We start from the raw sequence: 72,089 nt of genomic DNA, 5'->3' as shown, positions 1-72,089 counted from the left end.
TTCGTGTTTCCGGGCAAAGAGGGGCAGCTATGAGCACGTGATTTTTGCCCTATATGAATTAGTCCAACAAATTCAAACAAAATAATTTCTTTCAGTGTTTGCAATTTTGTTGGATTTCGTGGCATTTTCTGTTAATTATTTGCATTTGTCTGTGCACATTTATTTTATTTAATTCATGAAAAATACAAAACATATGTTGCATCTGCATTTAGGATTTAATTTTATATTTTTAGATTAATTATCAAATTAGTTTGTTTTATAAAAATGAAAATCACAAAAATAATTCATTTTGCATTTTTACTTTTAATTTTGAATTGTGTAATTTTTCTTTAAATTTAGGATTTAATTAATTATTGTAAATACCATGATGAGTGATTAATCTAATTGGGTAGGTTAATTTAGTTAAAAATTATTATTAATTAATTTGAGATTTATTTTAATATTGGAAAGAAAGGATTTTTGAAATTGAAAAGGAAAAAGAAAGAATGAAAGAAATCCAAATCTGGGCTCAAACCCAATTTAATTGTCCCAGCCCAAATAATAATCACCCGATACCCGGCCCAAACCCATGCTTTGACCCGGTCGGTCCCCCCCCCCCAGTACCATACGACGCCTTTTCATTAAGCTTAATCTGGGTCGTTGATATTTCCTAATCCAACGGATCAGAACTGGGGGTTAATATATATATGTCCAAACGCTACCCTACCCCCTCATTTCATCGTTCCAACACCCCGTCTTCAGAAACCTGCCCTCAAACCCTAGTAGCCGCCCAAAAATCCCACCACCGTCCAATGGCGGCGCCACCTCTAAATGCCACCAAAATCACACCACCGAACTATCCTAACCCCCTCGTTCCGAATCCCCATTTTGTTTCTCTCGAACATGCCCCGAGCTCGTCGAATCTTAAGTTGAAACTGAGATCTAAAATGTCAAACTTCAGAATCGGCAGATTTGGTGATGATTAAGAACAAAACGGACCTTGGTCATGTGTTTTCATCTGAGAACATGTGATTGAGGCCCTTTTCGGTCAAAATCGAGGGTTTGAGGAAGAGCTGCAAGGCTTGGCCAGCCCGTTAGGTATCTTTACATTTCTGTTGGCTCTTCTCTTGTATTTTTCTGCCTTTTTAAGTCATCCTGCTTCATCTCGTTTCTGTGTTTGTGTTTTTGCTTCTTTATAGCATGTATGTTGTTATGCATGCACGACCCATTTGTTAGTCAACATAATTATCTGGTTGTTTGTTTAGAATGGGGTGAATCATTTTATTTTTCTCTTTTGGGTTTTGGGCTTTGGTTTAAAAGTTCTCGTGTCTCTTTCTCTTGGTTAATTTTAGGTCAGATTCTTTTTAGAATGTTGAGTCTTTGACTGATTTCAATCGATGCCTAAAAATTGAACCCAAAAGGAACTGAATTGGGTTTATTTGGACCCATTAACTTGGGTCAATTGGACCCAGGCTATGATTGGTTAGAAGGGTAACAACAGGGTCATAGGGGGGTAATTTAGGTAGTCTACTTAGGGGAATATTTGTGTAACTGTTTGGGAAGCTTCTAGGAAGCTGGGGAGGGGACTGCTTTGCAAAAAGTGAATTAAAACTAGGGATGTCTACGCTAAAATGGAAATTCAAAAAGGGTCGAAGTACAAATCTGTTGATTAGTTAGGTTGCCCTACTTTCTTGCCTATAAAGGCAACATTTCTTGCATTGAAAGGCAGAGGGAAGAGAGCTAAGAAACTCAGAAAAGAGAACAGCTAAAAATTGAAGAAAAATCACTGTTCCATTGAATACATTTCTATTTTTTTTTTAATTCCAACTTGCTTAAGGAAATTTTTGGTTCAGTGGGTATATGAGATGGCTTGAACTTGTTCTTCTTTTAAATTCTGGGGTTGAGTTCTAGGTCAAAGTTACTATTTCATTGATTATTCTTGAGCTGATTTCACTGTTCTACTGCTGAATCTGGGACTCTGTTCTGTTGTTGTTGCGTACTGATCCTTACTCCTTCTTGCTTTCCCCGTATTCCCAGGTACATGATCTCTGAGTTCTATCTAATGTGAGGCCTGATTCAAAGATGAAATGAAAATATGGAGTTTTGAGCATAATGTCACCTTGTTTGCTCATAGATTTACTTTTATCTTGTTTTAATTGCATTATTTTGGAATCGTATAGTGCATTGTATCCTACTGGTTGTTGATAGTACCCTTCTGAGAGCTGAGTTTGGTTTGTAATTGGTTGGTGACTCCATTTTCTATCAAATATCTCATAGCTAAATGTTGGTTCTGGGCATGTTGAACTCTTATCCCTAAATCTGATCCTAGACTATCATAGAAGCTTGATGAATAACTTGTTTAGTCGAAATAGTAGTTATACTTTACCATCAATCATACAAATCGAGTAATGTGGACTGTATGAAAGCTTCTTTTGCTGTGTAATTTATTTGAACTGTCACGGCAGGCTTGATGTACTTAAATAGTATTTGGTTTTCATGAATTGGCTGATTGGATAGGTTTTAAGTTAGTATTCAGTTTTATAGTATTTTGGACAAGGAAAATGTTTTGGTTCGTCACTTCAGGGTCTGAGACGTATATAGAAGTACCTTGATTATTTGTAAACATGTTAAATATGAGTCTATTGTTCAAGTTCAGATTCACTTATTTAGCAGTCTCAGGAGGTGTAATTTGTTATTGAAATGGTTTAATCAGGTGTAGAATCTCGCGTAATTGCTTTTGTTGAATTAGCTGAAGGGCTGATTTGTTTGAATATGATGGTCTGATGTCCAGGATCTCGGGTCTTGTTTGACCTTGCTTCATTCTGTTTAAAAAAAAATTACTTTGCCTTGGGGTTTGGATTTCGAATCCATGGTGAGACAAAAGGGGATGGCTTGTATTCACAGTTCTTCTGGGCCCATGATTAGAGCCCATTTGTTCCTCTTTAATCCTGAACAGATGCGCCACTTAAGTAATTGGGCCTGTTTTATTTGGGCCTTCTTATTAATTGAATGATTGTTATTTTGGTGACAGATTTGTAGTTGAACAAGCTTGGATTAAGTCACTCGTTCGATAGTAGGGATTCAAATTCCATTAGTGCTTAATTAACTGGATTCCGTCAAATAGATTTGAGGCAAGCCATAGTTAGACATTTAGTAACAAAACAAATGGCTCTTGTGTTAATTTCATAATGTAGAGGTAAAATAATAAATGTTCATAGAGAAACCTTTTGGGGCCATTTAAAATATTAGCGTGATTGTGGATACGTTCACGTGACACGGTTATAATTTCTTTAAAAATAAATCGGAGTATACGTTCGCGTAACTTCGGTTAAATTTTCGTAAATAAATAAATAAGCGTTATTAATTATGGACACGTTCGTGTGACATGATTTTTGACCCGCCAAAGGAAAAGAGTATACGTACGCGGAACTCAATTCTTTAACTACGAATAATCAAGTGATTTAAAAGCGGTAAAGGGTAAGTGCACATAGGATCTAAAGTCAGTAATTAAACAATTTTAATAAGCTAAGTATGATCAAAGTGACCGTGCTGGAACCATGGAACTCGGGAATGCCTAACACCTTGTCCCGGGTTAACAGAATTCCCTACCCGGATTTTTGTGTTCGCGGACCATAAATAAGAGTCAACTTCCTCGATTCGGGATTTTAACCGGTTACTGGGACACCATAAATTATCCCAAGTGGCGACTCTGATTTTTAATGAATAAACAATTCCGTTTTGATTGGAAAAACTCCCTTGAATTTATACCCTTTACGGGGTGTGAGTGAAAAAGGAGGTGTGACAACTATGATGTGCAATTCGGGGTTTCAAACCCTCAGAACATTATTTACAATCACTACTCACCTCGAACCGGCTAAATTTCTAGCTCCCGACGCCTTTGCCCCTCGAATCGGCCTCCACGTGCGTCGAATCTATCCAAAATCAGAACGAGGACGTCAAAATATGCTAAGGGAACAAAGCCCACACGAAAATAATCTATAAAGGGCACAAATCCCGAAATTACAAAAACCTGACTCTCGGGAACATGTCTTGAAATTCAATAATTTTTATACCAAAAGATTTCTTATCTCTCCACGAGTTCATACATATCAAAAGTCACAAATCCGACCCCAAATGGTCCTTCAAATCCCCAATTAAAGGCCTCTTAAACTCAAGCCTTAATCCCCAATTTTCCTTCCTTAATCTCCACTAAAACCATGATTAAACAATGGAAAAATGATCTTAAAGCCAAGTAATTAAGCTTAGGGAACTTACCCAACTGATATCCTTTGATTCCTCTTGAAATCCTATGCCTTAGCCTCTTTCCCGTCTTCAAAAATGATGAACTTAGCAAAATTTTATGAAGGAGACAATATATACTTTCTACCCAGACCTTTTAGCATCTGCGGTCCCATACCCGTTTCAGCGGTACCGCATTTGCGGTTATTCCTCCGCTTCTGCGGAAATCACTTAAGTTCCAGCCATCCACATCTGCGGTTCCTCGCTCGCATCTGTGACATCGCAGATGCGGTTCTCCTAGCCGCTTCTGTGGTCCCAGTCAACATACCTCTGGCTGCTTCTGTGGTCCCTCTCTCGCACCTACGGCACCGCACCTGCGGTCCCCAATCCGCAAGTGCAAAAATACCAGAAGCAGCAATTCAGCAGCTGCAACAACAATCCAAACTTCCCGTTAACCATCCGAAATCACCCTGAGGACCCCGGGAACTCAACCAAAAACATATCCTAATACCTTATTCAAACTTGTTCCAATCATCAAAACACCTCAAACAACACCAAATTCCCCGAAACACATCGAGTTCAAGCCAAACTTCTTAAAATCTTCCAAATTCCGCTTTTGATAAAAAATCCAACCAAACCACGTCCGAATGACCTGAAATTTTGCACACACATCCCAAATGACCTAATGGAACTATTGCAACTCTCGAAATTCCATTCTGACTCTTATATTAAAATCTCTCCTACCAACCGGAAAATCGCCAAAATATCAACTTCGCCAATTCCAGCCTAAATCTACTCCGAACCTCGAAAACCCATTCCAATCACACTCCTATGTCCCAAATCACCTCCCGAAGCTAACCAAACCATCGGAATTCACATCCGAACTCTCCAACATACAAGTCAACATCCTATTGACTTTTCCAACTTAAACTTCCTTAAAAGAGACTAAGTGTCTCAAACCTTACTGAAATCATTCCGGATTTGATCTGACCAACCCGATACCACATAATAAGGATAACAAAGCATAAAGAAGTGGAAATGGGGAAAACAGAGCAGTAACTCATGAGACGACTGGCCAGGTCGTCACAGTTCTGGAGGTCTCCCTAAAGCTTCATTAGGTTGCTGGATTACTGAATTGGGAGTGTTGTTTGTAGATGTTTCATTTTGATTATTCTCAAACATGGAATGTTGCTCAAAGTTTGAAGTTGTATGAGAATTGGGTTCACTCAGCCTTGGTGATGAGGAATTTGGTGACATAGCTGGAAGATGTAGACTAGGTGAACTAGAAATAGATACTGACTCATGAGAGGGAAACAAATCTTGTGCCAAATCTGAATTTACTTGTGGAAATGAAGGAAAGAATCTATTAGAATCAGAATGCAAAGCAAAAGGGAATATACTTTCATGAAATACAACATCTCTTGATATATGAATTCTCTTTGTGACTAGATTGAGTACCTTATAACCCTTTATCCCAAAGGGGTATCCCACAAAAACATGAGGTAAGGATCTTGTTTCAAATTTATCTTTGTGAGTTTTGAGGGTTGTAGGAAAGCAAAGGCATCCAAAACTTTTAAGGTGAGAATAGTTGGGTTTTCTTTTGTAAAGTAACTCCAATGGGCATTTGTTTCTAAGGGTAGTAGAAGGGAGTCTGTTAATCAAATAGGTTGAAGTGAGAATGCATTCTCCCCAGTATTGCATGGGAAGTTTAAACTGATATAAAAGTGCCTTGTTGTTTCTAAAAGGTACTTATGTTTCCTTTCTACTATGCCATTATGTTAGGGTGTGTAATGGCATGTTTTCTGGTGTATAATGCCTTCAGACTGCAAGAAAGAGTTTGTCTCAGAGTTTATGAACTCAAGACCATTGTCAGTTCTTATGGTTTTGATGGAGCAATTGAATTGATTCTTTACAATAGCAATGAAAGCCTTGACTACCTGCAAAGCATTACTTTTGTAGCTAAACAGTTGTGTCCAAGTACACCTACTGTAGTCATCTACTAGGGTGATGAAGTACGTGTGCCTATCATGTGTTGTGACATGATAGGTTTCCCATAAATCAACATAGGATTTCAAATATTTTGGTTGTGACTGTAGTTCGTTTTTTAAAGGGCAATCTGTTTTGTCTAGCTATTGGGCATATAGGACAAATGAAAGGTTGTTTGGGTGAAAAATGAACAGGTATGGATTTTATTCCTTTCATTTTGGCAAAGAGTACATGTCCCAATCTATTGTGCCATAAGAGATCAACCATAATTTTTATCAGACATAGATGCATTGTATGTAGAAATAGCATTTCCTTTACATTGCATATGAGAGTTTGTGACAATCTTATTACATTTATGAGAAGAAGTGTGTGGACTAGGTACAACATGTGAAACAGAGTGTGAAACAACATTATTACTACTAGGTAGGCTAGATGGAATATTTGAAATAGACTGGGTGGCTATGTCATCTTTATTAGATAAACTAGATGAATTGACATGAATCAAGGAATTAGACTTGCAGGAATCTGAGATGTAAAGGTACATACCATCTTTGTTTTTACCAATTGCCAAAGTCCTCTTCAGTGAAGGGGCATGTAGAAGGATACAAGCAAATTTGGTAAATATGATAAAACAATCAAGTTGAATTGTTAAACAATGCACATAAATTAGGTTGAACTTGAAACTAGGGACAAACAAGACTCTTTTCAGAGTGAACTTAGGACTCATGACTACATCTCCTATTAATGTCACCTTCACCTTATAACCATTAGGCCATGTAACTAAGAAAGGATATACTAGAGTTTTTACATTGGTCAACATGGATTTGTTATAGGTCATATAGTTTGATGCCCCAGAATCAAGTATCCAAGAGTCAGCAATTGATCTAAAACACTCATACGAGTTAACACCTGAGTCAAAATAAGTTGAGCAAGCTGAAATACCTGCAAAGTTCACAACCCCTGCTTTCATTTCATTTCCTCCATTTCCAGCATGAAAATTTTCCAGGATGCTGAGCAGCTGATTGTATTGTTCCTTCGTAAGGTTCTGCATTGTTCGATCATGTTCCTACACTTGTCCATTGCCTCAATCTTCACCTTCAATCCCATTCTCTCTTCGACTTCCATGCACATTGGCAGCAATTCTTTTTCCCTTGTTGAACATTGAATCTTGTGGATAACCATGTAATTTGTAGCATATTTCCTTAGTGTGGCCTAGTTTCTTACAATAGTCACAAAAAGGACGGGGTCTGCTTCTAGAATATCCTCCCCTATAGTTATTTGTTTCCAATTATGTTTCCTTGTTGATTGTAGTTTGTATATCCAGTATTGTCTGAAGTGTTTGGTTGTTGATTATAGTTTGTTCTTAAAGAGTTTCCTCCTAATCAGGGCAGTACATTCAATTACAAACTAATTATTTGGCTTGACCTCTCTTTGTTTTTCTTCTTGGATGAGAATTAAGAAATCCTGTGCGAGTGAGGGCAACAGATTCTTCATCAGGATGCTTCCCCTTACCACAGTATACACTTCGTTTAGTCCCATTAAGAACTGATTAACCTTCTGTCTTGCTCAGCCTTTTGCATATTTGCTTTAGCACCACATGTGCAGTTGCACTTGCACTGAGCATGTGCATTCAATTTGTTCAGCTCTTCCCAGAGCTTCTTCATCTTAGTGTAATACCCGGTGATTTCTAGGGTTCCTTGACTCTTTCTACAATTGATATAACTTCGCTACGTTTGTCTGGTCATATCTATCCTTCAATTCCTGCCAAAGCTCTTGAGCATTATTAACGTATTGCAGACTATCTACTAAATCCTTCGATATGGAATTTAGAATCCATGAAGTGACCATGTCGTCACTGCGGTCCCATTGATCATAGCCAGGGTCTTCGGAATCTGGTTTCCTGCATTTTCCATTTTTGAATCTCACTTTTTGATACCTAATTTTTCCCTATATATTTTAAATATGCATAAATACCTTCAAAATAGCATATATATGTATATATAAACATGCACAAGATTTTTATAATTTTTTCCATAATTTTAACAGTTTAAATTGATTTATTTCCTCCCCTTTTATTCATAAAAACCCCAATAATTATTTTCAAAATTATTGTTATGATAATTTATTTATTTTATTTCTATACTTATGCCAAAATATAGCTAATGTAATTTTTGTGCATTACATTTAGTATTTGTTTTAAAGCTAAATTGCATATAATTGTAATGTTAGATCATTTTAAGGTGTAATTATATTTTATATGCGTAAAATTAGTTCCTATATTTTTAAAATGTTAAATATGTATTTTAAATCATTTTTTCACATTAAATTATTTTCCAGAATTACCTATTATTTATTGTAAATTAAAATAGGGAAAGTGGCTATTTAAATAATAACCGGATTTGGATTTCAATTGTAGCCCAAGTCGGACCCAATCCCCAGCCCAATTTCCTATTAAATAACCCAACCCAGACCATATAAACCCTTACCTAAACCCGAAACCCACCTACCCGGTTGAATCCTGACCGTTGATCTCCCAGATCAACAGTCCACACACACCCTTTCCTTTTTAATTCCTAAATGACCCCCTAACCCTACTCATTTCCAAACCCCCACCGCCTTCAGATGCTCTCATCTCCCTTCTCTCTCAACCTAACCCTAATCATTCTTCAACCACCGCCTCCTTCTCCGGTCATCTCCGGCGACTATCTTTCAACCTCAAGCCTCCAATGGTCACTCCACCGCCTTACTCATAATCTCTAAGGCCTTCAAGGGTCCTATGCCATGCCAATTTGGATCTAGGGTTTTTGTTTCTGTTATTCATGGCTTCTCCGGTGTGATTTTGGGCAAAATCACACCTTATATGTTACGATCGGTAAAGTTTACAACATGTTCTTTTGTTTCTATATGGGTTTCCTTTGAAACCCTAACTCTTGTCTGAATCTCTCAGATCTGTGCTATTTTTATGCTTTAAGTCTGTTTCTTCCTATGTTTTTCACTATTCTTGAACTTTTTCTGAAAGACTCTCAACTTTAAACCGTTTTACTTTCTTTAAAAATTAGGGTTTCTCGAAGTTTCTTCTACACATGTTTTAACCGATTTTTCTTTATGATTAAACTTCTTTCCTTGCTTATTTTGACTGATCTTATGTTCCTACTGCTTTTTAACTCGACTCTGTTAAAAAGCCCTAATTTTTCTAGATCTTCTTTGCTTTAGTTCTGTGTGTTAGCATGGCTGCCTAATTTTGTTAAGTTTCTGTCGGTTACCATGCTTCGAATGAGTTTTCTACTGAGTCTTTAGCCTACCTATGTCACTTCTGTATAATTGTGTTCATCTCTTGCTTCTTTCTGTCGATATGGCTGACCTTGCCTATTGTTACGCCTGTTCGTTCCCCTCTATTTATATGTTGAAGTACGGAATCATGACTCCCTCTTGATTGATTCTGATTTCATTAATTTATGGTTTGATTGCAAGATTTCCTTTCAAAACCCTAAAATTCTACTTGTCTGTTTAAATTGACTGATTCCATTTCCTTATTTGCTATGATACTTCATTCTTACTGAATCCTTTCCTTAATTGGTATGTTCTGTACTTAGACCCAATCATATGCTCTATACTTTTACTACCCCTTATATGGTAAAAATCAGTCTTTCTCAATTGATTTTCTTTCCTTGGTTATCCCTATTGGTATCCGTTTAAGCTGTGATTCCTTGATTAAAGGGGAGTACTTGTATTACTTGGATTCTAATTGTAAATTCTTCCACAATTGTGCAAAACCTTTACTTGTTACCTTATTTTTTGCCTATTTTCAAAACTATAAATACCCTAAGTTTTTCATTAACAGAGACACTTGGTTTTCAAAACTACCTCTCTTACTAAAAATCTCTGCTCTCCCCTCTCTCTTGTGACATTTTCTGCTATTAGCCGGCTGCAAGTCAAGGCTAATCATCTGTGCTCTCTTATTCTTTCATTCTGCTTACTTCTCTCTTCACTGGTATGTCCTAGTTTTAATTTAAAGCTTCAATAGCAACATGTTTCTCTTATTGTTTCAGTTTCTCTTATTTCTAGTCTGCTTCTACTTGCGGTTCTGTTGTGAAACTTGTAGTTAAGTTACATTATCAACATGTTGTTATGTCTCCCCTTCCCTTTAGATTAATGTATTCCCTTATGTGTGTTTCAAAGCATGCCTTGTTAATTGTCTTTTACTTACTGTGTACTTACCATCTTATGAATCCCCAAATCCCTATCCCCCTCTATGTGTTTGTATTCTTCCTGACTGGTTTGTGATTATGCCAGTGTCAACTATTTCTGAGCATGTCCAAACAAGTACTAAAACCCTTACTGGGTTATATGTTTGCAGTCAAATGTCTATGTGTCCCAAACCCCTTGACACTTGTGTGACTACTGAATTCATTTGGATTCTGTAGACTAGCTGTGTGTAATCCTATCTTAAAGTGTTTAAGCTTTGTTCACTACTCCAACTTCTTTTCAAACAATCTCTGTTGCTTTACTAATTGCTTTCAAAAACAGACTTTCCGATCCAGTCATTAATAAACCTTTTTTTTCAACTTGTGTCCTGCACTTCCACTTTACTCTTAGTCAATAAGTTCTGCCCCCTTTAGTATGTGTACTGCCTTGGGATCCTCTTGAGAGCCCTCTGAACTTTGGCATACTGAGGCTGGCCTTTCCAAACTGCACTGGTTCAATTCTTGGTTGCTAAGTCTAGGTGTAAGCATTGCCCGGGGACCTTGAAACCCTTAGGGAACTTTGATGCACCTAGACTCTGATTTGTCTATGGAATTGAGGCTTATAAGACCATTGGAGGCTTTGGGGAAACTTGGGCTTAATTGCAGGCTCCCTATAGAATAGTTTCTTGATTTTCTATTTTACTTATGTAATTCATTCATTGGCCTGTAATAATTTGTAAACAGATATTTGAGGGTATTTAGTAAAAGGGTGGGTAGATGTATACTTTATGGGGTAATATGGATAGAAATCCTGCTCTTAGGATCCTATTTTTTAAAATTTGCCTGCTTTACTCAATAGAAAACATGCTCATAGGGTTTTACTCTTTTAAAACTGATTGCCTTGCCTAATAGAAATCATGCCTATAGGATCTCATTTCTAATTTCGTTTGCATCAAGCAGAAATCATGTTCCTAAGGTTCTACATTTTGTCATGTTAGAAACCATGTTTATAGTTTCCAAACAATCATGTCTTAAATCAGTAGATGTCATGCCTATAGGACTCAATTCCAATTCAGTTTTAATGAGCATTCTTGTATGTTGCTGCAAATCGATTACAATTAGTAATCCACCTAGACATAATGCCTATAGGGATTCTACTCGCAATACTGTCTGATAATTTAATTCGGCCTAATAAATCAACTTCACTACACCTTGTTCATTTTTTTTTAAAACTAGTCTTATTAAGTGTTAAACATTTCCTGAAACAAGCTCTTTCACAATTGCCTCAATCTCATTAGATATCATGCCTATAGGTATTAAAGGAGTCTATTTCGAAAAACCTGTTTGTTTCTATATTAACATAGATACCAGTACTGCATATAGGCAAGCCTTAGGGCGTTTTCAAAAAAAAAAAATGCATTTCCCTGAAGCTGTTTCTGTCGTTTAACATTTCTGATCCTAATAAGCTTTTAAAAAAAGGAGTCCCTAGGTAACTACTAGGTTATAACTTCTGGGTATAAAAGTTTTTATTTGTTTCTGCATATTCACTTAGATATCCTGTTTTAGGACATTAATTAATAAAGACCTTAATTGTGTTTGAGTCGTGTTGCTTGTGTGTTTACTTGAGGAGGAAACTGTGAGCCTCTTATTTGCTCCCATTATGTGTGAAAGTCCTAAATATTTTGACTGTCGCTTTAGAGTTTTCGCCTTTCTAAACCTTAGGGGTATGTCTATAACTACCTATAGGTAGAGGTCCTAACCCCCTCCGAGACCATTAAGAAGGGATGAGTAGCAGCACGCAATAGAAATCAGTGACCAAACACTCGCTTTGCATGACCAATAAGGGGATGGGAAGGGTAGACATGGGATATGATGACTACGCGTTAATGTCACGTGTTGCCCCTCATTGAGGAGTGTTTACCAGCATTGCGTGGGGTGATCCTATATGATAAACAACCTAGGACCCCTCTTACCAAATCCTCTCTCTCTCTATTTAAGCTTGTTCAAACCTTTATCTTGCCACTTGAGTTATCTAACGTGCTTTACTTGTAACTTATTTTGATTTAACTGTTTATATGGACTAATTTATAAATATAAGTTCGGCCAGGATCCACAGTTGTGGACCAAGAGGGGTGCCTAACACCTTTCCCTCGAGGTTACTTCGAGCTCTTACCCTAATCTCTGGTAATGCAAACCAACTTAGAGTTAATCGCTCTAGGTGCTCTAACGCACCATAACCCATTAGGTGGCGACTCTTCAAATACCCAATTCCCAAAAGGAAATGAGTCATTATACCCCATGAATATCGAAACCCGGACCTCTTCCCCGTCAAAAAGATGAGGGAAAAAGGGGGCACGACACCACCTTGTTTTTCACTGAGAGAGCTCTAAAAACTCCTCTTCTCCATGACCTACATCCAGATTCGTCGAAAGGTACCCGTACAAGCATAGATCATGCACTTTTAGATGGATGCATGTAAAGAGGATTTGTCGAATGTAGAAGTGGATTTGTGGAATCCGTTGGGTTTTCATCGATAGCCATACTTATCGATCAGTTTTGAAAGGAAATTGGTCTTGTCTGAACTTTTCCTGAATGATCAAATTGAAATTGGGGAAACTTCGCTACTCGCACAGAAAACTATTTTAGAGATGTAATTAAGTGAAGAATCAACTGATTGAGCTTAGGATTGAGAGCCTAGATTTGATACCATGACAAAATAGCCACTACAACAAATCTGGCCTAAGTACACACTAACTTTTGACAACGCGTAAAAAGTATTTCCAAAACTATATGTGGGAACAGTTTTCAAGGGTGGCCTTTGCTGATAGCGTTTGGCATCACATTTTATGGCCACGGTTGCAAAGCGTTTCTTTTTAAATTGAAAGGCAATGCAACTTAAGTGTTTCCAAACATAAATTAATTGGCAACACTTATGCATTTATATTGCGACGCTTTTAGAGTGAGCTGTATTCATAATTCTAAAAGCAACACTTCACAAGTGTGCGCTAAAGAAATTTAATAAAATTCCCCCTTCCTTTAAATTTCCCGTGAAACATTTCCCCCCATTTTGAAAGTGCAAACAATTTCCCTCCTAATGACATCAGTTCATTAGGTTTTCTGTTTTGCCCACCTTCACCTTAATCTCCATAGACACTATCACCTCATGTGCCAAATTTCCCTCCACCCTAAAATTTGCAGTGATGCCTCATTTTCTTTCTGAAATGTGCTCTTATATATGTCAATATTTGCTTAAGTGAAATTCAACAAGGAAAAAAAATTTCAACAGAGTTCAAATACAGATTTCATTCAGGTTTGTTTTATAGTACTAGTCTTAAGTTTAAATGTACTTGTGTTTAGATCTTAAACATTTCTATACTAGCTTTGCCTATTTGCGGAATTTCTTTTGGGATTGACCATTGCATATTACCTGTTTGATGAAATGTTTGTTTGGCCTATCCTTACCATTGAAATCATTTTGGTTTTGAAGCCAATTAATGAAGTGAAATTTGTTGGATAAATAGTAAGAATTTGAAAGAATTAGTAGGAAGCATAAATTAAGTATCAAATATGGATGGACAGAAAGCAATAATAAGTGTTTGAAAAGGAACTAAAGCATTAAGAAGGTATTTTCATGAGATGAAAATTTCTGGACCTATTTGGTTTGCCTTTTCTTATATGCTTATATGTTTTAATAACTTGTTAGTTTGTACGTGCGGCACAATTTTCATGTCCGCCACATCTTGCTTCATTTCATAGTACAACTATTATTATGTTCTTTTGTTATCAAATTACTTTCTTCAGTGCTTTGTATGTTTTTGTTTTGCATTTGAAGCATTATAGTATTACTTCCCAATTGTGGAGTTCAAAATGTTCGCATAAGTTTTTTACTTAAGTTTGACATAAAGTTTTTGTAGCATAAACATATAAATGCTTATGACTTAATGGCATACATTGAGGCTTGGTAGTTGAAACTAAAATATTTTATTATTTATATGGTTTGATAATTAAAAGATGTGCAAGAAGATATGGTACTTTTTTCATGAAGCTTTATGAATTAGTGATAAAAATATGAGATAGTGATGAAGATATACTTCAATTACAATGAGATTTGGTTTTCTCTATTATAAATGATATTTAGTTATATGACGTTCTCTAGCCCATAAGGGGGAGGGATGACCTTCACTTGTATTTTCGTAGGAGAATAACTTTTTACGATTATACAATCTGGGCACAAATTCTTATTCTCACATTCTATTGTCTAGTAGTTAATTCTTGTTCTCTCTCTCTCATTATTAATTGTATAACTTCTGAAGCTAAGACTGAGGCTCTAGTTTGATATTGAATAAACATGGCAATATTTGAGTTAGGTAGATCAATTTGGCATATCAATTGACGCATACTATTTATTTTTTTATGCTAGCGCAATATTTAGTAATGTTATTAAGACTTTAACTTTGTGGTTGAAATATCAAATTTTAAAGATATTATCCTACTTGTGACTATATTGTATTTTGCATCATTTTAGTTCTTGCTTGCTTTAGTATAGGTTATACATGTGGACACTGCAGTGAACAGAGGATTCTTCATGTTCTCAAATAAGATCAACGTAGAGCAAAAGTGAGGAAGGCAAAGAAAAAGGATAGAGGTACTTCAGAGGTATGTTAAGGCATTATGCACTGGCATGTTTGGTAGGTAAAGCTGGGTAAACTGACTTTTTAGCTATTAACTTCCTGCTCTCCTTAAAATTGTTATATGAGGATTAGTTGATAGAAAATATACATCGACCAGGTAATCAAACTTTGGATGTGCCATCTTTGGAAATAAAAATGTTCTGCAGTATATCGATTTGTTGAGCATAATACAAAATTTGTCGTCTTTCTCCTACATTCTTTATCTCTTAACATATGAAACTTGCATATTTCTATTGCTGATTTGGTCTCTATTGTGTATTATCTCAGCTTAAGATCGTCCTTTGGGTTCAACTGAAGAGGTAAATTTGGATTTGTCTTCTTTGATTTACTATCTTATTTTCTGTTTGCTAGAATGGGAAGTACACAAATACAAATCTTGTTGTTTGAGAATTAATTTCAGATATCTTGAAATGAGTTTTTTTTCTAGTAACCTCAACAATTATGAATTTAAAGAGGATGCCAAGTTACTAAAGGTATTCACTACCCAACAAGTGTATATTTTTCACTCACTTTCAATCACACAAAACATTTTAAATACCCTCGCTTCCCTTTGTTTAGCTCAACTTTTAAGTGAATAGAGATCTATATGATTATCTTTGTTATGATAGGTATTTAAAATGTTGAGACCAATATTGCTTGAGGGTAAAATTGAGTTAGAAATTGTCTGATGAAAGTTTTTTAGTATCTCTCTATACAGATTGGAGGGTTAATGGAATAGAAATGTCACGACTCGGTTTTCCCACCCTTGAGAACTGTGATGATGCCTATTAGTGTGAGCTAGGCAAGTCAATTATTGAACCATCTACCTTTTTTACCAATTTTATTCTCTTTAGCAATTACGAAGAAATAATATTTAAAGAGCGGAATATAACATAAGCGGAAGAAAACAATAAGCCTTCTAAACATGAATATCCTTTTACAACTGTTTGAGTCTCGACTACCCAGAACTGGTGTCACAGTTTCACAGACGGTCTAAGAATACTACAAATAAAGGTTTGAAAGAATTGATTACAACACTGTTTTTGGAAATAGATGTAAGAAACAGGAAAGTAGATAGAAGGAGACGCCAAGGCCTGCGGACGCCTATAGGACTACCTCGGGTTTCCTGATGATCAAAAATCAGCAATCTCATTGCGGTCCGAAGTCCACAACACTGGTATCTGCACAAAAGAGTGCAGAATGTAGTATCATCACAACCGACCCAATGTACTGGTAAGTGCCTAGCCTAACCTCGGCGAAGTAGTGACGAGGCTAGGACCAGACTACCAAATAAACCTGTACAGTTCAATTATATACAGCGGGAAAGAAATACAAAAATAAACAAGTAAAGTTGGGAGGGAAAAACATGCTCGGGGAATAGCAGGTAAAACAGAATATCAAGAGAATTATTAAGGAATCAAAACCACCCACTAACACGAAAAAGGGAACAAAGGTAGATTTCACTTTCTTTTCATATCTCGTGGCAGGCGTGCCATCCGCTCCCATTTCACTTGTCTTGTGGTAGGCGTACCACCCGCTCCCATTTTATTATATCTTGTGGTAGGCGTACCACCCGCTCCCATTTCACTTGTCTTGTGGCAGGCATACCACCTGCTCCCATTTTATTATATCTTTGTTGCGGCGTGCAACCCGATCCACATATAATATTGTTGCGGAGTGCAACCCAATCCACATATAATATTGTTGCGGCGTGCAACCTGATCTATATATAATATTGTTGTGGCGTGCAACCCGATCCATATATAATGTTTACAATTATAATGAGAGTCCCGACAAGAGATCAATAAAGTCTACACTGTCCCGGCAAGGGATTCGACTTTATAAGCAATCACATCCCGGCAAGGGAGAAATAGCTATAACCAAACTTGATACCACACCTAACTACCTCAGCTATAACCAAACTCGTTACAACATCTAACCACCTCAACTATAACCAAACTCGTCACCACACCTAACTACCTCAGTTATAACCAACCTCATTCCGACACCTAACTACCTTAGCTATACCCATAATCCCTATCCAACACAAAGAATCCTCAACCTAAGCATCCGTAATATCAATTAAGAACACAATGCAAGGGAACCACAATTCAACAATAGCCCAGCAAGGGGGCAACATAATGATCTCTTCTTTTTCTCACTCTTACTTCACAATTCACTTCACAACTCGAGCCAATGCTCTAGAGTTTCAATTATCACTTATACTTTCACAATTTCACTATACAACTTGAGCCAACACTCCTCAATGTTCATAGGACACAATTCTTTCCACAAACTTTATACAACAATTAGAAATCTTCACCAAGGAATGAATAATACAACGAAATCATGAAAATCACAATATAAGACTCACGGTCATGCTTGACACCAACGTATAGATACTCGTTACCATGCCTATACGTCGTACTCAACAAGAAGCAAATAGCAAATAGGACACAACTCCTAATCCCTCAAGCTAAGGTTAGACCAAATACTTACCTCGATGCCTCGAACACAACTCAAGTTTCTATTATAGCTTTACCCCTTGATTTCACCGCCAATTCGCTCGTATCTAACCACAAGTTACTTAATTACATCAATAAACGCTAAATGAATCAATTTGAATGCATGAAAATGAGTTTTTCAAAGTTTTACCCAAAAAGTCAAAATCGCTCCCAGGCCGACGTGGTCAAAACTCGAGGTTTGAACCAAAACCCAATTATCCATTCCCCCACGAACTCAAATATATAATTTGTTTTGAAATCGGACCTCAAATCGAGGCCCAAATCCCCAATTTTTGAAAAACCTAGGTTCTACCCAAAACACCCAATTTTCCCCATGAAAATCATTGATTTGAAGTTGAAATCATGTTAAAAGATGTTAATGATTGAGGAAAACTAGTTAAAAATTACTTACAATTGATTTGGAGAAGAAAGGTTGTTTGAAAAGCGCCTCTTATGTTTTTGGGGTTTTGAAAAATGAAAAATAACTGAAAATCTCGTCTATTTATACCCCTCGCAGACCCCCTGTGCGGACTACACAAAATGGACTGCGGCCGCACAGGCCTTCCTGAGGATACTGCGGTCCAGTGCCCTGTGCGGACCGCACGAAATGGACTGCAGCCGTACAGGCCTCTACCGCGCACCGCACAAAGCCGACCGCGGACCGCACTGGCCCCCTTCTGCGGTCGCACACATTTTTGTGCGGACCGCACTAGTGGGTTCAGAGACCTGCAACTTCTCTGAACCTGCCACAACTGTGTTTAGGCCTAAGGCATCCCATAACCTACCCGAGCTCTCGGGGCTCCAAGCCAAATATACACAAAATCCTCAAAAATATCCTACGGACTTATTCGTGCAATCAAATCATCAAAATAACATCATGAACATCAAATTAAGTCTCGAGATCAATGAAATTTTCTCAAAACTTCTTTAAACATCAACTTTGCGATTTAAGTCCGAATCACGTCATATGACATCCGTTTTTTACCAAATTCCACATAAATGTCTTAAATCATATATAAGACTTGTACCGAGAGCCGGAACTAAAATACGAGCCTGATACCATCATGTTCTAAGCAAATTTCATTTCAAATTTTTTAAAACAATTTTAGAAAATAATTTTCTTTAAAAAATTCATTTCTCGGGATTGGGACCTCGGAATCCGATTCCGGGCATACATCCAAGTCCCATATTTTCCTACGGACCCTCCAGGACCGTCAAATTATGGGTCCGGGTCTATTTACCCAAAATATTGACCGAAGTCAAATTTATTCATTTTACAGTCAAAACTTATCATTTTTCACATTTAAACTTTCCGGCTACGCGCCCGAACTGCGCACGCAAATTGAGGTGGTGCTAAGGGAGGTTTTTAAGGCCTCGGAACGTAGAATTTCATTGCAACATATGTGATGACCCAACAAGAAATTATGCCTATGCTTTTAATTTATTGCAAGATTCTAAGATATCAATGATAGCTAAGTGATTATAGTCACCTGTAAGAGGTACTCACTGGTGTCTGGTAGATTACATTTCTATCTCAAAAATTATTAATCGGATAGAATACTGGACATACCAAATTCTAGCTAACAACATCCTTGATTTGGGTAAGGTGTTTGTATTTAGTTATTTCTAGCTTAATTGAAAGTGAGCTGATTGAGTATATGATATATGCTAAAGTTAATGTTCCTTTTGAAAAAGAAATCCACTAATCTAGTTTTTCTATCAGTATACAGAAATTAAACAAAAAGAAGCAACATAATCATACTATAGAGAGAATATAACTAGATGCTTGGATGCTAAGAAAACAAATGAGGAAGGCCAATAAAGCATGATTTTTGTCCATAGGTTCTGTTACTCGAATCATTCGATTACATTTTCATCTCAATGCTACAACATATATAGATTTTCCTCTACTTTTGTCATTTGTTTAAATCGTGTATATGTATCTCTTACTTATATATGATAGTATTGTCGTGAATCCCCAAGGGGACAACTCTACCACATTGCTCTGAGTTTGCACTTGCATACTATGGATTTCTATATAATTACTAATTCTATTTTGTAGGAAAGTTCTGGTGGACAATTAAAAATGGTGCCAAAAGACTATTTGATCTATTGGAATTTAACGATGAAGACTTTGGACAATTACGATTTTTGTAATTCCTGATACTATATTTGATTTTGTAAAGTTACAAGCATGAACCTTGAAATAATTTGCTTCATTGTATTACACAAGATTTAATCTTTTTTTGAAGTTCATTGCAAGTATATGCATTGGAATTATTCTTTTGTTATTTTTTTATATATAATTGAGTGTTTGAGATCTTCGTACGTGATTATGGGATACATACGAAAATATATTTTATTGAAAACAAATTACTTCATAGCTTAGATACAATTGCCACACTTCAAATGTGTGGCCATATGGATTGGAAAATTTGTGGCTTATATACTAGCAAAAACAACGCTTTCAAGTGTGATCTAAAGAGTAACAACGGCCACATTTTTCATGTGTTGTTGTAGTGCCGAAAAGTGTTACCATTGAGGGTATTACAAGCGTGGCTTTTATTAATTTTTAGCCACATTTTTTAAGCGTGGCTTCTAAAGCAACACTTAAAAAGCGTTCTCTTGAGGCAAATGTTACGCTCATTTAGGTCACCCCTCAAAAAGTGTTGCCTTAGGTCCGAAAGTGTGGCCTTTAGTCAAATGTCATACTTTCTGATAGTTTACGCCATGCTTTTCAGATGTAGTTAAAGGTCTAAAATGTTATAGTGAGCAGAAGAAACGAAGAAAGAAAGCTCACCTCAGTTGAGCTCTAATGGAGGATGAAGAAAGCAGTTGAGCTAAGAGACTTCTGGAACCTTCTCTTTCATTAGAGAGAATGAACGGAGCTAAAGAGAGTACAAAAAATATTAAAAATGTAAAGTCTTTTCTGTGCAAAAATATCTAGGCCTATTTATACTGTATACATACATGTGTACAGCTGTACCAACTACACTACAATATGATTTGTACAAAAATAAATACACATATTCTCAATAATTTATCTTTACTAAAAATTAATAAGTATAAAATTAGATCAAATATCTGTTCACGAGTCGTGGAATTTGTAAACTAGTTGAATATATTAAAATAAAGTATTAGGTCTTTGTCATGGTAAAGTCAAGTACTAGGTGTGGTAGTTTAAGGTATGGGGAAGCAATTTAGGGGAAAAGTTATATACCAATCTTTAAAAAAAAAAAAAAAGTGGGTAAAAGCAAAGATTTAGCAAAAAATAAACCTAAAGAAGAAGAAAAAAAAGAACTTTATAGAAGCAGGGGCGGATTTAGGGGGCGGAAGGGGTCACCCGAACCCCCTTCGCCGAAAAATTACACTGTATATATAAGGCAAAATCTGGTGTTTATATCTATATATTAAGTTTTGAACCTCCTTAACACAATCTGAAAGTGTAGTTTAGTGATCAAGGAGGTTCAAAACCTTCATAAGGTTATAGGTTCAATTCCCTCCTAGCTACAAAAAAATTTTTTAAACCCCCTTTGTGGAGATCCTGTCTCCGCCACTGTATAGAAGAGAGGAAAGGGAAAAAAACCTCTGTAAAGAGAGGAATAAACCAAAGCCATTAAGAAACACCAACAGCAACATATAAATGTTAAGTGGTTACTTTTTTTAGGAGATATTCTTTTCTTTGATTTCATTCTTAACCCCATCAATTTCCCTTTCAGAATCTTATCTTCTTTTCTTTCTGTACACCTCTCTATCTGCCCAAAAAATTAATTAAAAATGCATGGGCACATAAGATACACGACCTATGGCATTAATGCATATGCATATTGTACACATGTTTATCTTTTGTGGAGTCGTGGTCTTATGAATAGAACTTCGTTGTCTTTTCGCGTGCTAATTTAGTTTGTATCTCTTAGAATATTACGAGAAATATATGTAAATAGTAATGGATTTTGCATTTAATTTATCTCATAGTATTCAGCATCCTCGTATAGATGAATAACACAGAGTATATAGGAAAAAGGTGGTTACATTCTTGTTATCGGACAGCTTGAGTTTTATAAATTAACAAGTAAAATAAAAGTAATTAGATAAGAGGGAAGGAATATGTACAGAGGGTTACCAAGAAAATGAGAATAGGTATAGAGCGACGTAGCTATTCCAATTTCAATAAGTCTAGTGTATAATTATATTTTGTCGAAAAAGGAGAAATATTCTTAATCTTTTTAGAAATTGTAAGAGTCTATTTTTTATTACTTTATTAGTCATATCTACAAAGAGGTTCTTGTGCATGAGTCTAAGTTCTCTCCTCTATATGGTCAAAGTCTCAAAGGTATCTTTATCATACATTTTAAATTTTAGGGGATGCACAAGAAACTGATTTTTATTTTATTTTATTTATTTTTATGTTTACCTACTTGGTGGTAATCCCTTACTTTTTTTTTAAAGAGTCGAAGCTAACAATTGAAGTGGGAAAACGTGATAATTAGAGCCCGTTTGGGCATAATTTTTTTCCGAAAACGTGATAATCTGTGTTTGTTTCATAAAATTACCAATTCATTTTGAAAAACTTCAAAAAGCTGTATTTCAATTTTTTTACTCAAATCACTCATAAAACTTCACAAACAACCCAAACTGAAATTTATGTCCAAACACAACTCTAAATTTCAAATACCATTTTCACTTGAAATTTTTTTCACCATTTTTTGAAATTTTACAATTCTTATGTCCAAACGCCTACTTAATTCTTTACTTGTACTTTGGACAGTGGGGGTTCATTTTCAGTCACTTTTGACTTTGCACTCCTTTAAAAAAATAATGAAATATATATTTTATAATTTTACCTATAATGAAAGTATTTTCAAAAATTTTGAGGAATGAGTAGTTAATAATAAGGGTAAAACAAAAAAAGTAATTATTTTTTTCTTGATTTAGTATAGTTGACAAGTAAAAGTAAAAAATATATTTACTATGGACAAGTAAAAGTGCACGGAGGGAGTAAGTTATTAAAGCTGTAAGTTTTGTTATAGACTTGGATCCACATACAAAATAATATTACATTATCAATTTCAAAGTTCATGTTTACCTTTTCTTTTTGTTTATATTTATAAACTAGTATTTAGTTTTCGTAAAAGAAAAATAAGTGTAACAGAGAAAAGGAAAAATAAGCTCGATTCGTTTTAATTTAGATGACACATTTTCCTTATTAGCCTGTTAAAAAAGAATTACACATTTTTATAATTGAAAATAATTCAACTTTAAAATTTTTATTTTACCTTTAATGTGAAGTTTTTATAACCACACAAATGTCATGTCTCCACAAAGTTTACCCTTAAGCTTCTAATACCACAAGTTTCAAAAGTCTCTCTGTTCTCTTAAATTTCGTGCGGAGTCAAACTAGTTCATCTTAATTGAAACGGAGAGAGTGTTTATATTCATGAAAGAAAAATGGGCAAAACATTTGCGGCAAAATTATTTTTTCTATTTTCCAATTAGATAACGCCTCTACAAGATTTTTCATCAATATTATTAATAAGCTGATACTAAAATTCAACATTTAAAATACTGTTGAAATGTCGAAAAGTTTTCTATAGAGTATTTCAAAGTTTAAGTTACACAGTGATTTTCCTAAAAGTTTTTATTTTTATGTGAAATTTATGTTTTTGTGTTATTTTAACTTTCACATTCTCCCGAATGTACAGTATAATAATTAAGAATGTTTTCCACTTACAGCTTGTTTGGATGATTATTACTTGTTGTATTGTATCGTATTGTTATTTTAAATACAATGTTTGTTTTGAATGTTACTTAAATTTATTGTATTGCATCTGTATAGGTCCAAATTTGGCGACTCGACGATAACGGATAAGTAAGACAAAAGACGGGGTCGACCATGATATAATGATTGAAAGTTGCTCTCACAAAGGCTGGTGCTAAAAGTGGGAAGCCGAGGTGAAAATATCGGTAGCATAATTCAAGAGGTGGACATAAAGAATAATTCTTTGGATATTTTTTATGCTGTACTTTTTAGAGTTTTTGGGGAATATCTCTTATAAATAGGAAGAGATAGAAAACAAGAGGGGATCTTCTTCACCTTTTGATAAGAGCACGTTGTAAAAGTTGACAAAAGAGAATATCCAAAAGTTGTCTTGTTCGTTGATGATATTATTGAAGCACACGATGTTCAATCTTTATCCATAGATCCAAAGATTCCATACTCATCTTGACTTCTCACTTTTCCATGTCGCTGACAGAGAAAAGGAACATCCCAATCACATAATAATTAGGTGGTAGATATTTTCTTATTATATTCATTGTCATTATTTACATTTATTATATATTCATGCTATCGTATTTATTGTCAATCATAGAGTATTAAATCCATTATTTAATGCTCTTGAGCACTGCTCGTCTCCAAAGTGTTCCATTTTATTCGGTCTAGAATTTATTAAGTTCAACTAAGATTCACCCTTTAATTCATCATTAATTGGTCTAGTTAAAAGGTTTAACACTTCTTTTCTCAAACAGTATCGTTAAATTCGTTGTTACGTAATGATGTGTCACTTTATGGAACAACCGATTTGGTGTGGCCGCATTGTTACCTTATTTTTTCTCTCTCATCGATCTTACCCTTTCTTATTATTAAATAATCTTATTTTATACTTTACCCTATCTAATAATCCCACCTCGTACTTTACTTGTTCTTTATAATATTGTCAGTTTTTCCTTCATATTATTGGTGTATAAAACGACAACGAATAATATAATCTATTCAAATATTATACATATCAAAATAATATAATACTTTATAATATAATATATTATGAAACGATATATAACAACTATCCAAACAAGCCGTTAAGCAAAGCGAATTCGAATGAATCCACACCAATATATATGTATGTATGTAAATTACGCTCACACCCCCCCCCCCCCCACCTAGACCCTAACCAACAAAAAAACACAAGTCCTTATTGACGGTTTTTCTGTGATCTCTATTCTCTCTCCGTGTCTATAGAGTAGTTTGTTGTGATTCTTTTTTCTCTTTCTTTTCCTACTCCTCTCAATCTTGCCTCTTCCCATTCATTCATTCGGCTTCTGTGTCACATCCCATTTTCTATCCTCATTCTTGATCCATTTTCTGCTTTTGTTCTTATTGGATATCTTGTTTGGATTTGATCTGTCAATTTTGCCCCCAAACTTATAGTTCAATTTGGTGCTTTGTTTCCCTTTGATATTTATTGGACTATTATGCTTTCTTTGTGTGGTATCAATTTGGATTTTGTGCTATAAAAAATTTGTATGTGGGCGTAGTTTAGATAGATCTGCTCTCTTTATGTTTTATCCCTTTTTGGATGCCTCCATTTTTGCAATTACTTTTTCTAGTTTGAAGGGTTAAAAAAATTGGGAATTAAAGTTAGTGGTTATTATTTGGTGCTGTTGTTATTATTACTCCACCTATTATTATTCTATTCCTACAATTCTTGAATAATCTATTCAAGATTTTTTGTATAGATATTTTTAAAAGATTCAGCACTTTTTGAGGCTGAAAGATTTTTTGGGGGCACTAGATTCGGACTGTTTTTTTGGTTGAAACTGCACTTGTTGTAATGGTGCAGTTGTTGGATTGAGTGGAGAATTGGGTACTCGGATTTTAAACAGTTTTGTGTAGGATTGTTTGTTATTTATTAGAAGGGGAGGTGTGACGGATCCGAACACGGAAAATAGGGGGGTTGGTTGTGTAGCTGCTCTGGATTGTTTATTGAATATAGTCCGGGCTCTCCGGACGGGGTCCTGCTTAACTTATGAAAGCAGGACCCCTGTTCCGGGTTCTCCTACATCCGCAGTTGGAATTAGGAAAAAAAAGAGCTCAAAGAAGAGGCCAGTTTCTAGGAATTCTTCTTTTAACAGTCGTAAGGAAGAACAGTTGCGTAAGATTCCTGGCCGCTTATTCTTGAATGGCTCGAGTGATGTGGCTTCGCTCTTCACTCAGCAAGGCAAGAAAGGAACTAATCAAGATGCCATGATTGTTTGGGAGGTTTGTCCTTCATATTCATATTACTATCTTTGTAAATATTGTTGATTAGGATTTAACTTTATGTTCCCAGCATAGCAAAAAAGCATCTTTAGTTGCATTGGAAGAAGTTCAAAGGACAAAGTAGTCGTATTTTTTTTAGATTATGGTTTTTGGAGGTTAATGGTAGGTTCCCCCCCCCCCCCCCTTCCTTTTTTTTTCCCGCAGAAATAGCCTAATCATAGTTAATTTTTTGCTTCAATCTTTATATAGTACTTGTCTGATCATAGACTGTTCACCTGAGTATTCTGATGACCATCTGATATTGTGATATGCTATAGTTTCCTGTACATGCCTAGAAAGAAAGTATTTCATTTTTTTATCAAGCTGAAGAAAATATTCCTTAGATACTGCATTTCTTTCTTATCGTTTTGGATCTACGGATTGTTTTCAGATACATGTCGAGGATTCTACCTTTCTCGGCCTTTTGGCTAAGGTTAAGTGTAGTATATGTCGAGGATTTGTTCGTACCTAGTGATCCTTTCGTTCAGATTGTCTCATTATAGCTATATGGAGAGCATCTTCTAATTCATCCTTTATAATTATATTTCAGAACTTTGGTTCCAGAACAGATACAGTATTCTGTGGTGTTTTTGATGGCCACGGTCCTCATGGCCATATGGTTGCAAAGCGAGTCCGAGATTCCCTTCCCTTAAAGCTAAGTGCACACTGGGAAGTTAATGTGAAAAGTGAGGATGTTCTGAAGGAGATCAGTCTAAATGCTGGGGCTAGCCTAAATTCTGAGGATGCTTCCCTTATATCTGCTGATGAGGAGTCGAGGGTCTCAATTGACGTTGAAGAGGCTGAAAAGCAACCAGAGGTCTTTCAGACTTTGAAGGAGTCATTTCTGAAGGCTTATAAAGTTATGGATAGGGAACTGAGAAGCTACACCAATATTGACTGCTTCTGTAGTGGGACAACAGCTGTAACCTTTGTTAAACAGGTCCCTTGACAGATCTGGAAATTTGAAGCTAGGTAGATTTTATAATGTGTTATTTAGAAGATTGAACCCAACAATTTTCATTTTTTTTGTAGGGTCAGGATCTTGTTATTGGAAATGTAGGCGACTCCCGAGCAGTTCTGGGTACAAGAGATAAAAGTGGTTCTCTTACTGCTGTACAATTGACAGTGGATCTGAAGCCTAATCTACCAGGTTAGATTCTATATCTTGTGTTGTGCAGATTGAGCTGATTTTGACTCCCGAGCACTTTTCTGGATTTTGCTTTGGTGTAGATCATCTTACAAGATTACCACTTAGCTTGTTTTATTTTGATGAACTTATTACTTTCTAGTCCTGATTCTTATGTCAGCATTTTGACTACTGTACAATTTCTCCATCTCTCGTATTTATGCAGCCATCAACTTGGATATGAATTAGCCATTCAGTTTAGCAAAAAATCGTCATGATAACTAACTGTCGTTCATATGTTGCTACACTTTCTTTCATTTTCCCTCGACTTCTGGAATAGTTTAAATTTAATCTTGACCTTCTAGTCAAGGATAAGAAGAGTCTTTTCTCATTTTATTTTTCATCTTCTTATTGCAATTATAGAAGTTAGAGAGGGAAAAAGAAGTTAAAAGATGGAGGACTTGGAAGGAAAAAGAGTTCAAAACTTCTCTATGCTTCTCATTCAACTATCGTAACGGACACCATATCCTATTTTGTTCTTTCTTCTTTTTCTTATTGTTTTTTATTTTGATAAAGTGAATCCCACGACCAAACCAACTCTCGAATACTCGAGAGTGGCCCTCTCCCTACCTTGCTCCTGTAATCACCTGAACTCCAACCTTTTAATGGGAAGTGGAGTGCTCTTGCCACTAGAGCAACCTCACTTATCATTTTGTGTTTTCTTCTTTTCTTTTTCTAATTAATTATTAATTATTAATTTCATCACTTCTTGTTTCTAGGCATTCTTTTATTTTGCTCCATATGTTTTTTTTTTGTTGAGAAATATTTTGAAAAGAAGAAGAGAATCATTACTTAATAGGTCAATTGTCAGGTTGACAGACAAGAAGAGAAAAGGAAGGCATTTGGCCTCCTTGCAGCATTGGAGGAATTGTTTTGGTTTAATAATATAATTTTGAGGGTTAAAAAAAAATATTCCTAGCAGTTTCTCTGTACCTTTGTCCAAAAAAAAAAAAAGATAAATATCCTAGCAGTTTCTTGATGGAATCTCAGGCAAGTTCTTAGCCTAGGCAGAAGTGTCGATTCAGGGATAAGTGACAATGGGCCTAAAGATGAGTTTGTAGAATCAAATGTTTAACTACCCCCTTTTAATTTCTTATAGCCGGTTTTTGGTACACCCTGCAATATTTTTTAACTTCATCGTAGGTGTAACTAGTAGTGAGATAGTGATCATTCTTTTTGTTTTCCTTTTTCTTACTGCTGTTCTTGAGCTTGATTATGATTAGCAGCATCCTGAGAATTAACTCCATTTCTCCTGATTTTATATTCAACTTCTAATTACTATAAGAAACAAGTATCTATAAGTAAAACATAGTGATTTTATTTTGTGTTTCATACAACTTACACTAGTTGTGTGAGGCCTCTTTTTATCTCACATATTTGTGGACCCATATCTTACACATCTGGGTCCACAAAAATTCTGGGACCGCACAGTTGTGAGACAAAAAAGAGGCCTTACACAACTAGTGTCAGTTGTGTGAGGCACAAAATAAAAATTTTCAGTAAAACAGGTGTGCGCAAGCTAGCCCAGACACCATCGTCATAAAAGAAACAAAAAAAGACAAGTATTATAAGGAAAAAAGGTTACCAGAAACAAGTAACTTCATTTTGTTTTTATTTCTTGAGTGTTTTTGTTCAAGTCTCACTGTTCGGATCACTGGATTGCCTCTGTTATTAATTGCTTAGGAAGTGTTCATTGCACTGATGTTAGTAACAGACTGAAGGATTGACATCTATAAACCTTAAAATTCGAGATTTATATGTGAAATTGACAGTTATTGGGCAGTATGTGCAGAATATTGGGCAGTATGTGCAGAAATACATTATTTCTATGATCGACATGATAACGAGTGATGTCTGTTTGAGTTAATATAACATCACGATGGAACCACTGCATGTTTGAAAATGACGTGCTTCTGCCGGACCATATATTGGATTAATAGGAAAACATTGGCAGAGTTGTATTGAATTAAATGCTCATATGTTGTCAAAATAAGTGTGACAATTGTCAGAAACTGAAGTCTTAATTTGTTGACTGAAGTTCTACATAAACTAAAAAGATTAGGATCTCATCCATGTGTAGGTTCTGAATCAGGGGACTAGTTATTCAGGTCCTGCTGGTCAAATCATCTTCTTGTGGTGCCCTGCCATATGTAAACTACTTGCTATCAGAGCCAGTTGAACTGTCAATACAAACACGTCCACTGTGATGAATGGAGAACTGATTTGTGATTATAGTTCATTTTTCTTGGAAGTTTTTTCTGTTTGTTTATCTGGTCTGATTCCATACTGCTCTCTCCATTGTATAAATCTTGTCGATAGCCAATTTGAATATATATGCTCATTTATTTAGAATAAATAAATACTGCGTTTGTTGTTGTTGTTGCATTGTTAGAAGTATCATCGTTAGAAGAACTGTAATTTGTCGAGCCGAGGTTTTCCCTTGACAAATTACAGTTCTTTTAAATTATGCTTCTGTTGAAATCCTCTTAAATTTTTGGTACGGCCATTCTGTCCGTCTTGCTTCCACGATTAAAGAGGTCTGTTGCATCGTTAGAAGTATCATGTTCGAGCCAGCTTTTTAAACTTTAAGAAGTGCTGTGCAATTCTACGCCTCTTTACATCCATGACCAGTTATAAACAAAAAATACTTGTGCTATCACAATGAAATAAAATAAAATGGAATAGAACACAGTTACCTAGATTTGAAGGACTAGGGCAGATACAAGGAAGAAAAGAGGATTGGGAAAAATCTGCCTAGCAAAAAAAAAAAAAAAGAAGATAGGAAAATCTATATCTCTGAGTGGAAGTTTACCGAAATAAATTTGATCAATATACCCTTGTGTCCGGCCCTTCCCCGGACCCCGCGCATAGCGGGGGTTTAGTGCACCGGGCTGCCCTTTAGATGTGTGCTTTGAAAAATTCGTGGAAGCTGAAGTTTTATACCTTTTGTTGGTGGATGTATTATACCGATAAAAAGCTTGGTGCTTTCTTCAAGAAAAATGAATACTTTAAAGTAGGGTGGTAGCCATCCTACATAGTGGTCAACCCCCTATAGATGGGTACCCCTTGAAAGCATAACTTTTTCTGTTTTTTTCAAATTGGTGATTCTGATTAATGCTATTGGTGCTTATTTCAATATATTGTTTGTTAATTTCCTTGTCCTTCTAAATGTACAGCGGAGGCTGAGAGAATTCGTAAATGTAGAGGACGTGTTTTTGCTCTTCGCGATGAACCGGAGGTTTCAAGAGTGTGGTTGCCACATAGTGACTCTCCTGGACTTGCAATGGCACGTGCTTTTGGGGATTTTTGCCTCAAGGATTTTGGTCTCATCTCTGTGCCTGAAATATCATATAGGCGTTTAACGGGAAAAGATGAGTTCATTGTTCTGGCAACTGATGGGGTATGAAACTTGAAATTTAGTACTTTTTATTACCATTTTACTTATTAAAAAAAAGAATTTATACATGGGTTCTTGGTATTACTTTCTCAATGGTTGTTACATTATATTTATCCTAGTCCAAAATTAATTCCGATGACAGATATGGGATGTACTTTCAAATGATGAAGTTGTAAAGATCATAGCATCCGCTTCATCCCGTTCATCTGCAGCTCGATCACTAGTTGAAGCAGCTGTTCGAGCCTGGAGGACAAAATACCCAACTTCTAAAGTTGATGATTGTGCAGTTGTCTGCCTTTTTCTTGATTCAAACTCAAATAACTTGTCTACTGCTTCTAATACAAACTACAATGATGAGACTGTCTCAATGGAAGCAAATGAAGTTGATGTCAAGACAGATGATGCCTCTGGTCCAGCTGCATTGCCTCGTTCTGGAACTGTTCGAGAAGGCGATGAGGTTTCAGGAGAAGGCGACGACGTATCAGAGGAAGGCATAGAGGAAACCTCAGAACATGAGGAACTGCTCGCGGAGGTTGGGACAGAATGGTCCGCGCTTGAAGGGGTTTCCCGGCTGAATACATTGTTGACATTGCCAAAGTTTGTGCCTGATAAAGAAGAGAAGTAAGATAGAGGTTTGAGATGTCAAAGTTTGGATTTATATCTTTTGATTATTTTCAATTTTTATTTAGTTCTTTCCATCCATTTAAAGGTCTGACATATCTACTGGGAGAAAAAAGAAAACAGAAAATGCAAAAATTTGATATTTGTTGTAGACAGGAGAGGTGGGCCCAGCAATATTAGAGTGTCTGGGAATCATCCTTTCTCTCCCTCCCTAGTGTTGGTAGAAGTGGAATTTTGTAAAAATCCAACTCTCCGTCTTCTTCATTCTTGGTTTCTACCTTTTCTTTTCTTCCGCATATATACCAAGATTGTGTACCTTATCAAAGATTGTGTGATTTTCCCTCATTGTTATATTGATACTAATGCAGTCCTTTTTTGTTCAAGTTGCATATTATGTTCATCTCTCTCGAAAGCTGCATTGTTCAAGTCCTTTTTTGTTCAAGTTGATAGTATTGATCTTTTTACTTGTCAAAAGCTAAGAACTCAAGGAAAGGGTGACAAGTTGCCATCTTTTGGCTCAATAGGGGTATGGCAACTAGCATTTGGGATGTCCAAGTGTGTAACTATCGAACTGATCCCTGTCTAGGAAGTGCAAGTGGTGATATAAAATCAAATGGTGGACCATTTTGCAATTTGCATGATTCACGTGTTCCCAATTTACATATATTTTTGTCCAAAAACTTAGAAATCCTGGGACCACGTTGCTGGTGGGTGTGACGCTTTGCGTTGCAACCACGAAGGGTATCTGTTAGGTCGCCAACGTGTCTTTGGAATGCAACTTACATTATGTCTTTATGTGGACATCCAAGAAAATTGAAACGATACACAAAAGATTAACATAGACTAATCATCGGAGTCAGATCCAGGATTTAAACTCTATGAGTTCAACTTTTAAGATTTTTAACATTGAACCCATTATATTTTTAAAGTTATAGGTTCAAATCTATTATTTTTGCAATTTTAATGAATTTTTACACATAAATTTCTATTCCGCGTCGAAAGTTATGGGTTCAATTGAACCCATAACTAACACACTACATCCGCCGGTTCAATTGAACCCATAACTAACACACTACATCCGCCTCTGCTCATAACAAGGATAACATGCACAAATCAATAAATGGTCTCAGAGGCAAAGCCAAGATTTGAAATGTATGGGTTCAGTATTCTAATTTTTTTAAGTTACTAAATTCTAAATTAATAATTCAGATATAATCTAATAATTTTTTAAAATAAATACAAGGTTTGGATAAAAGTTATTAAGTTCATCCGAACCCGTATTCGAAGGGCTAACTCCGCCCTGAATGGTCTAACCACTTAACCTAGGCCGTGCCTGTGTACCCCTACCTGTGTTATTGTGAACATGGAGTTTTCTTCTTCTTCACTTGTCATTCATTAATTAATTTACTCTTTTAGCACGTTGAAAATTCTATCTTAAGGGAGGAATATCCAATCTATTCACAAACAAGTCAACACTAAATAGACTGGTAAATTATTACTTATTTCAGAGTTGCCAATTATTATCCCTTGATTGACCAACTGCCGACCTTTCTAGATCCTCATCATAGAATTCCCTTCAAATGATTTTCTTATTTCTTCATCCTATGAATTTGATAGCAGGTTTTCGTTGTCAAAATGTGATTACGTGGACTAGTATGTAATTTATGTGAACTAATAATCCTAAAGCAAGCCAATGACGCTACCTAGCTTTAATAGCAATATTCTCTGTGCTCTCAAAAAGTGATTATTTTGACTAATAACAACGCTAGTGAAGCTTTCTTTTGCTTGATTATGTTACACAATTGCAGGAATTCAAGAAAATTCGAGGATCGTATCACTGCTTCAGGATTAACTCGAGAAAAGCAATAGAGAATGTTGATGTTGCAGAAGAAGAAGAGAAGAGAGGAATGGTTGGTTACCGTCACTTGCTTGTAGGGCTGAACTTTAAGATAGACCAAATCACCAACCTCAAATTGTCTATCACTCCTCTGGGCATCTGCTTGTTGTTTCATTCTGTGTTGAGCGGTGGTGTTTAAGTAGCTATAGCTTTAGTTCCCTGTTGATCTAAGGTATTATCAACTTCAGTTGAAGGTGACTCTCTTGGCAAGTAGGGTAAATGTAGGGGGGGTGGTCGACCATATAATGCTTCATAAAGGGTGGTCTGTATGGCTAAGTGAAATGAAGTGTTACACCAGTACTCAGCCATAGGTAAGCAAGAGTACCAATTAGCAACATAGCACCTTAAGTAGGTCTCCAAACTTCTGTTCTATACCTCAGTCTGTCCATCAGATTGAGGATGGTATGCAGAAGATGTATTCAATTGAACTCCTTGTAGTGAAAACAACTCTTGCCATAAATTACTAAGAAAGACAACATCTCGATCACTAGTAATGGTATCAAGTAGACCATGTAACCTCACCACAGTGTCTAAGAACACTTGAGCGACTGATTGAGCAGTATAACGATGTTTCAGTGGAATGAAATGACTATATTTGCTAAGCCTGTCCACCACTACCAGTATAACCTCATAACTTTTTGACTTAGGAAGGCCATCAATGAAATCCATAAAAATTTGAGACCACACTACATTTGGACAAAGTCTTTTACCTCCTTCCTCATACTAATTCTACAATGAAGGTCTTGATAGCATCTGGCAAAGCTAGAACAGGAGCTTGAGTGAGTGCTTTTTTCAAAGCTGCATATGCTGCATCTGCTGAAGTCGACCATTTGAACCTATCCTTCTTAGTTAAGTCAGTTAGAGGTTTGCAAATTACCCCAAAACTCTTAATAAATCTTCTGTAATAACCAGCTAGACCTAGAAATCCCCTAAGTTGCTTGAGGGTTGTTGGTGTAGGCCAGTTTTGGACTGCATATCTTTTGAGGATCAGTAGACACTCCTTCAGCTGTGATGAAGTGTCCTAAATACTCAATCCTCTAAACCCCAAAGAAATATTTGCTCCTCTTTGCAAAGAGCTGATGTTTACTCATCTCCACAAAAACAGACTTCAAATGAGTTAAGTGGTCCTCTATAGTGCTGTTGTATATGAGAATATCATCAAAGAAAAGCAGTACATATTTCCTAAGGAACTCCTGAAAAATAAAGTTCATCAATCCTTGAAAAGTTGTAGGAGCATTTGATAGGCCAAATGGCATTACCAAATACTCAAAATGTCCAGAATGAGTCCTGAAGGCAGTTTTAGGCACATCTTCCTTGTCCATTCCGAGTTGATGATATCCAGACCTTAGGTCTATTTTAGAGAAAACCTTAGAGCCCCCAAGTTCATCTAACAAGTCTTTCACAATAGGAATAGAGAACTTGTTCTGCACAGTGTGCTTATTCAAATCTCTATAGTCGATACACAACCTCCATGACTCATCCTTTTTACCTACTAGTACCACTGGTGAAGTAAAAGGACTGCAGCTAGGTTGAATGATACCTTGGTCCAGCATTTATTGTACAAGACTCTCAATAATATCCTTCTTAACTGAAGGATACCTATAAGGCCTTTTATTTACAGGTTCAGTACCATTTTGTAAAACAAACCTGTGATCAAAAATACTCCTAGAAGGAGGTCTTTCAGTAGGCTCTTCAAATAATGTAGAATACTCAACTAGTAATTGTACTAGCCTGTTATCTGTCTCAGGTTCCTCCTCAGCCTTAATAGCATGCCACTGTTCTTTTATCTTTCCCATAGGAACCACATGTATCATGCATAGTTGAGATAAATCCCCTGTATGTTTGACCAATTTCTCAGCTTCCTGTACTTTCACCTGATTACCAGCACCTCTGAGAAGGTGTTTCCTTCCCTTGTACCAGAATTCCATAGTCAACTTCCTAAAATTAAAATTAATGCCCCCAATTGTTAGTAGCCATTGCACTCCTAACACTACTACATATGAGCCTAAAGGTAGCAATAAAAATTCTGCTGAAAACTCAACACCTTGCAACAGCCAAGTGATTGTGCATACCCTATCTACCATCATATTCCCATTAGCAGCAACTACTAATTGGGGTTTAGTAGACTGGATTGTACATCCTAAGTGCTTGACCAATTCAGGATCTATGAAATGAACTACCAGTATCAATCAATATACGTAGAGCCTTCTTTACATGATAACAGTAACTTTTAAGGTCTTGTACCCTAGTGAACCATTCAAAGCATGGATGGAAATTTTCATCTGTTCCATACATTTAGATGGTTCTAGTTGATCCATTCTCTCCTCTTGAATTACTAACTCATGTCCCTCCTCTGCATGAGATCCTTCCTCCAACTCTTCTAGTTCTAATAAATATAACTGTTTTAAGCTATTAAATCTATGGCCTGGTACATACTTCTCATTACAGAAGTAACACAATCCCCTTGCCCTCTTTTCATTCATCTCATCTATGCTTAATGCTCGCTTAGTAAACCCCTTAGTATAAGTAGAACTACCAGAATTAAGAGTTGGTAATAGAGGCTAACCACTACTATTTTGTGCTGCATATCTCTTGGTTGAAGGATTGGTTGTATAAGCAGGCTGTTTAGTTGCAGCCAAGTTAACTTCTTGCATCCTTGCAGTTCTATACACTTGAGATAGGGTTGTTGGATTAGTCAGCTTAACATTAATGTTCAACTCATGCTTCAGACCCCCAATAAACAACTGATTGCATTTTCTTGAGATAACCTCACCCTATTCAAATTTCTTTCAAATATAGCTTGGTATTCCTTCACACTCCCAGTTTGCTTAATCATTTTGATTTCTTCTATTGGATCATCGAAATCAGCTCCAAACCTTTCAACTAATGCCATCACATACTCATTCCAAGTGGCAGTTTGTAGATATTGCCTATACCTCATAAAAGAGAGATACCATTGTATAGTTTCTCCTTCCAACTATAATGCAGCTACTTCAAGCTTTTCTTCAGCATCTAACTTTTTCATAGAGAAGAATTGTTCGATTTTGAATCGAGCATGATATTTAGCATGATGTACAACTCATTTATTTTATCACATGGTGAAAACACAGATAATCAATAAAATAGGTCCACTATTCAATGTCCTAGATACAACAGAGTCATAACTCATAGGGTGCACGCCCACACGCCCGTCACCTAACATGTGTGTCACCTCAACACCAATCACATAATACATAATTTGGGGTTTTATATCCTCAGCATTAAGTTTAGAAGAGAACTTATCTTAAACAAGCTGATTCCGACACCGAACAAGCCAAACGATGCTCCAAGAATGCCATCATGCATGTTCCAACCTCTGAACTGCTCGAAACCCAATTCATATGTTGAAAATCGCCTCGAAAATTGCCCAATTCCGAGCTCCCCAACTCAAAATATGTGAAATGCACAAAACCCTCGTTTTAACATTGTTCTGCCTCGTGTCTTGTGCCAAAAGATCTCAAAATGCACTTTTGATGCCTCAAATAGATTCCTTGTAAAATTCTAGTTAAGTTAGGCTCTTGAATAACTCCATTTGACCTTATATTGAAGGAGATATGTTGGTTTCAATATTTAAAAATAGTGCAGATTTTTAAATATGCAGCAGTAGCAATTTCGTAATTAATCTGAAAAAATCTGGCAACCCAATTCTCAGTAAAATGACCATAAAATCCTCATACGATGTCCAAATTTGATGATTCTTTTTGCTATGGCTCCGTAATTACGATACAGATCTAATGCTTCAATTAAAATAGAGACCGGAGCTCATTTATTCAATGTGGTACCATTTATGCTTGAAGAAACGGCGTCGGAACATAAGAAAAATGAGTGCAATACAGCCCAAACCTATACGAAACTCACCCGAGCCCTTCGGCACCCCGTACGGACATACCAACAAGTCCCATAATATAATACGGACCTACTCGAGGCTTCAAATCATGTATAACAACATCGAACGACGAAACACACCTTAAATCATACTTAATGAACTTTCGACTTCCAAAACTCGCGCTGAAACATATCAAATCAATTCGAAATGAACTCAAATTTTTCACAAAAGCCCTAATACATCATATGGAGCTACTCGTGTCCCTCTAACTACCAAGCGAAGTGCAAATGCTCAAAATGACCGATCAGGTCGTTATATTCTCCCTCACTTAAATATACGTTCATCTTCAAACGTGCCAAGAGTTGTTCCTAAGCCGTCAAACCTCCATGTAACCTTACCATGCACATATCCGGGGGTGATCCCACGTCACCCTATACCATATAGGCCTGACAAGATGATATAACTGAAGAACATTACTTCAACCTTAGTCCGTAAACCACAAAATCCAATTTCCAACATCCGGAATTTACTACAAGACCCGAATTTTGTATTTACATAGTGTATAAGTCTAAACAAGTTGTATCAAGCCATAACACCAACCCAAGATGTAATCATCTGACATACCACACGACTCACATACTCATAGAAAAATGTCTGATCACAGTAGCTACTCAAAACAACTCAATACCGGTAATAAACCTCATGTCAAATAGAGCCTCATTCTAACACCTTCATATACTGCCAACGATGAAAGAAACACGCATAAACTCATAACCATTCGTCAAACCAACAAGTTGTGGAACTCCATCTCTTTTGATAGGAACTATAGCAAATTTCTAAGCCGACTTTCGATGATGTCCTTCCAACCATGTTGTAATCACATTCTGATAGTAACCATTCTAGGTCTAATGACCTCATCTCATCCAACACGACCACTCTGGTGACATGACACATCAATACAATCTAAAGCCATAACCTGTGCAATCCATGCACCCAATAACAACATTCCAAATGTACTCAAATATGGAAAAATAACATCAAACAAGAGAACCATCCCGCCAGCTTAACAAGTACCATCACAACACCATGCTAAGAGCCTAGCACACATCGTAGAACCAAAACACACGAATCCAACACAAAGGATCATATCTCAACATAACTTCGCTGCAATGCGTGACCCCATCCAAACGCAGGTCCATATTATATACCTCAAGCCACCCTGCTCAAAAATCCATAACCACTCGAAATTCGACATCAAGTACCCAAAGTGCATTACCATAACCACATAGAGAAAATAACATAATTGTAAGGCCCCGTGAAAATTTTTGCTCAAAACCCGAGATCTTGAAGTGCCAAGTTAGGAATATGTGTTAGAAATTCATTGCGGTTCGGACCCTTTGGATTGATCTGTGCATTAAAAAGTTAAGGAATAATGTTTTTCAGAAGAGCAAATTTCTGCGGTCCATTATGCGGTCCATTATGCGGTCGCATAATAGCTATGCGGATCGCATAGTCGTCGCAGAGTGAGGTAGTTTGATGGTTAATTTTGAGGTCAAATATGCGGCCAATTATGCGATCGCATAATCAATATGCGGGACGCATAGTCATTGCATAATCTCCTTGGAATTTTGCGAGTGACAGTTCTGCGGTACATTATGCGACCGCAGAACAGGTATGCGGACCGCATTCTTGTCGCATACTCCGACAATTTGTTTATGTTTTGGAAGCCATTTCGCGGTCCCTTTTGCGGGCCTCATGTCAATTATGCGATCGCAGATCTGTTCCGGGGCTCCAAATTTCTAATTTTCTTACCCGACCCCATGTCGATATATTATACACTACCCTTTATTTTAGGCATATTTTCTGATGCTTTTAAAGAAAGAGAGAGAGAGAGAGAGAGAGAGAGAGAGGGTCCTAGAGGGAGAAGGGGTTCTTCATCAACATTTCTCCTAAGATCTTGCTTAAACCTTGAAGATTTGTCAAGAAAGGCACCTAGGTCTTCTTCCTAAAAGCTAAGGTTCTATAACCCAATCTCTTAATTACTAGATATAACTAGGATAGACCATTAGAAGGGTAATCCATGAGGATGAGAGTGGATATCTTACATGCATGAGTTCTTAAAGTATTTGGTGAGGTTTTGAGCTAAGGATGGGATGAGGGACGGTAGGATTTTTCACAGATAGTTTTAAAAGCATAACACCCACTTAGTGTTTGAAAATATGCTCAAATGAGCTAGAACTATGATCACCTCTCTAATTTGTGGTTCGATTTGTCATGTTCCTAAGAGATTGACGTTGCTAAGAGTCTCGGAGTATAGTAGGACTTAAGGAAAGCTCAATCGAGGTATGTAGGCTAAACTTTCTCTCTCGGAAGTGAATTCCATATTGTTTTGTAATTTAAGTGTGATTTGTCTACCAAAATGGTATAGCCTTGAGTCACATTTTAAATGAAAGTTAGTATACTAATCGGGTGAGAAGAATTCGATCTATTTAATGCTCCTAGTTGCTCTTATGTGTACTAAATGCCTTGATTGAATGTGCCTATTTGTTGATAAATTGTAAAGATGTTTAGAGATGAATCGAAGGAGAAAATGTGAAACAATTATGAAATAAGCATCGACTCAACTCTTATGAACTAACTTCAAAAATAGAATGGCCTAAGGGCCTTCTACCTGAACTATGCCCATAAGTGGTTGTTTTAGATAATGTTTTGCCTTATAAATACATTCAATGTAATGCTAGTCCTTACACATTCCGATGTTGAAATTGTGCATTTGTCATGATGGAAAAAGGGGTAATTCAAGGATAATTGAGGTGATTGCTTGCTTATAACTTCAATGTGTATTTCAATTATTGGTTGGCATGTTCCCCTTTGGGAAGAATCCTTTGTGTTTGATGATTTTATTACTATTGACTCGAAAATATATGATTCTTGGAATATTCGGTACATTGATATTGGTTGGTGGTCCTTGGAAATAAAGGAGATGGAAAATGTGGAAAACCAAATGCGGCCTTCGTGCCATGAAAAAGATGAAACTTGTGAAAGGCCCAAAGGGCCAAAGAAATAATGTTATCGAGAGAGATTGAGAACCTTAATAAAAACTATAAAATGTGAAAGGTATTGAGGTAAGCATGGTTGTGTTTATGCTATATTTGTATACTTGTATTTATACTACAATTGTGTGCAATATCAAATCAAATCAAAAATAATTTTGGGAGTATCATTAGCAAAATTGAGGAAGGGTGGGTCATAAGGCTCACACCTGAAACTACACGTGCCGGTGTAGGGATGGATAGTGGTTATTCCCCTTAATTAGGATGAACTTAGTAACATTTGTAAATTGGTAACGCCAACCCACACGTTATATGTGGGAAGGCAGCCTAGCCGATCGGGCCGTGATCGGACGCCATACTGCACACATGGTGGTATTGTGCTGGGAATCAAAAACTGGAAATTGTGATTGTGGTACATGTCTCCAAAGGGACGACCTAGCTGATCGGGTCGTGATCGAACTCCTTGCTAACAAAGACGGTGGTATAACTTATATCGGTGATAATGATCTCCCAACCAAAAATTATATATATTATTTTTGTAAACTACAAGACTTACATGTTTCAAATTGGATGTTAGTATATTGTTGATTTTGACTTACTGTTTTGTGGTTTCTTTGCTTGTATGGTTATTTTATTCTGAAAGAGGACTTTTAGCCTTACATACTAGTGCTATTCGACGGCGCTAACATCCCTTTTGTCGGGAGTGCTGTATCGTTTAATGATATAGGTGGTTCCATAGTGGGCGGCATCGGCCAGTGATAGCGGTACTCTCTTCCCAGTAGTCTTGGTGAGCCTCACTCCATCCCAGGGTCATGTCATGTATCTTTTTTTCATTTTCTTATCACGTTTTGAGGTATAGCCGGAACCTTGTTGCCGGAATTTCCTTATTACTCTTCTATTGTATTTAGAGGCTCCGTAGACTGTTTGTGGGAGGTGGTTGATGTTGGGAGTCCAGACTAGAAAAGTTGGTACTTGATAAACATGTTTTTCATTAAACTTATAAACTTGTAATATTTTGTAAACTATGAATGAAGTCATTGACGGAAATGAAATGAGAGTTGCTAATGGAAGAATGCTTAGTGTTTTGATAAATGGGATAGCATTCCCTCTTTATTCATGAACTAGCTTGGGTAGAATGAAATCTAACAGGCTTGCTCAGTCGGGTTTACTCGGTTGAGCGTCGGTAGCGTTCCACGGTTTTTGGGGCGTGACAACAATGCCACCATTCGAAAAGAACATAGCCAACGCGCAATCAATCATTCAACACCCAAATACCCATCTCGCTCAAATTCTGCTATAAAGCCCGAATAAAACCGCACCGTGTGTGTATATAATCAATGATTCACAACTCCTCGTAGCATAGAAGAGTAACTCACTGATCATTTCAGAAAAAATAAGCTCAACAATAACTGAATATCACATCCCTCAACAATAGTAGTATGGAGGCAACCAATCCGACCCGGTGTAGAACACACATCCTCATTGGGCCTACAATAGACCCTAAACCAACTTTGTTTACCCAAAAATAGACACATAACACTCTGAAAGTCCACAATGACTGAACCATAAAGCATACTATTATCTATCTAGCTTTGGCCACATCTTCACAGTCCACAACTACGAAACAATCTGTTTTTAAGAACTCCCGTTCTCCAAATTCATAGAACACACGAATCACCTTATCTGATCCCAACTACACCGCTTGAATGTATAACACATCTCTCATACATGATCATCCTACGAGGAATACTTATATAATTCTTTCGTGCCACAATCGATCAACCAAGCGAGTGCCGCAATACTAATGAAGCATCCATAAATCATAACACAGTGCCCCTTTTGAAATTTACACTCTCATCAAGCCATATCTAATAGTAATATCATTTATCTAGTCCTCTGAAGCCGTCCATGCTGCTTAAGAATTCATGACCTTCCCTTTAAAACTGAACCATGACCTTGCACATGTCAATCTCAACCCCACACAACACACTGTACATACCATGCCATTATATGAAAAATACGAGAACTTCATAATCCGCTCCAAGTCACAAGAAACTACTCGCTCAATCAGCAAAGAACTTTCCATTTGATTTCATCAAGAGAAAATCACTATACATCACATGCTCCTCACGTCAGTACAAAATATACTCCTCAAACTGTGGTAGAAACCATTGAGATCTCTTCGAAGCCTATTTTCACATAATTAAGCCATCACTGAATTCCTCTAACTCAGCCAAGCTACGGAGGCCATCAAAATCCAAGAGTATCGCCACAAAACACCTGTAGAAACTCACTACACCATAAGAACCAGAGGAGCCAATCACATCTGTTGCCATGCTGATCCAACCCGTTACCAAGTTGTCCTAATTCTCTGAATTCCTTTCGAATTGCCTTCAAATTGATACTTTTCCTTACTAGAACACTACTATCCTTAACCAAAACTTGCCCCACAAACTCTAGCATAGAAACACACCGCCCTAAGGGTTATAGCCGCTGAATTCCCTTTTTAAGTATCCCAAAAGTACCACAACCAAAATTCTTACTCTGAAGAGACTTCATACGAATCTAAAGCCATTACCTTCACCTTCTCGATATTGATATGTAGAATCCATAATGATATAGAAATGTCACAAGTCTTGACACCATCCAATGTAAATCTCAGTTTCTAGCCAAATACACATTCTGAAGATTCCTAATTGTTACATATAAATCTTGAACCCATTAGAACCATTCTCGAGAGTCATCCACTTTACTCAACTCTCAATAGCACCGCCCAAACAGATCGGACGACCAGTGCCCCATTAGCACACCAACTCCCTAAGAAGTAATCCATACCTCTAAGCAACCGAGCAAATTTATACTCCATGAACACTACATCCTTCACTAATAACCACTCAATCATTCTATGATTTTCATATACACATAGAGTGTAATACAACCTGTATCTAGAAATTCCCTTACTCGAGTCATCCTCGACCTCAACCTCTGTAAGCCATAACTAATTCACCAGTATACCTCAAAATGAGTCTAATACAACACACAACTGTGCAATCAACCAGTCAATAATAGACTCCCCCACTTGGCGCAAAGCAAAGGAATAAAGCATCTGATAACTTACAGTACCCTTACTCTATTGCTGCCAAAATCCTGCGCTGAAATTCAACTAAATCGTTCATAATCTCATGTAACACAAACCATCTAATATCTTAGATCATCTTCAAATTCTCGCGTTCACCATTGTAACAGTCAAAGCCAACTCTCATAATGATCCATACTCAAATTTTGACACGTATAATTCACTAGTAAAAGAGAAATTGCTACAAAACAACATAGGGATCACACAACCTCAGGACACCTCACAGGAGATAACCCACCTGCTTTGCCTCAAACCGACATCTTTCCATACCCTTCCACAGTCACAAATACTACGGAATTACTTAATCTTCCTGATTCTGAACTCATCAACAAGACATGAGAATCTAATTCGTTCCAAAGTTAAACAACATGAAATATCCTCCAATATGCTCATAACTCGATACTATACGTCACATCAAGGCAGAAGTCAAGCACCCAATTTACATCTCAATCAAACTCTTTTTTTCAAATTCAACCCATATGAACACATCTCGCAGCCACATCATACCCATCACATAGCCATCCAGCCACAAATCCCACTAATAGGGACATTACCGGACATATAAATGCAATGCACGTGCTCACACAATCAATATCTCTGAGCTCAAGCTACAGTCAAAACCCGACCTCAAGTCCTCCAGACTGGACCATCAACAACACACAGAAATCACATCTCGCACTTCATCTAGGGAATCATAAAACGTCGATGCACAGCTAATACCGAATGCTCAAGTGCGCATATGAATGTGTGGAAGGAATTCAAAGGATTACACTTCAAGCTGAATCAATGCCGCACGATTAGGAAAGAAAGATGGAAAGTATATCCTAAATGCCTTGTAGCCTCTCAAAGATAGGTATGGACGTCATCATACCATCCACAAGACTCTACTAGATACTTGCTCATGACTTGTAGAATCTATGAACCTAGAGCTCTGATACCAATCTGTCACGACCCAAAATCCACCAGTCGTGATGGCACCCAACCCAACCTGGTAGGTAAGCCAACTAATAACTATTCAATTACAACAATATTAAATAAATAATTAAACATAGGAGTTATCTGAATCCTATACAATTCCCAAGGACTGGTAGTACAAATCATGAGCTTCTAAGAATAAAGTTTACAAAGCTGACACGAAAAGAATACATCTTCTGTTTGAACATTACATAAACAAAGTTTTATAATCTAAGGCTACCGTGAGAAAGAGGCAGCTACAGCAAGAACACATGTACGCCTTCTAATCCAGTAACCATCGAACACATCAACATCGACATCCGAGATCTACATGCACTGTGCAAGAAGTGCAGTATGAGTACAACCGATCCCATGTACTAAAAAAGTAACAAGCCTAAACTTAGGTTGAAAGCAGTGATGAGTTGGAACATAGGTCGGGTCCAACACAAATAACCAACAGCAGTTCATACAACGTAGAGCATATAAACAAGGAAATAATTTCAGAGATAAAAAAATGTCCAGCTTTCGCATAGTTTTCCGAAAATAGTTCCACATTTCAAGAATAACAGTGAAAACCCAAATTTTTTTATCGAAATCCTCGAAAAATTTTGAGATAGTTTGAAACCTGTAGTTTTCTTGAAAATCCTTTCCACAGTAAATAAAAATTATTTCATTTCCATTCCAAATAACAAGTGTGAAATACCACTCTATGCCCACATATCAATGTGTGTGAAAAGTCATGAATGATGTGATACCATACAACATGAGGAAAATGCGTCTCTATGCATGTATGCCATATATGTATTCCAATGCCATGTATCTCATAGATGAATCATGTACTCACACTCTCAGAGTACTCAACCTCATTATATCACACTTTTCACTCATCATACTCAACCACTCGATATTGTATATGGCACATGCGGCCCAGGGAAGATCCATCCCGGAATATGTATACATCACTGACTATAAGTCACCCAGTGATAATAAGCGAAATCTGGGTGATTTAGCTATTGTTTATGCTTCTGCTTGATGATATTCCAATGATATATTGTGATTAATTGATGAATTATGGGCTTTAATAGTGAATTGTATACATTTCAGGTAAAGAAGCGTATATTACGTAAATCAAATATGATTGGAACCATTTTGGAGCAATAAATGAAAAACCCCTCGGAATTAATTATGGTGGAAGAACAAGAAAAGAATCAAGAATATGGGACAACTGGACTAGCGCGGTCAGATGCGCGGCCAGATGCGCGGCCGCGCTAGTCCAGACTTCGGGAAAGGTTGTTTAAAGGGGTAAAATTGGAATTTCTTCAAAATTCCACTCAATTTACAAAAAGCAAGAACTCCATTATTGGAGTTAATCAGATTTTGAGGAAAAGAGCTGATTTTTAGAGAGAGAAGGAGGAGGAAACTCATCTTCAACTATCAAAAATCAATAGGAACATCAACTTGGAGCAAAGATTGAAAGAGTTTTTCTAAACCTTCTCTTAGTATTTACATATATTATGTTTAAAGATTTTTATTGTTGTTATTTTTATGTGAATATGAGTAGCTAAAAACTCAAGTATTCTTGGGTCATGGATGTTAGATAATTATGTTATTTGAAGCCTAGATTGAAGATCTTGAATCTATCGTTATGAGTTGTTTATTTGATTCTGCTTCTAATTATTTTACTGCGTAGCTAACAGTGAAATATTATTTACGAATCTTGAGTTAAACTTGAAAAAGGAAATTCTTGATTGCATATAGAATCAAATAGAGCAAGATCCGAATCCTGGGCATCGGGTGAAAGATTTGCAATTAAGATAGACATATACTTAATTGCCTTGTTTGGTTGAAAAATAGGAGTTGTAAATGCATTCTTGCTAATATTAATACCATAGACATATAGGTATTAGTTTAACTTGAATAGATGCATAAGAACTCGAAAGATTCTTATGAATATTATTAACCCTATAATCAATAACCCGGATAATTCAATTAATTAATCTAAAGCTAAAATAGTAGCATAATTTCTAGCAAGTCCATGACCCGGGAATATATTTATCCAAATTGTTATAAACATATTGTGTAATTGGTGTAGTAATTTTGTGTTGAATTATTGTGCAATTATTAAGTAAGTTGTAAATTGGTTCTTTATATATTTTGTGATAATTTAGCTTGAATTGATAATTGTTTGAGTCTACATCAGTCGATAAGTTGATCACAATTCCTCGTGGGAACGATACTTTACTTACTACTATATTACTTGTCGATCGCGTGCACTTGCGTGAGTGTTTTGGTCGCAACAAGTTTTTGGCGCCGTTGCCGGGGAATTTGAAATTAGCTACTTGACTGTTTTAAGATGTTATTAGCTGTTAATAAAAACCTAAATTTTCCATCTACTTTGTTTGTGTTGCGCAGGCTCTTCTCTTGAATGCGGAGGAGTAGAAGCACAAACACTCTCTTCCCTTTTGGTCCTTAAATTGAACGAACAATTCATAGAATAATGAAGGAGTGGGAAGCTAGAAACAAAACATAAAGAGAGTTGGACATTCAAGTTCAACCACAGCCAACAGTGATGGCAGGTAATCAAGAACATGCGATGATAGAAGCAGCAAGGCCAAACCTTGCTAATATGACTCAGGCCATTGTGAAGCCTGAAATCACCGGTCACTTTGAGCTTAAACAGTACATGGTGTAGCTGATACAGTCCACTGGGTAATATGTTGGTCTATCTCATGAAGACCCACAAAGACACATTCAAATTTTTTTGGAAATAACGGATACTTACAATTATCCAAATGTTTCCAAGGATTATGTCAGGCTGACCTTATTTCCCTTTTCATTATTGGGGGATGCTAGAGAATGGTTGCAAAAAGAGCCAGCTAATTCAATCCACAATTGGGATGATTTAGCAAAGAAATTCCTAATCAAGTTTTTCCCCACCAAAAAGACAAAGTTTTTGCGGAGTCAGATTCTTGGGTTTCAACAACGGGATGGTGAAACTCTTCGCCAAGCTTGGGAAAGATACAAGAAACTACTTTGGGATTGTCCTCATCATTGTCAAACTGATGAAGTACTGGGCCATACTTTTGTTGATGGATTAGACGAAACTTCCAAAATGAATCTTGATTCAGCTTGTGGAGGTAGTTGCATGGCAAAACCATACAGTGAAATACAACTTCTGCTAAATAACTTTACTGCTAATGATCATAATTGGCAAGGTGAAGAAGAACCTAGGAGAGCAATGAAACAGAAAGCAGGGTTACTTGAACTGGATGACATTTCCGCCATGAGAGCAGATTTAGCAAAATTGGCAAATCAAATGACCAGAATGACAATGGGAACATCACAACCAATGCAGCAGGTTCAACAAATGTCAGTTTGTTGTGAACTGTGTGGAGATAATCACACAAGTGATATGTGCCCAACGAATCCTGAATCTATTTATTATGTGGGGAAACAAAGCAGAGGGCCGATGAACCAACAGGCACAGTATGGGAACACTTACAATGCAAATTGGAGGAATCATCCTAATTTCTCTTGGGGTGGAAATCAATCAAATCAGAATCAATATAGACCCCAAGGAAATTTTAATCAACCTCAAAGGCCACCACAACAGGCAGAAGAAAGTACAAATGATTTATTAAAAAAATTGTTGCAAGACAATCAACAACTCAGAACGGACTTCAGAAATATTGAAAGGCAAATGGGACAACTGGCTACAAATCAAAATACTAGACCTGCAGGGGCACTTCCTGGTGATACAGAGAAAAATCCTCAAGTGAGTGCAATTACACTTAGAACAGGAAGGGAGTTAGAAGAAGTTTCATCAAAGAAAAAGAACAAGCAAATACCTGAAGGTGAATTGATTCCCAAAGCAACACAAGAGGAAAAGAAAGATGATACAATTCCAGCACCTGTAAACATTTCAAGGCCACCACCACCATTTCCACAAAGGTTGCAGAGAAAAAATGACGATCTCATGTTCAACAAATTTCTCTCTATGTTGAGTCAGATTCAATTGAATATTCCGTTGGTAGATGTGATTCGTGATATTCCAAAATATGCCAAATACATAAAAGACATTGTGGCTAACAAGAGGAGACTGACTGAATTTGAAACAGTTGCACTTACTGAAGAGTGCACTTCAAGGGTCCAAAATAAGCTTCCTCAAAAGCTTAAGGACCCTGGCAGCTTTACTATCCCTGTAAGAATAGGCAATGTTGATGTAGGTCATGAACTTTGTGATTTGGGAGCAAGCATAAATTTGATATCATTATCTTTGTATAAACAATTGGGTTTGGGAGCTCCAAAACCCACCACAGTGATGTTGCAACTAGCAGACAGGTCCATAGCTTACCCGGAAGGGGTGATAGAAGATGTGCTACTGAAAATTGGGAAATTTATTTTCCCAGCTGATTTCATTATCTTGGATTTTCAGGCCGATGAAAAAGTTCCTATTATATTGGGAAGACCTCTCTTGGCTACAGGTGATGCTATAATTAAAGTAAGAGAAGGAAAAATGATCATGAGAGTTGACAACGAGGAAGCTGTTTTTAATGTATATAAAGCAATTCAACTTCCTCGGCAGTATGAAGAATTGTCTATGATATCTGTCATGGAGATTGATGAACAACTTGTTACCTCAAGTGTATATTTGCAGGATTCTTTAGAAAAAGCAATTGTGTTATTTGAAAGTTTAGAGATTAATGATGAGGTTGAGGAGATGAAACATAATTTGGATGCAACATGTGAATATATAAAAGGTTTTAATCCCTTTGAACCGTTGAACAGGACAGATGGTCCTCCTCTGAAGCCCTCGGTTGAAGAAGCTCCCAAATTGGAATTAAAGCTTTTACCTTCTCATCTTCATTATACTTATTTGGGTAGTTCTGAAACGTTACCTGTTATTATTTCGGCTGACTTGTCTGAATTGCAGGAGGAGAAATTGTTAAGAGTACTACGTGAGCATAAAAGAGCAATTGGATGGACAATGTACGACATAAGAGGTATTAGTCCAGCTTTTTGCATGCATAAAATTCTCATGGAGGAAGAGCACAAGCCAAGCATAGAACAACAATGCCGCCTAAATCCGAACATGAAAGAGGTGGTAAGAAAAGAAGTGATTAAATGGCTTGATGCAGGTATTGTATTTCCAATATCTGATAGCAAATGGGTAAGTCCAGTCCAATGTGTTCCAAAGAAAGGAGGAATGACCGTAGTAACAAATGAAAATAATGATTTGATTCCCATTAGAACTGTTACTGGGAGGAGGATTTGCATAAATTATAGAAAATTGAATAATGTCACCCGGAAAGACCATTTTCCCCTTCCCTTCATTGACCAAATGCTTGATAGATTAGTCGGGCAGGAATACTACTACTGTTTTTTGGATGGTTACTCGGGATATAATCAAATTGTTATAGCCCCAGAAGACCAAGAAAAGACCACATTTACATGCCCCTATGGGACATATGCATTTAAAAGAATGCCATTTGGTCTTTGCAATGCACCTGCGACTTTTCAAAGGTGTATGATGGCTATTTTCACTGATATGGTTGAAAGATTTGTGGAAGTATTTATGGATGATTTTTCTGTATTTGGATGTTCTTTTGATGAATGTTTAATGAATCTTGATAAGGTCCTTGCTAGGTGTGAAGAAACAAATTTGGTATTAAATTGGGAAAAATGCCATTTCATGGTACGTGAAGGCATAGTCTTAGGGCATAAAGTGTCTAAGAATGGATTGCAGGTGGATAAAGCAAAGGTGGAAGCAATTGAAAAATTACCTCCACCAACATCAGTTAGAGGCATTCGCAGTTTCTTAGGCCATGCGGGCTTTTACCGTCGTTTCATCAAGGATTTTTCAAAAATCTCATCTCCTTTGTGCAGGCTTCTTGAGAAAGATACATCTTTCAAGTTTGATGATGCTTGTCTGAAAGCATTTGATGAGCTGAAACGAAGATTAGTTACTGCACCGATTATCATTTCTCCAGATTGGAAACTTCCATTTGAATTGATGTGTGATGCAAGTGATATAGCCATTGGAGCTGTTTTGGGGCAGCGGAAGGAGAAAATATTTTGTTCCATTCACTATGCGAGTAGAACTCTTAATTCATCTCAAATGAATTACACTGTTACTGAAAAAGAGTTGCTCGCAGTAGTATGGGCATTTGATAAGTTTAGATCATATCTAGTGGGGACAAAAGTCATAGTTTACACAGATCACTCCGCTATAAGGTATTTATTTGCAAAGAAAGATGCCAAGCCAAGGTTAATTCGATGGGTTCTTCTTTTGCAGGAATTTGATTTGGAGATTCGAGATCGAAAGGGAACAGAGAATCAGGTTGCAGATCATTTATCCAGGCTGGAAAATAGAGGCCATGTCACTGAAGGAGAATCAATCAAAGAAACATTCCCTGACGAACATTTGCTAGCTATCACTTCGGATGAAACCCCGTGGTATGCTGATTATGTGAATTTCATTGCAAGTGGGGTGACTCCACCAGAATTCACAGCTGACCATAGAAGAAGGTTCTTACATGATGTGAGATTCTACATGTGGGACGAGCCTTTTCTATATAAGTAATGCGTAGATCAATTGGTAAGAAGGTGTGTCCCTGAGGAGGAGATGAATGCAATATTGCATGACTGTCATTCTCCTCTTTATGGAGGTCATCATGGGGGAGACAGAACTGCACAAAAGGTTTTAAAATCAGGTTTTTACTGGCCAAAATTATTTAAAGATGCACATGCTTTTGTTAAAAATTATGACAGGTGCCAAAGAACAGGAACGATCACGAAGAAGCACGAGATGCCTTTACAAAATATTTTGGCAGTAGAACTCTTTGATATCTGGGGAATAAATTTCATGGGACCATTTCCATATTCTAATAGGCATAGATATATTTTGGTTGCAGTTGATTATGTGTCTAAGTGGGTTGAGGCCATTGCTCTTCCCACTAATGATGTGAAGGTAGTGGTAAGTTTCGTAAAGAAGCACATTTTCACACGCTTTGGAACTCCAAGAGGGTTGATAAGTGATGGAGGAACGCACTTTTGCAACAAATTGTTGAAAAATATCCTAGCAAAATATGGTGTGAGATACAAGGTTGCTACTGCATATCACCCTCAAACGAGTGGTCAAGTTGAAGTGTCAAATAGGGAAGTAAAACAGATTTTGGAGAAAACTGTGAGCGCAAATAGGAAGGACTGGTCCGGTAGGTTAGAAGATGCATTGTGGGCTTACCGAACTGCATACAAGACTCCAATAGGTACTTCTCCATACAGGTTGGTTTATGGAAAGGCATGTCATTTGCCTGTTGAGCTAGAACACAAAGCTTATTGGGCAATCAAAAAGCTAAATATGGATATGGACTTAGCCGGTGAAAAAAGACTGCTACAACTCAATGAACTTGATGAGTTTCGGTTGCATGCTTATGAAAATGCCAAGTTATATAAAGAAAGAACCAAGAGATGGCATGATAAGCACATCCAACATCGTGAGTTTGTGTCGGGTCAAGAAGTTCTTCTGTTTAATTCAAGTTTAAAGCTTTTTCCAGGAAAGCTTAAGTCTCGTTGGGCAGACCCTTTCGTTGTAGTAAACGTGACTCCTCATGGAACAGTTGAATTACGAGACACAAATTCAAGTGGTACTTTCTTGGTAAATGGGCAACGAATTAAACATTATTGGGGTGGTGACATTCAACGTCACAAAACCTCAGTAGATTTAATTGATGTATAATGCAATATGGCGTCGCGCCGCGACGTAAAATAAGGCGCTGGTTGGGAGGCAACCCAACGATCATGGTATTTTTGATTATGATGTTTATTGTGTACTAATAAATACAGGTGAACGAGGGCTGATGCTTTTAATTTGAAAAAAAAAAATCAGAAATCGCTCAGGTGCGCGGCCGCGCACCTGACCGCGCATTTGACCGCGCTACTTTGGGTTGCTCTCTGTCTTGGACGCGCACCTGACTAGCGCGGCCGCGCATTTGACCGCGCTAGTCCAATGAAATTTTTTGTTTTTTTTTATTTTTTTTGTTTTTGTTTTTGTTTTAATTTGTTAATTAAAATTACTATCCTACCCCCTAAATACCCCTTATCTGACCGCCCCTCTCCCCAAAAACCCCCATTCCAACAAATTACTTCTCTCTCTAACCCAATTTCCCCTCTTCAAAACCCTTCTCTTCTCCAAACTTTTCTTCCACCATTTTTTCTTCACCAATTTCTCCCAAACAATCCCCATCAAATCTTCTTTTCTATCTTCACCTTCATCTTCTTTACCATTCTCTTCCAACAAAGGTATGAATTCTTGTTTTGTTTTCTTTTATTTTTCTATTTTTTTCCTTTTTCAGATTTTTGTTTATATGCAAATAAAGTAGTTATAGTTGTTAAAGTTGGTTTCTAAGAATGGTGTTGATAGTATAAGTTGAAATATTAGTAAGAAATTAGTTTTAAGTTCTACGTTATTCTCTTCTTTTATTTTTCTTGTTATTTTTCAGATTTTGTTTTTATATTTTAAGTAAATATAATAATAGTATTGATGGGTATTGTGTAATAATAGTGAACTATTCTCATATAGTTCTTTTATACAGAGAATAATGTTAGTGATAATTTAGTTTTATTTTTATTGCTATTTTTCGAATTTCTGTTGAAGTATTTATACATATGTTGTGTTAATTGTACATAAATTGTATGTATAAATTAGTGAAATACTTGGGGGTATTGTTGGTTGATGAGTGCAGGGAGGAGAACCACTTGATTGGTGATGTTTTATGGGTGAATAAGGGTGATTATTGTTCTAACAAGTGTAAAAGGGGTCATGATAATACAATGCATGCAATGTGTTTGTGAAAAAGCCCCCATGAATAAGAAAATGTAGTTTGTGACCAATGATGAGTGTGAAGTCTAAGTAACCCTATTGAGCCATGAATTTTGGATTGAGCTATGTTAATATGTTATTGTCTGGCAGGTATAATGACTAACTCCAGAAAAAGACGTACCACAGGTCCTTCCTCAAGTAACCAAGCAGGCAGAGCTAGGTCACGAGAGGCAGCAATTGCACGCCCATTTGATAATACAAGATTTGTTTCGGCCAAAGCTCAGGACCGATTTGTAGAAAAAGCTGAAAAGAAACCAATTCCTGAAAGAGGTGTTGACATGAGAAAACTTCAGCGGTTGTGCCCTCATATGCACGATGAGTTGCTGAGAAGGGGCTTACACACATTCGTCAACGAACCAGGTGAGGCAAATCTCATGGTTGTAAGAGAATTTTATGCCAATGCTCCAGAGCATACAAATGGAATAGTCACAGTGCGCCAAAGAGCAGTGAATGCTTCACTTGAGGCAATTCGTACTGCTTATCAGCTGCCTGCACCTCCAGAGGAGCATAATGACTTCTATAACTATGGTAAGACACCTACATACGAAATTTGGGAAAGATTCTTTGAGACCATTTTGGCACCTGGCAAGGAAATTTCCTGGATGACTTATGGGCAGAAATTTCATTCTAATGCACTCACATTTGAAGCAAAGTTCTGGTTGCATCTCATATGTGCCCGATTGATCCCATCACACAATAAAACGGAAGTCAATGGACCCCGAGCTTGTCTTGTCTGGTGTTTTGTTAATGGACACGACTTTGACGTATCTAAAATCATGTATGATGAGATGTTCACTCGCTGCAAAATCAAGAGGTATGGATTCTTCTTCCCTTCACTAGTTACTCAACTATGCAGGGCTGCTAGTGTGCCAGAATATCAACCTGCTGATGGGTTGGTTGAAAAAGAAAGCAAGCTCCGAGCTGATAAAGTGACAACAGGGAAAGAACCGGAGGTAGTAGAGGTGGTAGAATCGAGCAGCTCTGATGATGATGACGACGATGGTGAGGAGGAGGAAAATGAGGCAATGAATGTTGAAAGTGAGGCGCAGCCAGAAGCACCCCGTGCATCAACTGCAAGACTGTCATCAGCTGCGAGACTGTCAAGATCAGCATCACAAGCAGCACCAGCAACAACATTATCACGAGCAGCTTCATCTTCTCGATCTACCAGATTGCCTCGTCAAAACACATTGGAAAAAGAAGTGGAGGATCTTCGCATCACTATGACTGGGTTGGGCAACCGTGTGGAGGAGATAGCTGACCGACAAGTCAAGTCGGAGAAAAAAATTATGGGTTGGCTCAGAGCATTGGGGCGTGCATGTAATGTGAATCCTGACACTGTCTCGGATCAGGAATGAAGTTTCGGGGAAGTATCTTTGCCTCTTTTCTTTTTAGAAATGAAAGTCATGGGGACATGCCTTACGTTTAAGTGTGGGGTGGAAGGATGGTAGTAATTATTATGAATTTTTAGGTTGTTTTAATTGTTTTGGATTATTGGAATGTTTTGGTGGTGTGGTACAAAATATAATGTTTTGGGATTGCGTGATAATTTCACATTTGTTTTTAAATGTTTTGGTGATTTAGTATTGTTGGAGTAATTGTGCTTAAAACATATTTTTTTTAGTAGTAATATTGGCGTGGCCCGATGACAGATTCTTTTGGATAGGAGTTCTTGAGGGACTGAGCTTATTGAAAACAACAAAAAGATTTTTGTTTATATTTGGTATTTTTAGGTAGTATAACAAATCTCCCTTGGTTTTTCTTTAAGCCACGGTTCTTTTCCAAGGGTTTATTTTGAACCGGGCATATGTTGTTTTTCAGTTAGCATATACAGAAGAGAACTCATAACGTTGACACACCTGAACACAATAAAACTTAGAGTGTAACGCTTAGTCTTAATTGTTGAATCTCATCGAAAGTGTCGTAAATTGTATGTTTGTACTGAATTGAATGCTCGTAATGGAGTGTCTTGATGAGCTGATCTGGAATGAGTCATATGCCATGTGTTGTGAGTATTTGTGTAGTCCATGCATTGTATTTGTGTCTAGAACTTGCCCGGTATGTGAATTAATGCGAAATATTAGGTGATGCTCGATTTGAAAAATGATGTTAGGCTTTCTTTGCCCTTTTTGAGCTTAATTGCTTATCACAAATAAAATTTGTCCCTAGTTAACCCTTTTGAGCCTTTAGACTTTTGTTTGGCACCCACATTACAAGCCTATACACTTTTGTTCTTAATTGACAGTGTTTTGGTCCTTTTACATCTTAAAGCACTTTAATTGTGTGAAGAACGTTAAAAAGAAGTAAGAAGGAAATAAGTGTGGGGTGGCTTTTGAGTGGAACCAATAAAAGGATGAAAGGTGCACTGATGTTGTAAATGAACACACCACTAGCAGAAATTGAGTGACAAGAAAAAATTACAATGTATTTTGCTCTAGTTAGTGGGAATGAATTAATAGAGTGCTTAAATAAGAAGGGCGTATTTGTGGGGGATGACATTGTGTATAAATGAGAAGTAGGTTGAACAATTTATGCTGAAAATTGAAATTAGCTGATGTGTTAAAGTGCTTAGGGGTTGAGTCACTATTCCTAAATACATCCTACCCGTCCCTTAGCCCTCATTACAACCATGAAACAGTCCTAATTGATTTCGGATTGAGCTAGCCTACATTAGTAGAGATTTACATTAAGGGCAAGCTTATGGTACCAATTGCATGCATGTGACTTCTTTTGTGAGAGTGAGTGATTTCCTTGATATATGTGAATATATGAATTGAATGTGGGGGATTGAACTCATTCTTTGTTAATGTAATTGTGAGAGCATATGAATTGTGACAGAAAAGAAAATCTTGACTTCTGTAAAGAGCAAGTTGAGGAAGTTTGAATATGCATGGCACTTGAGATTCAACTTTAAAGCTAGGATTGTTCACTGCTAGGAGCAACATATGTACATTGTTCTCGGTGTAATGCGTTAAGGGAAATAGTTGAGAAAAGGGATCTTTAGAGATAGTTCTAATATAATAGTTTGATTGCTCGAGGACTAGCAATGGATTAAGTGTGGGGTGTTGATAATAAGCAAAATCTGGGTGATTTAGCTATTGTTTATGCTTCTGCTTGATGATATTCCAATGATATATTGTGATTAATTGATGAATTATGGGCTTTAATAGTGAATTGTATACATTTCAGGTAAAGAAGCGTATATTACGTAAATCAAATATGATTGGAACCATTTTGGAGCAATAAATGAAAAACCCCTCGGAATTAATTATGGTGGAAGAACAAGAAAAGAATCAAGAATATGGGACAACTGGACTAGCGCGGTCAGATGCGCGGCCAGATGCGCGGCCGCGCTAGTCCAGACTTCGGGAAAGGTTGTTTAAAGGGGTAAAATTGGAATTTCTTCAAAATTCCACTCAATTTACAAAATGCAAGAACTCCATTATTGGAGTTAATCAGATTTTGAGGAAAAGAGCTGATTTTTAGAGAGAGAAGGAGGAGGAAACTCATCTTCAACTATCAAAAATCAATAGGAACATCAACTTGGAGCAAAGATTGAAAGAGTTTTTCTAAACCTTCTCTTAGTATTTACATATATTATGTTTAAAGATTTTTATTGTTGTTATTTTTATGTGAATATGAGTAGCTAAAAACTCAAGTATTCTTGGGTCATGGATGTTAGATAATTATGTTATTTGAAGCCTAGATTGAAGATCTTGAATCTATCGTCATGGGTTGTTTATTTGATTCTGCTTCTAATTATTTTACTGCGTAGCTAACAGTGAAATATTATTTACGAATCTTGAGTTAAACTTGAAAAAGGAAATTTTTGATTGCATATAGAATCAAATAGAGCAAGATCCGAATCCTGGGCATCGGGTGAAAGATTTGCAATTAAGATAGACATATACTTAATTGCCTTGTTTGGTTGAAAAATAGGAGTTGTAAATGCATTCTTGCTAATATTAATACCATAGACATATAGGTATTAGTTTAACTTGAATAGATGCATAAGAACTCGAAAGATTCTTATGAATATTATTAACCCTATAATCAATAACCCGGATAATTCAATTAATTAATCTAAAGCTAAAATAGTAGCATAATTTCTAGCAAGTCCATGACCCGGGAATATATTTATCCAAATTGTTATAAACATATTGTGTAATTGGTGTAGTAATTTTGTGTTGAATTATTGTGCAATTATTAAGTAAGTTGTAAATTGTTTCTTTATATATTTTGTGATAATTTAGCTTGAATAGATAATTGTTTGAGTCTACATCAGTCGATAAGTTGATCACAATTCCTCGTGGGAACGATACTTTACTTACTACTATATTACTTGTCGATCGCGTGCACTTGCGTGAGTGTTTTGGTCGCAACACACAGTAACGAGGAAATAGGCCAATCCAGCCTCATGAAGAAGATCCATCTCCATACCAAGGGAAGTTCGATCCCTAAATATAATTAACTGAGCTTACTGGGGGTGTGCAGACTTCGGAGGGGCTCCTTCAGCCCAAGCGCTATAACAAGCCAATCATGGTATAAATCAATCAGGCCCTCGGCCTTACTCAATAATCAATAAAACATGATGTGTCATGCAGCCCGATCCCATAACTATTACTCATAGTTAGGCTCTCGGCCTCACTCAGTCATCAATCTCTCCAGCCTCACCCACGGGATCACAATGTCATGAAAACTAACCCGGAACAATGATATGATGTATCAATAAGTAACAACTGAGACTGAGATATGATATGAATGCGTAAATGTGACTGAGTACGAAATATTAATGAATTCAATGAGATGACATCAAGAAACGGCCACTATGGGTCCCAACAATATAAGCATAAAGCCTAAACATGATATCTAACATAATATACAGCTCATTTATTTTATCACATGGTGAAAACACAGATATCGATAAAATAGGCCACTATTCAGTGCCCTGGACACAATAGAGTCACAACTCACAGGGTGCACGCCCACACGTCCGTCACCTAACATGTGCGTAACCTCAACACTAATCACATAACACATAATTCGGGGTTTCATATCCTCAGCACTAAGTTTAGAAGAGAACTTATCTTAAAAAGCCAATTCCGACATCGAACAAGCCAAGCGATGCTCCAAGAATGCTATCACGCACGTTCCAACCTCCGAACGACTCCAAACCCAATTCATATACTGAAAATTGCCTCGAAAATTGCCCTATTACGAGGTCCCCAACTCAAAATATGTTAAATGCACAAAACCCTCGTTTTAACATTGTTCTACCTCGTTTCTTCCGGCAGAAGATCTCGAAACTCACTTTTGATGCCTTTAATGGATTCCTTATGAAATTCTAGTCAATTTAGGCTCTTGAATCACTCCATTTGACCTTATATTGAAGGAGATATGTTGGTTTCAATATTTGAAAATAGTGTAGTTTTTTAAATACGCAACAATCGTAATTTCGTAATTAATCTGAAAAAAATCTGGCAACCCAATTCTTAGTAAAATGACCATAAAATCCTCATACGATGTCCAAATTTGACGATTCTTTTTGCTATGACTCCGTAATTACGATAAGATCTAATCCTTCAATCAAAATAGAAATCGAAACTCATTTGTTCAATGTGATACCAGTTATGCTTGAAGAAACAACGTTGGAACATAAGAAAAATGAGCGCAACACAGCCCAAACCTATATGAAACTCACCCGAGCCCCTCGACACCCCGTGCGAACATACCAAGAAGTCCCATAATATAATACAGACCTACTCGAGGCCTCAAATCATGTATAAAAACATTGAACGATGAAACGCACCTCAAATCAAACTTAATGAACATTCGAACTTTCGACTTCCAAAACTCGCGCCGAAACATTTCAAATCAACTTGAAATGAATTCAAACTTTTCACACAATTCCTAATACATCATACGGAGCTACTCATATCCCCAAACTACCGAGCGAAGTGCAAATGCTCAAAATGACCGGTCGGGTCATTACAAATCCTAATGTTACTGATCATTTACATGTACTCCTGTGTACTTGCCTTCTGTGTGATAGTTATACTGTTGGCACGTGAGTTGTCCGTGCAGTTAAGGGTCATTGTTATTGTTTGTGTCACGACCCAAATTTCATTATAGGTCGTAATAACGCCCAACACTGTTGTTAGGCAAGCCAACACTGATAAATTAGTGAATTCCCATTTTACATAAATTAGTACGTGATAGCTTCTCCTTATTTGATAGAAATTTAGGAGTTTGAAAATTTTAACATAAATAAATGAAAGCAATAAATACGAATCGTAATCATACAAGTAAAACAAAATCATAAGTCTACTAGTGTGTGTGCCAAGACCCGGTGTCACAAGTATGTGGGCAATCTAGTAGAATATACAAAACCATGCTAGCCTACTGTCTGAAAAGAAATAGATAGAAGAATAAAGACATAAGAGAGACTCCAGCTGCTACAGAACGGCTCAAAAGGGCAGCTCACCAGGAAGTCTTAAGCCGGGGAGTCAAGTCTACGCACCGAACTGGTGGCTAGATGCACCTGTCTCAAATCCTGTACAATCAAGTACAGAAGTGTAGCCTGAGTACATAAAAATATGTACCCAGTAAGTATCTCGTCTAACTTCGAAGAAGTGGTGACAAGGGGTCGACTCCGACACTTACTAGGGCCAACAATATAACAATATGAAGTTCCAACTTTTAAATCGTAATGTATGTAGATAACCATAAGCTCAAAACAAGAATAATAACTGGAAAATCCTTCCATCACATTTAAGAATTCAAGGCACTTTCTTCATTTAAAACATGTGACCTTTCAAGCAGCAAATTATACAAACTATAAAGAGCTTTGATTCTATTATCACAGACAAATACCATCGAGGACGTTCGGCCCGATGCAACATAAATATAAATTGTACACTGCCGAGGGTCGAACGGCTGAACCATAGATACATTTATTCACCCCGCTCACGAATCATACATGCAACGCGGTCAAATATAAATTTAAGAAATTACCCCGCTCGCGGATCATGCGTGCTATCACGCCCCAAACCTGGGGGGCGAGACTTGCACCCGGTGTCTCACCTATCCTTGCGTACCAATTTACGACTAAGGAATTTTGAACATATAATGTCATACTTTGGTCATGGGCCCCATTGCAAGACAATTTGCAAACACTGACTAAACATCAATATAAACTGGGCCGACGAGGCCGTCATAACTACTACAGCTGGCAAACCAATCAAAATATACATACAAGGCTTACAAGCCCAACATATTGTACTAACTGAAAGGATATGTCTACAAGCCTCTGCTGATGGATATACTGTGATCGGAACAGGTCTCAACCTACTCATAACATATATACATATATACACAAGATGTACATAAAGCTCTAGACCCGGCAACTCCGAAGGGCATGGAGCTTACCGATCAAGCTGAACTCGGGCAACACTTAACGAGGACGTCTACCCGTTTGTCTGTCTGACCTGCACGCATGAAATGCAGTGCCCCCCAAAAAGGGACGTCAGTACAAAATAATGTACCGAATATGTAAGGAAATATACTGAAAGCTGAAACTGAACTGATAATATAATAACTGAAAGTAACTGGAAGTTAAAAATAATCTGAAGATATGCTCACCTGCTGATACTGACTCAACTCTCTCAATATAGTAAGTAAAATAGTTGTCTGGCCCTATAAGGCTCGGTATATATATAACTACTCTACCGTAGTAGGCTCGCTCATAGGCGCTCGACCATACTAGGCTCTGTATCTCGACCAATTGGGCTTGCTCATAGGCTCTCGACCACAGCAGACTCGTTATATAACTTACCATCTGATCAGAGGTTGCCTAATAGGGGCATGTCCATCGATTATAGCTCGATGGTAATAAAATACTTTAATACTGTATATATATAAATTCTTTGCTCTCTTGACTGGAAGAAGGAAATATTCAATTAAATATGAAGTCCCGATAAGGAGAATATTATAACTTACAAAACTAGAAAAATATACGTAACTTGCGAGACTAGGAAAATATACATAAATTCCAGGATATGAAATGTTCTTTATGCCTCGTTATCAAACTCGTGTAATTACGAGATCATGCAAAATAAAGGAAAGGCTTAGCCTTAACATACATGAGCCGATTATCTTGACAATTCCTCTAATACACATCAATTGCGACAAACACGTGACAGCAAGAGCGGAGTAGGGAAAAATTCGTATGATATTCTTAAGAAAGATTGCACCGTACTTCCTTAGAATCGCAAAATATCACGTTACAACTCAGACCATTGTAAATCACATTCAAAAGGGCTTAAAGAATGCTAAGGTGCATATATTTGTGTAAATCACATTCAAAAGGCTTAAAGAATGCTATCACGTTCAAAAGGGTTTAATGAATGCTAAAGTGCATGTATTTGTGTAAATCACATTCAAAAGGCTTAAAGAAAGTGAATTTTGTTAAAAGCTTTAATAATGTGACACCTTGCCATGTCTTATGTGAGTCACTTAGTGGCTTTTAGTAACAAATTCATGGGCTGCCACGTTAAAGGTAAGATCCCTTAAACTTATCTAATTTTAATTAATTGATAATTTATTAATCTCTCACTAACCAATAATTAACCAATTACCCACATAGTTAAGAATTATTTCAACTTACTTAAAATACTACTCACTTTTAATACACTTTATATACCTTACTATTATGGTCATGTAATACCTTAAATGGCATTAGTCCATAAATATAGGGTATTATAGCTCAGGCCGTATTTTTATCCCAAAATGCCAAACTTCGACAAAAAATTATTTTTTTCGATTTGCTTACCCTCTTATCTTCACAAATTTATTTATCACTTGCTTGAAATCGCATGACACTAACAATCTCAAAATAATCTCATTCCCGAGCTTGCGTTGATTAACTTACGACGAAACTTTAACGTACAAAAATGCAAGATGTAACATCTCATTTTCGAGCTTTCATCAATTTATTTATGGCGTACTTTCACGTACGAAAATATAGGGTGTAACACGTGTGATGCGGTCAAGTATAATTTTATCATTTAAATCATAACCCTTTCTTGGTTCTTTCTTAAAAATGAAGACAATTCAACTTGAAGCCTTTAAATCCTAAGAAATCCTCAACGCAATTCCTTTTGTAACAATTAGCACGTATAATCAAATAACAGTGTCCAAAAAGCATGGTGTAAACCTAAAACTACTCGGACATAATAGAAATAGTAGCTATGTACGGACTTTCGTCATTTCGTGCGTACGCAGCCCCCACAAATAATCACATGTTAATAAAGTTCACCTATGGGGAAATTTCCCTCTTACAAGGTTAGAAAAGAGACTTACCTCGCTTCAAAGCCTACTTCCAAACTCAAGAATGCACTCAAACCCTCAAATCGGAGCCGAACAATCCAAAACTATTCAAATAGTATAAAAACCAATCATTATAGGTTCAAAAGTTCATATTCTAACTATTAAAGTGATTACTCAACCCCAAAGGCAAGATTCCTAAAATTTAACCTCGGGCTCACGTGCCCAGATTCCAGAAATTTTCGAAGGAAGTTGTTACCCATAACATAACAAACATAAATATATGATTATTACTAAGTCATGGTCAATTTCATGGTAAAAATCTCATTCTTGTCAAGCCCTAGGATTTTCATCTAACCCATGATTTCTACCAATTTCATATTGGAATCTACCCAAAATTTATGTATTGAACTCACTATAGGTAGAAATTACTTACCTCCAAAAGCTAGGTGGAAATCCTTCTCAAAAAGCTCTAATAATCACCCAAAGAGTGAGAGAAAATGAGTGAAAATGGCTTAAGTCCCGTATTAATTGAACCTCACTGCCCTAACAGTTTTTGCACCTACGGTGCGTGAGCCACACCTGCGGATCCGCTTCTGCGGAATAAGCTAGCCCGGTTGGGGCCGCACCTGTGGACAAGTTCCCGCTTCTGTGAAAAAGGAGATGCATCTGTGGAACCTAGGCTCCTCTTCTTGGGTTGCATCTGCGAGGCTCTACCCGCACCTGTGGCTGACCAACCGCAGGTGCGGTTATGACACCAACTGGAGCTTCAGCTCTTGCTCCCAACTTTCAACTTGGTCCGGACCTCGTCCGGTAGACGCTCAGGGCCCCCGGGGCCTCTTCCGAACATACCAACAAGTTCATAATCATAAAACCAACTCGCTCGAACTCTCGAAATGCCCGAAACAACATTAAAACTAAGAATCACACCCTAAAACCAATTGAATCAAGCTTATGAACTTCAAGTTCTTCAATTACTTTGAATGTGCCGAAACGTACTTATACTACTCGGATTGACACCAAATTTTGCGTGCAAGTCTTAAATGATATTACAGAACTATTTATAGTCTCAAAATTCCATTTGTTCCTTGATATCTCCAAAACCCGTTCCAAACCAAATTTAAAGAACTTCAAAGTTCCTCAAGAACCAACTTTCACTTTTAGGCGCCAAAACGCTCATGGGTCATCCAAAACGCAATCCGGACATACGCCCAAGTCCAAAATCATCATACAAACCTATTATAATCGTCAAATCCCGATTCCGAGGCCGTTTACTCAAAATATTGACCAAAGTCAAACTTGGTCTTTTAAGTCAACCTTAAAGAACCAAGTATTCCGATTTCGATCCAAACTCTTCCAAATCCCAAACGAACCATCCCCGCAAGACATAAATCAATAAAATCAAGTACGAGAAGTCTTATTTAGGGGAACAGAGTTCTATAAAGTAAAATGACCGATCGGGTTATTACAGTTGGCATGTGAGTGATCCGTGTAGATATTAGATATTGCCACTCTCTTGGCACGTGAGTAGTACGTGTTGTTATGAATTGTAATGTAGGCACAAGATGCCAAGTGATTAGAGTTCATGAATTGGGACCCGTGATTTGTAATTTTGAGTTTTGGTACCTCGTGGAAATTTTGGATAAACCAGGTGTGAAAGTGGTTGTTCTTATTGAGTTGTTACTTATTTTCCTTTATTTGGTTTCACCAGATTTGAACAGTGTTCAGCTTACTCTATAGTGTTATTAATTATTGTGTCTCATTGTTAACTGTTGCTTTTAGTTCCTATTACAGACACTGTATTATCATTATCATCATGCCTAGCTTTATATTGATATTGTTCCTTGTTAGTTCTACAATTATACTTGTTCAAGTTGTTTAGTTTAGTGGGTGTCTTGTCTATTCCTCGTCACTACTCCACTGAGGTTAGTCTTGATATTTACTGGGTACCGATGTGGTGTACTTATGCTATGCTTCTGCACATTTTTGTGCAGATCCAGGTGCCTTGGATGTTGTTGATTATTAGCTAGCTGTTCAAGCATCGCCATGGAGACTCAAGGTAAACCTGTCGTCGCATTCGCAGGCTTCGAAGTCACCTTCTAAAACTTCATCTTGTACTATTTATTTTTCTTCCAGAACAATTATATTTAGAGATTTTCTAGTAAACTCAGTAGATCTTATAACTTGTACTACCTGTTTTGGGTTGTAAGTTTTATATAGAGATTTTTATTTCAAAGATAACTGTTGTTGGTTGAATTTTGCTATTAATTCAGTAAGTGCTAGGCTTACCTAGTCCCTAAGACTATGTGCCATCACGACATCATATGGAGGGAAATTACGATCGTGACACGATGTCCGTTTGGGATTTTGAGCCTTGAAATAGGTTCGTATTATGATTTGTGACTTGTACATAAAATTTGACGTCATTCTGGGATGTTTAAGTGTGATTCAGACGTGTTCAGCGAAGTTTGAATGTTTGAAAGTTAAAAAGAAGGATTTTGATCGTCAATTCGTGGTTTTGATGTTATTCATGTCATTTTAGGGATTTGGATAATTTTGAATAAGGTATTGGGACTTGTTGGTGTGATTAGACGGGGTCCGGGGGGCCTCGGGTGTGAATCGGGGTGGTTTCGGACCATTTCATCTTTTCTTGTAATTGTTGGTTTCTGGTGTCAAGGATGTTCTTCGCGATCGCGGATGAAAGCTCGCGATCGCATAGTATTGTTTGGGAGCTGAGTGAATTATTTCTTTGTGATTGCATATGGTGGCTCATGAAATTGCGGTTCTTTGTCTTGCTGTTTATCGCGTTCGCTTGGCAAGGGTCGCGAACACGTAGTATTATATATGGATTTGAACATGAATATTAGTGAAAATTGGATATGAAATTGGGAATAAATTATATATTTGAATTCGTGATGTATTGGGTAATAATTATCTTTAAAAATTTCGGAATCCGGACATGTGGGCCTGGGGGTTGACTTTGTTGATTTTTCGAGCCAAGTTGGAAATTGTTATAAATTGTTAAGTTAAGAGTATTGGAGTATATTTTTTTATTGGTTTTCACATTGTTTGACTTGTTTCGGATCGATGGGCATCGTTTTGAGGTGTTAGAGAGGTGTTGGAGCTGATTATGAAACTTCATAGCGAGGTAAGTCTCCTGTTTAACCTTGCGAGGGGAAATCTACCTCATAGGTGTTGTAATTGTTTTGTGCTACATGTTGTGGGTGCTACGTACATATGGATAACGACTGTCCATGCGTATGCTAGAATTCATGATTAGGTCCGGATAGACTTAGACTCACGCCATGTTTTAAATGTAATATTTGAGTTACCATTTCCTGCTTAATTGCTTTAATTTATGCTCTTATCTGAGACTAGACTTGCTTAAAATATCGGACATATGAATTGTGATATATAGTTAGCTACTTGAGTGACAGTATGGATTACACTTCCTTTTACGGATTTCTCTCGTGTTGTACATAATTTTCCAAAAATTTCTTGAATTTTACAACTCACACATATTCGTGAGTGGGGCCAGTGACCCGTCAAGTCTTTGCTATTTCCTGGGAATCGGGCGAACGCCTCGGTAGTATATATTGAGATGCATCCGTGGATCGCGCCGTACGACTTCGGCAATGTATATATACAACTATATGAATCGGGTCGAACGACCTCGGCATAATTTGTGTGTGAAATCGCTAGGAGTCCGAGTATCCACGAGATTACCCTCTTGATTGAGACTTGGAAATTACATGATATTCCCTTTATGATGTGAGATCAGATAATTACTTGATGGTTCTTATTTATTGAGGACATGTGGTATTTGGGGATTATGCCCAACTCTAGTCCTAAAAAGAATAAGCGGTCTCTGCAAATATAATTCGGTCTAAGAGTCCAGTGTCGAATCTCACAGAGAACTAAGGTTTAGCTACAATTGTTCACTATCACCAAGAAGACAAGTTCGAATAATTTCTAAGTTATAATATAAATATTCTTATGTCTAGCTAATTAACTAATAAATTAAAGGAGTGAATTAACAAATAAAGATACTAAGGGTTGGAGACAAGATTAAGGAGATCTAGAGTTATGATTTCCCCAATTGTCAAAATCTTTTCCGCTACGTCTTCTATTATTTCGCCTAAGTATTCTCTATCAATCTTGAGCACTTTAGTTGTTGTAATTCTTTCCCGAGAAACTAAAATAATTTACTAGACATATTCTCCCAAACTACGCTAGCTGACACAATCTTACCGCTCACTATGACCACGTCAAAGCTTTGTTATTCCTAAACCCACCTTTAAACCTGCCGTATTGATTTCTCATATACGTTAGGAGTGACGTTGTTCAACAACTACCTAAATATGTAACCTTTCCCAGGTAATACATAAAAAATAGGCACAGTTAATTGATGGTCATTCAATCAACAGAAATAGGCACGTAGTTGAAAAGGTAAAGAAATTCAAAGGATAAATTATATTCAAAATTAACTAGAATCATCCTCTGAAAGGTTCCATCAAAATCTCTAAATAATAAATTATCTACTCATAGTAGTATGTGAAAATACATTACTAAAATTCATAACCAACAATAGAAAACAGGAAGAAGAAAGGAAAAACGCGTGGTTGAATTTTCCTCCTTGCTCCTAGTATATTCTTGCCTCCAACTGTGTTGTGTAACCCTAAAGTAGTGTCTTCTCCTCCAAAGTTATATTTTAGGATGTATTTATATGACCTAGGTGGGGTGGAGGGCCATCCAAGGCAATCCAAAATCGGATTGGAGAACTGGAGGGCGTGTCTGCCTTCGTGCAGCGCGCGACCATAGACGCAGACTTAGCTTTTGTAATTTTTCGGTTCGGAAGCGATCAGTGCCTTCGCTTCGTTCGCTGTTTGGTGCCTTCATTTTTCTCCTTTTTCTCATTCATTTTCATGCCACGCACGAAATTGGACTAGCTCCCAATTCTTTTTACCTCTTCCTTTTGAGTTGAATTGTCATCGTTTGATCATTTATCATCCAAACTCGTTCCTCCACATAAGAAACACATAATGAGCATATTTCACTTCATAAACCATGTAATCTCCCTCGCGACTCACACAAGAATTAATATACAAATATACTCAAAAATATGCACTTTTCATCATTTATCACCACCCCACACTTAAACTCTTGCTCGTCCTCGAGCAACTTAAAATTAAGCGCATAGGCAAGAGATACCTTTCAAAATATGCTCAAGCATCACACCAATGACAATGATTTTTATCAATGCTTAGAACCTAACATATACACTCTTCATACATTCCTCAAGTTCTAAACTCATGCCAAGATTATTTAAAATATTTGTATGACTCATCTAACATCCTAACCTCAAAAATTGACTCCACTACATTCCTCTTTGTGACTCACTTCTTGTGCAAACTAAAGATACGAGTTCCTTATCAATCCGTTGTAAAGCATGTGCCCTCACCAACAAAACAAAGAGAGTAATCAGTCTCCACACTCAAATATGAATTCAAATATAATTTAAGGACTCACAAAATGAAAGAATTCACTCACTCTCGCAAAGAAACTCATGTGCCCCAAAGCTCGTACCATAGGCTTGCCCGAAATATAAATCTCTACTAGTTTAAGCTCACAAAGTCTAGGATCAATTAGGTCTTCATGGGTTGTAATGTAGGCTAACTGATAGGTAGGATAGATATGGATAATAGTGACTAACCCTCCTAAGCACTTTTAATACAATACGTTCTAATGTTTAAGCACATCCTCTTCATGATCACTCAACATATCGCTACGACACCGTAAATAACATAACCCATTGACTTTAAGCATATCTGCATATGCATTAGCACATATCAAAGTGAATTGGAGGGATTTATATATATATATATATATATATATATATATATATATATATATATATATATATATATAAAAATCTTTTCAACACCCTCCATAAATTGGTATTTTCAGCTAGTAGCTCTCTCTATTCATATATGCACCTTTTGGCATGTCTATGGTTCCACTCAAACTACCCAATCTTTTTTCCTTCACTTCTAGCGACATAAGTGCTTTTGGAGGTAAAGGTTCAACAAGATTTAATTAAGAACAAAAGGGATTCGTCTTGTAATGTGAGTACTAAAGAAAAGGTTTACAGGCTCAAACGGGCTAACAAAGGATAATATTTATCACTGGTAGGCAAATAGACTGAAGGGTCAATCAAAGAAACTCCTATATCATTTCCTAAACTCACAAGACTTAATCATTTCGCTTCGAGTCATACACGGGGCAAGTACTAGATTAACAAGGGATGACACAGAGCACAACCAAAATCTCACCTCACACAATGCACATGGCTTATTCAGGATGGCTCTGACTCGACTCTCAAGTTAAAGCAATTAGCACAGTCATAATATAATTCAATCACATAGGATGTACATAATAGGAGTCAAAAGACGAGCCCAAGTGTCAGAATAAGTCACATATACTCTCAAGGCATATAGTCACAAGGCTCAAGAAGAAAGTACTCAGCACAAATGCTCCAGCTCTAAGCCCCAACATAAAACATGTCAAAAAACATAGTTACTCAAGTTCTTCCAATTCCATTATCAATGAGAAAAAACAATAATTTTATTTTTATTTTTCTTTGGACTTTAAACCCTCAAGAAAAATTTCTAGGAGGTCCATCGTCGGGAAAAGTCCAAATTTTATTTTTGAGAATTTCACCTACAAGGAAAAAAAATTACTACCCCGTTCAAAGAGTCATCCCTTGAAAAAGAATCGTGGCTATAAGAAAAACCAAAAGTGATTATTTCTACCTAATTTTATTTATTTATTTAATTTTTGATTTTTTTCCAACACACATAAAATAATACAACTAAAATAGCATAGAAAATCACCCAAATAGTCTCTTCACCACATACTTAATATTGTGTATTGGTTCCAATGCACACTCATAAATATAAGAGGGTAAAAGAAACTCCATGGTAGGCCAAAGGCCGAAGCATTAGCAGCTCATGTGGTACTCAGACTTCTCCCAGACTTGGTTCTTTGTACGGGCACCCCACACTTAGTTCTAACCATCTCACTTGCTTTTGCTTTCTTCTATTGGCTTTGCTTCCCAGCTCCTAGAAAATAAAAAATGACACTAAAAAATAATACAATAAGATAATACAAAAAAATTAAAAATAAAAGAAAGCAGTAAAGCTGGGTTGCCTACCAACATGCGCTTGATTTAACGTCGCGGCACAACGCGAATCACTTTTTACCTCCAGCTTGAGCATATGGATTGAACTCCAAGTTTTGATTCAAGATTATGATTATGCGCTTAGGGTGGTACAAATTTTTTCGAGCCAAAGTTTAAATAAATTTTCATGCGCTTTATGGCTCTAGACCGAGGATTGTCACCTTGCCTAGATGGCTTTGAAAATTTCAAAATACAAGGTTCATCGACCTCTGCCCTTGACTCGTTTTTATGCTCATAAGGATCAATTTTCATTTCATCATCTGAACATAATGTAGAGAAGTGTTTGGAATGAGGTCTAACGCGCTCAAATACATGAACCTTAAGATTTTTGACCTCCTCTACATCAATCATACTAGAGTCAACTAAATTTGTACCTTTAGTTTCTTGGCTGGCTCTAGTATTACTTTTTCAACATCGTCATCCTCAAATTTTAGTTGTGTCACACCTCCTTTTTTCGAAGAATCGGGGTTTTTTTCCAATTAAAGTGACATTATTCAAAATGAGATTATTTATTAAATTAGAGTCGCTACTTGGGATAATTATTATGATGTCCAAGTCACCGGTTTATTTTAAAATTCCAAATCAAGGAAATTGACTCTATTTATGATCCGCGAACACAGAAGACCAGATAAGAAATTTTGTTAACCCGGGAGAAGGTGTTAGGCGCTCCCGAATTTCATAATTTTAGCATGGTCGCTTTAGTCATACCTGACTTAGTTATTTGTTTAATTTTGTATTTTTTAGAACCTATTTGTATTTACTTCTTAACCGCTTTTAATTATGGCATATGGATTTATCTTTGAAATGGATCACATGTGTGTAAATTCGTTTTATTTAGTATGCTAAAATCATGTCATGCGTATGTGTACACAATTAATCACGCTTTATTATTATTAAGATTGTTTGGCTAAAGTCGCGCGAACGCATACTTTGATTTATTCCAAATCTAATTTGTCTTATGTGTAAAGCTACATCTACTTCTAGTTAGACTATACGACCCATTATATCAAGACATCTCATATGACCCACTTGAATAAAACCAATAAAATAGTCAAGCCCAAATCAATTTATTTACACTAACTAATTCATCACTCAAAACAAAACTAATTAATCTTCGGATCAACATTAAATATTAATAATGGTGAGACATACAACAATATGACAAAATAAAGGCAACAAGAAGGAAGCCAATGGGGCAAATTAAGGCCACACATATTTGATAGCTGAATGAAGTAACAAACTTTAAAAATAAAAATGCAAAAAACAACAAAGGAAATGAACCTTTTCTTTATTAGCTTTCAATATTCGCAAGAGCCTCCGGTCAACATACAAGGAAAGGCACGCCACAAAGCTAAAAGAAAACAGAGCTTCAAAAATCTCAAATGAGCTTATCAATCAGAATCTTGGACTGGAATCGACGACCTCGAACGGGTTCAAATCGAACTCGCTCCGAAAATTCTCAAATGAGCTTTTCAGTTTTTGGAGATGGTAGGCTAGTCTATAGGACTATTTTGTAGCTGTATTTTGTGGAGTTCATGGCTGGATCTTTCCGGAGTTTAGAGGAGATTCATGATTAAGTTTGGGGCTGGTTTTGAGGCATTTTGGAGTCGGTTTTGGCAGGGAATTTGAGGTCATTTTGGAGCTGCATTTTGGACGATTTTGAGGCTGTTTTTGGGTGGTTTTTGGCTAGTTATATTCAGCAATTTTGGGGCTGATTGAAGCTATTGTTTAGCTGATTTTTGTGGGGGGAAAACAATTGGGTTTGGATGAGTTTAATCAATGGAAAGGCTGAAAATTGGTGCGGGGATTTTAAGGTTGGTTCTTCAGTGGTTATTTGCAGTATTTTAATGGAGTTTATGTGGGTTTATGGTGGCTTGGGGAAGAAGAAGGCAGCGCTAGTTTTTTTTTTTTTTTTTTTTTTTTTTGCGTTTTTCTGCTGCTTTTTTTGGTATAATTTTGCCTATCCTTCACCCAGATCTCTCTCTCCCTTCTTCTTCGTTTTTTTTTTTTTTTTTTTGTGTTTTTTTATGTGGGAAAGATATATAGGTGTAGTTATAGGGATTAATTAGTGGCCAAGAAAAAAAGAGCGTACATGTGCATGTGAGTTTGTTATAAAAAATATAGAAGAATCTTGCTAATTGGCATTTTTGCACTGGTTCTTTTTTTTCTTCCTTTTTCTATTTATTAAAAATAATCTAAATTAAAGATACTAAACTAAAACTAAAAACTAGAAAAATATAAGAAACTATTAAGGAAAAGGTTATAAAATTGCTAGTCTTACCAAAATTTAGGGGTGTTCAAAACCGATCCGAAATCGAAAACCGATCCGAAACCGAAGCTTAATGGATTATTGGTATCGGGTTAACGATTTAACGGACGGGGATAGATTGAATTCTTTTTATTAACGGATTATCGGCTTGGGGCGGATTATTCAATTTTCTTAATGTCTAATCCGTTAACCCGTTAAGAATATATATAATATAAAAAACCCTTCCACAGAGTTCCAGTACTCTGTCTCTACTCTCTAACGCGTAAGACAGAAACCCTAACGCCCTTCTCGTCGACTTCCAGCAGTCCACCACCAGCAGGTATCTGTGTTTTTTACCTTGCAATTCATACATTTTCGCTCGATGTGCAGTGCTCTGAATCGATTTTATGCAGTGAATCAGTGTTTAATTAATGGAACATTCCCTTGTCATATGACTGAGTTTAAGCCGTTTTTGATTGCTAATGTAATATTGCCATCACCTTGGGTTAAAGTTCCATAGTACTTCTAGGAAGAACCGGATTCAAGTACATAGATGCAGTAAACAGTGCACCCATTGTACCTTTATGGATGTGGCGTTAATTATATATTTCAATGTAAAGGAACAAACAAAAGGGGAAAAGGAGGAAG

At 36.8% G+C, this 72,089-nt stretch overlaps 2 protein-coding genes and 1 long non-coding RNA gene across 3 annotated transcripts in view; all 3 read left to right on the top strand.

Annotated features, from left to right (window-relative positions):
* Positions 1 to 24,550: 24,550 nt before the first annotated feature.
* LOC104217915 (probable protein phosphatase 2C 33) lies at positions 24,551 to 31,226 on the top strand. Its single transcript, XM_009768256.2, has 5 exons — positions 24,551 to 25,600; positions 26,190 to 26,579; positions 26,672 to 26,789; positions 30,002 to 30,225; positions 30,365 to 31,226. Exons 1-5 carry the CDS (start codon positions 25,586 to 25,588, stop codon positions 30,845 to 30,847), a joined length of 1,230 nt encoding a protein of 409 aa, XP_009766558.2. The 5' UTR covers positions 24,551 to 25,585; the 3' UTR covers positions 30,848 to 31,226.
* Positions 31,227 to 46,893: 15,667 nt separating this feature from the next.
* LOC138869242 (uncharacterized) lies at positions 46,894 to 50,594 on the top strand. Its single transcript, XM_070146845.1, has 4 exons — positions 46,894 to 47,778; positions 48,406 to 48,699; positions 48,859 to 49,905; positions 50,520 to 50,594. The coding sequence occupies exons 1-4, from the start codon at positions 46,894 to 46,896 to the stop codon at positions 50,592 to 50,594; spliced, it is 2,301 nt and encodes a 766-aa protein (XP_070002946.1).
* A 21,026-nt stretch (positions 50,595 to 71,620) lies between these two features.
* LOC104217911 (uncharacterized) overlaps positions 71,621 to 72,089 on the top strand; it is a 1,810-nt gene continuing 1,341 nt past the window's right edge. Inside the window, exon 1 of the long non-coding RNA XR_708870.2 lies at positions 71,621 to 72,089. This exon is cut by the window's right edge and continues 920 nt beyond it. This is a non-coding gene — a long non-coding RNA (uncharacterized lncRNA).

The sequence above is a fragment of the Nicotiana sylvestris genome, chromosome 5, assembly GCF_000393655.2.
Source record: "Nicotiana sylvestris chromosome 5, ASM39365v2, whole genome shotgun sequence".
Lineage (NCBI taxonomy): Eukaryota > Viridiplantae > Streptophyta > Magnoliopsida > Solanales > Solanaceae > Nicotiana > Nicotiana sylvestris.
Note: the sequence above shows the minus strand (reverse complement) of the source record. Positions and strands in the feature narration are given on the sequence as shown.

Excerpts from the sequence above, each read along its gene's own strand:
- LOC138869242 (XM_070146845.1), top strand. The coding sequence starts at position 46,894 with ATGGCAAAACCATACAGTGAAATACAACTTCTGCTAAATAACTTTACT. Across the intron at positions 47,779-48,405 it reads TTCAATTGAATATTCCGTTG|GATTCTTTAGAAAAAGCAAT; the intron begins GTAGATGTGATT and ends GTATATTTGCAG. Across the intron at positions 49,906-50,519 it reads AAAAAGAGTTGCTCGCAGTA|GTGCCAAAGAACAGGAACGA; the intron begins GTATGGGCATTT and ends AAATTATGACAG.
- LOC104217915 (XM_009768256.2), top strand. Across the intron at positions 26,580-26,671 it reads CTGTAACCTTTGTTAAACAG|GGTCAGGATCTTGTTATTGG; the intron begins GTCCCTTGACAG and ends TTTTTTTTGTAG. Across the intron at positions 26,790-30,001 it reads TCTGAAGCCTAATCTACCAG|CGGAGGCTGAGAGAATTCGT; the intron begins GTTAGATTCTAT and ends CTAAATGTACAG.